Genomic DNA, 72,089 nt, shown 5'->3' with positions numbered 1-72,089 from the left:
GAATAAATTATGCTAACCTATCTGCTTTTTTCTAAACCTGTATTTATTTACTTTTTAAAAATGGCTTTTTGTATTGCAAACAATACTCATTCGCACAATTACACATCCTCTGGTATTCCCTCAGCTGCAAAATACAATTTTCCACCCAACCTCTGATGCGGGAGTTCAGCTTAGTGTGCAGCCAACTTCTGCCCATAGCCATTCTCTCTGACTTTGCAGAGGAGTGACCTTTTGAAGTTAATACTGTTTTATTCATTCAGTATCTCTACTCCAACTAGTTGAACAGTATCAGTATGATCTGAATCCTCTGAAAGCAATGGGTTTAATCAGAGCCCCTCATTCCGTCTCTGGGAGTATTCTTCAGAAGGACAATGCGGCTTAAAATTGATTTCTTGCAGGACCTCTGAGCAGCTGCTGGAAAGAATAAGGAGATGGCATTGATACGAGTCCCATGAGGAGAATCACTTTAACCTGAAGAATGCTGGAATTCCCAAAAGCTGAATGGTGATGAAAGCAATTACCTGAAAACATAGGCAATGTTTTGATGTTTTTGCAGTTGCCTTTTCTTCCTGGCTTTTGGAGTTGTTTTTTCTCTTAGTTCCAGCAGTAGAGCCAGCATCTGCAGTTTGCTGCTGTCTACTCAGCTAAGCAAGTGGCAAGTACTACACTTTTGTTATGGTGGACCAGGCCCTTAATCTGAACTATGCTGTCTGTAACGAATCAAATAACCTCCAGGGCACTTCTCTTGTACATGGCACAGTTACTTACTTCCATATAAATCATGCTTTTGTAGGTAAAAAGTGCTGCACTGCTAACACCCAGACAGTGATGAACTCCTGGTCACATATTCAAACAGAGGTGGAAATCCTTCCCTTTTGAAATTTCTTCTAGCTTTGCTGTCAATCAAGCACAGTTCATATTTCTATTAAATAGGCAGACTTTCCTTCCCTCATGTGTCCAATATATTTTTTCGTTTGGGCTGTCATAGTTGCTGGCCTTGCTACATCCCAAACAACGAGTCCTGATGTTCTGAATGGCGCCTTTATTAGGCTTGTTGTTCTAGAGGCACTTCCTTGGAAATTTGATTGAATTTTTAGATGAATACAGATACAGAGGTGAAGAAAGGAAATGTACAAACCTGATTATTTTTCTATTTGAAAACTAGTTTTCCTGCTGTTCTAGACAGATGGAGAGGAAAAAGATGGTACTTAATGAGGTGGGACATACTGTACTTCTTGACAGCACTGCTAAGCCAGAATACCATTTTTTAACATGACAACCAATGCAGCAGATAACGTACCTTTCAAACGCAGTTTTAAAGTGAAAACCAATACACAAATCAACTCATCTCACCTAATTTTCTCATAGCAGTGACAGACTAGTTTGGGTTTACTGCCTACATTTGTATTTATTACTGCTCCCTCTTCCTCCCATTTCCTACCCCTCTCTTTTCTCAAAAGAGAAAATAAACAGATGCTAGCAGAGTAACCCTCAAGATAAAAACACCTCAGAAACCATGCACAATTTCACATTAATTCCTTCAAAGCATGCTGCTAAAGTAATATGGTCATGCACTGTAAGCGTCATACTGAGCTGTGGTCAGTGTGGGACATTGCTTTACACCACCAGAATAGAAATGCTGTTCTAACTACATCAAAAAGTTTACAAAGTTTATAAACTCACAAAGTTTAGAAATTCTCTGCTGGCAAGGTTAAATTATCCCCTGCTCTGAAACTAAAGATTGAAACCGTCTGAGAAGAAAAAAAAAAAAAAAAAAGAAAAAAAAAAAAAAAGAGATGTGTCAATTATCTAAAATGAGCTTGTGCTTTATGTATAGCTTATTAATAAATACATAGTCAGACCACATCAACTCTACTGAGCAAATCCAGCCTGAAGGAAGCTTATTTTAGGCATGTGATTTGGGAAGCACGCAGAAGAGAAGGCTCATCCAGAGCCGGTGCAGTCAGTTGGAAGAATGCCGTTAACTGGAATGGACTTCAGAGGACCCTGATGGGTAACAGCCAGATACCTCGGCTGTCAGCATCGGAGTTAACAAAAGCTGTGGTTTTCTACACTCACTCCCAGCTACACAGAAGCCAGAGTCCCCCTGACTATCAGCATTCATCAGCAGGTTGGAGAGTTTACTATCAGAGGTCTCCAGTTCTTCCCCTTAAAAATCCCAATGGCTGTAAGACTCTTTTTCCAATTAAAGCCAAATCAGACGACCCCTGCAGCAGCACTCAAAAATGTAGCTTTTGAAATTTCACAAAGCCAACTCAGATTCTTGAAATGTAATTTTGGAATAATTCTAATTTAATTGTTGTCTTTTGCCTTAGAGTTTTTGTGCCTGTGTGTTTGAATTAACGTTTTTCAAGCCAAAACCTAAAAGCATTTTGCTGTAAGTAACAGTAGATGTTAATGTAAAAGCTAATGGAGATTGTGCTTACCACTGGATAAGGCACAAAGGAAAATAAGAGCCCCAAAGAATTTACCATCTAAGGACTCATTAAATTCAGTGGGACTACCTCCAAGATTAAATGAACACTTCTCGGCTAAGTATTCGTGAGATCAGTTTCATTTTCCAGACATAAGATACCAAATTGCCCCTTGAGACTGGGAGTATAATTCTGCGTAACAGGAGGCATGTACTCACTCTTACTATACTCAATAGCAAAAATTTAGTGATGGTAGGAGAGCCCTCTGAAGTGCTTTTTACATACCCTCACTCACACCCACATTTCTATGTATGTATACAGAAGTTTTATCCTTCAATATACATGCGGATGGGTGTCTGTGTATGTGACTTCCAGTTACATACATAAATACTGAAATCTCTTTATATTCACATGTATATTAAAATCCAATCTCTCACTGCTGTATCGCATCTATTGTAGGATGTAAGCTAACACAGCAAGGGGGCGGTTAGAAGACAAAGGCTTTCATACAGGTTGCAACTTCCTTCTTGTGAGACACTACAGGTCCCAATTCCAATTTGAGAGTCACATAATCCTCTTCAGTATATGAAGTAACTCCTCCTTCTGGAGGAATTCTAGCTCCCGCTATGGTCCATGGAGAGTTTTCCTCTGCTTCCAAAAGGAATGAGCCCAGGCCTTGCTTCATCCAAACAGAAATCAGAAAAGACTATGGTGCCCCTGCTGATGCAGGAGTTGGGTCTTGGAGTTACATATTTTAAAGCACAGGCTAATTAAAAAAAACCAAACCACAAAAAAAACCAACACTCAACCAAACCTATTTCTTACATGGATTGTTTCAGGTGTAGCAAGATACCCTCTTTCCAACCTATGGTACAATTAAGAGTTTTATGAATGTGGGAAAGTGAATACTGACCACTGCTTTGGGATTAGGCAGGTCAACATTCTGGGAAGACATAAGGAGTTAAATCTAAAAATTACAAGGGATTATGATCTGCAGGAAAACCCCTACCTCTCACCATGCCGTTCAAACTGCTTTCTGGTATTAATACCGAGCTCCTACCAGGTTGCGTTTTTCGTTTGTTTTAACACTAAATTGGGTTTTATGCAAACATTCCTGAAATAGGATAAACTTATTATATCTTTGTAAGTAGGAGATTGAAAACTGCCTACACGCCTACAAAATCATCATTGCTCCATCAGTTAAAATTACATCCCATATTGCTCTCATTTAATCAAAAGCCAATCTTCTTAAGTTATTAAAAAGAACTGGCTTCTTGACATTAGCTAATACCAACATTAAACAAACAAACAAAATGAATAGCTCATCCAAAACTTAAGGCAAGTGCGAAAAGGAAAAAATATTTTAATATAATTGGAGTAGACTCCTTTCTCCAAGAAATATTGGCAATTTTCAAGCTTTGGCTGAGCGTGCATTAAGAAAAATCACTTAAGATTTCATCATAGTAAAAGTAAGATAGCATCTCAGATTTTGTAACATCTGTTTACAGTCAAGACTTTTTTTCTGAATTACTATAAATTGGCAATTGTTTATCTACAGTAATGGACTCAATTACCGCTTCCCCAGATTATGCAATGAGCATATTGAGTAACTGAGATAATTAAGCAACAAACATATACTTTGAGCTACAGCAAAGCCTTGCCAGCATTAATTCTGCCAAATCAGGAGACACGCACACATTGCAATGTCATTTACTTGCATTTCATTTTTCAGTACTTTGTCCTTCACTGCTCACTTCTGTAATGCTAATGTACTGTTGCTTTGAAAATAATTAAAATTATGGTCTGACCACATGCGGTTTGAAGAAATTAGTGTGTGACCTTCAACACTACCCAGAAAACACATACATGCCCAGATAACAAGGTTATGCAGCATTAGAGAAACTACATGCAAACTTACACACATTATGAATGTCAATACGTTAATCAAAATTTTGAAAGACGGATTTTCATTGCACAAAGATGCGTACGCTACAGGTTTACATTACAGAAATACCAGTTTTTAAAGAGTCTTCCCTAAAATCTCTATTTAACTACCATCATTTGTCCCCAGCCTTTAAATCTGTCAGGAATATTCTTTATTTCCATTATTTTTTCAGGCTTCTGCTTGTAGGCCCAACACAGGTTGCTGCTGGTTGCCTTTGAAGGCCTAAACTTCCTTAACTTTACTAAATCCATGTGAGAGGAAAAATGCTTCACACCATCAAACTTGCATTATCTAACATCTCTTAAAACCTGCTAACTGGGAGAGACAGAACGTCACTGCAGATTAATGCACCTGCTTTCACTTTGAGCACCTGAGTTGAATCTAATCTGCACAAAAGTGACTAAAAATCAATCTAATCTGACAGTGGTGAAATCATTAGGTATAATTATATGCATTTTCAGATCCTTAGCTGGAGAAGACTGATTCCTTGCAACCTTTCAAGAGAGGAATTTAAGTTATATTTGTAGGGTTTTTAAAAATAAAAATCATGCAGAAAACATTTGCTTTCAATCATAAAAGATGAAAAGTGATCAAGACAATATCTTCAGTCCATACCAGCCCTTAATATTTGCTACAGGAAACAACACACCCCAATGCCAGAAGTGTGTTGGAGGAAGGAAGGAATTGGGGGAAGGGAAAAACCTTGAAAAGTGCTCAGATGCACCATTTTTAGTTACCTGAAAACGTGCATTACATTTTTAATGATGGACTCCTCTCCACTAAAGAGGCAGAGATCTTAGCATGCTCATACAATGAAATAATTAGCAAAATTCCCCATTTGCAAAGGGCTGTATATATCCACCTAAAGCCAAGAAAGAAAACACCCCTTTTGCCAAACTCGGAGCAATGGATACAGCCAGAAGAGCATACTTTTTCCTCTCACTCAAGTTTGCTGAGCCATATTTAACTACAAACTAGGAAATAAAAAAGACACTACAACAGGCTGGCACACCTATTTTTTGTCAATAATCTCAGCAATAAGACAACATTAGACAGTGCTGAAAAAAAAAATCTAGTATGTTTAAATACTAATCATGCCTACTGAAAAGATTCAAATGGATTTGCCAAGTTTTTACTGTATGACATTGCATACTCTACAGCACAGAGTTAACAATGTTCTTCATCAAAATCTTTCTTCAAGCGGTAAAATGCATCCATTTATAATTCCAGTGTTCCAAAAGTGAAGACACAGATGATCAAATCATTGTATTCTGAGCATTAAAATCACAGCAAGCCTATTTGTCAGAACTAGGAACGTAATACTGTGATTAAACTAATTTTTATTTGGTGAAAAGAACAGTTTCTCATGTAAAAAAGAATCACATTGTTCGCTACTACTGTCATATTTTTATGCCCACAAGCACATGGACAGTGGAAATCCAGTTGATGCAATCTAACTGGATTTCCAGAAGGCTTAAGAAATGTAAGCACCTATCAAAAAAATAATGAACGTTCTTGGCAGCGGTAGCGAACTTGTAAAATGAAGTTTTTTACAAAAAGAGTTAGGGAAGTAAAAATTCCTCACAGAGATCTGTCCTGGGACTCATGCTGCTCATTGTATTTATAAGCAAGCTAGAAAAGCGGGGTAGCAAGGTGGCAAAAGTTGCTGATGCCACTTCATTATTTAGGGTAGTGAAGGTGAGGGCTCATAATGAAGAACTACATACAGTGTAGTGACTGAGTAACTAGGCAATAAAACAGCACAGGAAATTCAATATAGATACATGTAAAAAGATACACAGAAGAAGAAAGCTGTACAACTTTCAGATATACAGAGTCGACCAGTATTTCTCAGGAAGAGAGACCTTGAGGTTAGGACAGACAGATTATGGAAACATAAGCTTTGTGCTCAACAACAGTCAAAAAAAGAAAAGGAATTGAGAATAAAATAGAGAACTACTCTGCTACCTATAGCGTGCCTACATCTTAAATGTAGTTTGTTCCCTCCATCTGAAAGGATGTAGAGCTGAAAATGTTCCAAACAGGGCAACAAGGAGAATCCAAGCATCATCTTCCATACAAGAAGCAGCTAAGAAACCTAGAACTCTTGAGTCTAGAAACAGAAATGTTTAAGATTGAATGAGGTAAAGGACTATAACTTCTTTAGTGACAATGGAGAGGGTGGGTCTTCAATGCCTCTCCAAAAAAAACAAGAGCCAAAAAACATCGAATGAAGCTAGAAGGGAGCCAGGTTCAAAACCAAGAGAAAAAGGTGGGTCTTCACACAAGTGATTCAGCTGCAAGAACTTCTGGTTGTGCAGTACCATGAACACCAACAGCTCAGACTTGTTCAAGGGGCACCGGACAAATTCATAGACCTGGAATCTACCGAGAGCTACTAAATGCACAGAAACCATCTACAGAGCCAGTACCGTCCTGTGTAGTTGCCCTGTTTGTACAGTCTTCCCCGCACATCTGCGTTCAGCTCCCACTGAGGACGGTGTTCTGGGTTAAACAGCCTGACCCTGTGCGGCCAGCCTCACATTCTCACTTCTCTGTGTGAAAGCACGTGCCTTTTACGAATAGCGATGGAATTGACAGAATCACAGAAAACAGAACTGTAAAAATTCTTGAGAGGTCGTCTAATCTACTCTCCTGTCTCCTGGTAGAATGAGTTGGCGTGATCTTTTATGGCAGACATCTAGCCTGTTTTGAAAAAACCTTCAAAAGCTGTTCTAGCGCGGAGCTGCCCTTCTCTGAAAAAAGCTCTTTGTAATATAACCTGAATCTTCCTCGCTGCAAAGTTAATCCCTTTATTTCTTCATTGTTACAGACATGGAAAGAGATCGTCCCTCCCCGCCTTGCAGTGGCCTTTCATATCCTTGGACTTACCTACCAACACCTAGAAAGAAAACCCAAGCCTTCTCAAATTGTAGTCAATGAATCATTGAAACAAATATAAAAACAAACACCAACCTCCCCCAATACCAAAATTCCTCGACATATTGCCCACTTGAGAGCATCACAGAAAGTAACAAAATAGATTCTCCTAGTAGGGTACAAAAAAAAAAGTACGAAAACAACCCTCAAACGTGGAGTATGGTTAGTGTATAAATGGCCTATACTGCTCAGTCAGTTGAGTTCATCTACAATGGGCACAGAGAACAGTTCTTCCTTCTCGGCAGAAATCTCCTCCAGCCCCCTTCTCCTCCTTACGCCGCACATGTAACGCGCATTCTCAATCACTCTTCACGGATCTCACTTCCTAGACCCCAGAGCATCTGCTTATTCTCTTCAAGAAAGATAGGAAAGATTTGGAGAGATTCCAGGAGTGTAATGCCCAAAGCTAGACAGAGCATTCAAACTGAGCCTCACCAGAGCTTTGACAAGTGAAAGGATTACAGCATGTGCCTCGCAGGCTTCAGGCTTGTGTGACGCATGCGTTTCAAGGCACTGCAATACCTCTGAGTCATACCCAGCTCATAATTCACCCGGGCTCTGCGATGCCTTCTACTGCAACTGTTATCTGCTCATCAGCCCATGATTTTTGTGGTTCCAATTATTTTCAGGTTTTTCCTCTCTTGTAGAACACTGTTTACCCAAAAAGAGATGATGTTTTTTAGGAATGTCACAAAAACTACCCTGATGCTAAGAATTACCAATTCGCTTCTCTTGGTCACCTCACATAGACTCTAGGGACTCCCCAGGATCAACAGATGAGACTCTTAAAAATCAGTGGATGTAGAAATAAAGTATGAATTTGTGCTTGTCTGGACTGGTTTATTTTTTTATATATTTAAAAACAAATAAAACCCAAACAAAAAACCTCTTCTCTAAATTCTGATCTTATGCTCCAACTATGGTCTCCTCTTGGCTTGATATCATCTGCAAGTTTAGTTAGGGGTTCTTTTTGTCTGCCCCATCATCTGGTTTGCACAGTAGCACCTCAGCTAAGGCATTGGGTGGGGTCTGACTAGTTCAGCACCCACCAGAGTGGTTTATCCAGCACTTGCATTCCTAGTTTGAGTTAAAAAAAAAAAAAAGTGAGACTGACAAATAACCACCAAAGTCAAGATGTTATCAAGCAGATGGCACATATTGGTTGCACTTTGCAACTTCACCTTTTGGTTTTTTTCTTTTCTTTTCTTTTGGTTTTTGCATCGGGAACATGATAGTGAGCAAAGCAGGTAACTTTCACAGATGGGCCACTAACACTTAGAGATACTGTTGGAAATATTAACTTACCCAGATTTATATCCTAATTGCAATAAAAATACCACAGCCTTAATCTACAGGCAAATGCAAAATTACTATAGAACTAACAGTGCTATAGCACTAGAAGACTTGTTCTAACAAGTAGATACACGGGCTAATCCCTGTGAGCAATTTATTCAATGACTTCAACCCCTGTTCTGTTAATGAATTCAATGGGACATTTTTATTTCTGTAAATTTATTCTTTATTTAGAATTATTAATAAATTAATTACATCACCATGCTCAGTCTGCAGTTTGCTCGCAAACTATTTGCCATCCAAGATCGTATGTTCATAAATCAGATTACTTACTCAGCTAATCCACATTGTTTTCAGTCTACAAACCTACAGCATTTTCAAGGTGCTTATGGCATTAAAGATTATGCAAATGAGTATCATGACATTTTTATCTTTCTCAGCTGCGCATTTCAGAAATCAAGAACTTGTTCACATGAATAACTGCAGAAAACATTCACCAATGTGAATGCAAACTAAACAGGAAATTCTTAACCCATTTTCCCTTTTTAAAAGGTAAGATTAAATCTATTATGATAAATTAATTCCTAAACCTTTTGAGACGATAGATAAATGTTAAATATTGCATAATAACTAACTATCCAGGCCATATAGTATAAAGGGTATATTCCGGTTCCACCGCAGTGGCCGGTTTCTTCCTTTCACAGTGTACGCAAACAGATTAATATTTAAAATCAAAGTAAAACACTACATGTCAATTTTTTTCCCAGTGTAGAACTCTGTTCTACTATAGCGAAATCCGTATTTAACATAACCTTTTGGGTTAGATTTCTCTTGCCTACACAGTATTTTGGTTAAACTTGCCAGACACAGCACACGTACAATTTTTGGTCAGAAGTCCACACTTCAGGTAACAACCCTGACAAAGGCAAGTGTGCTGCCAACATAACCTTACTGAGTTAGAAGCAAAGAATTCAAATGAAGTACAACTAAACTGCAAGCAGAACAGTACTTTGACTCTTCTCTTACTGCTCATTTCTGATGTGTCAAACTCACCACATTTTAAAGTAAACCTCAAGAAGGAGCAGCTACTAGGAAAATGTCACAAAAGGCATTTCTAAAGACCCCGCTTTTCTTTTTGTGTTACCACAAATATAGAAATGGCTACAGGAAGATTGCATTGCCAGTTAGGCATTTGATGTGTGCAGCAAAAAGGCCTTTAATATCACAAAAGTAGCCTCCTTAATCCAAAGTTCAAACACCTATTTTAAAGGCATTCGGCATTATATTTAAACAAAGCTAGTGCAGTGCCTGCAGCTGCAAATTGCAGGGAACAAATGCAAATCACAAGAGTTCACACTGCAGGCTCTGAAAAGTCATCAAAGCCTCCAAGTACTTTTAAAGAATAATGTACAAAATGCCACCAGACCTCACAAGCTACCCTGCAGGAATCCATTGCTTTTTACCTGATAGAGCGGAGAAGCTAAGGACTTCAATCCTTTCTCTTTCCAGAGCCTCTATAAAAATGCAAATGACACCCAGTAGACACATACGCAAGTAAAAGAAAAAAGTTGTGGTGTTTTTTTTTTAATAAAACTTAAGTCTGTTTAAGGAGTTAAAAACTTACAAGTTACAGCACAAATGGCATCTGTGCAATGCTGCTAAAGATGGGTAAATGAAAGTTGTCTGATACCGTTGCCAAGACATTGCAATGGTACAAATGGCCATGTAACCATCACTAGGAGATATTTCTCAACTGCCATAACTTCCTACATCGAGTTCAGCCTACCAGCTAGTAAAAAGTTATCCCCGCTTTGTAGATATGAAAAAAAAAATGGAAAAAGAGGTTACATAAGAATTTTAAACCCTTCATTTTAATTCAGTGGTATACGGAGGGATTATGTATGTTCGTTCTCTAGCACCATTTTAGATACCTGATAATCTTACAGACTGCAATAAGGCCAAGGACTGAAGCCACAGTTTCATTTTTAACCCACCCATTTTTTGGGTAGTAAAGAAGTAAGAATAGTAGGAAAGCTGAAAGCTCAACAGCCAGGTGGGATGTAAATCAGGTACTGAGAGAGATTCAAATTCAAATAAATTCACAGTTTTGGAGACCGCCCTTCTCCTTTTGATGGAGCAGAAGAGTACCGGTGCATTCGGTCCGCAAGCATCCCAGGCACTTGCTCCCCCACAGCCCGAACGCAGCAGTCGGACGGTGTCCCACGGCCACCAGCCGCTCTGCCGGGCCAGCTGGCCGGTGCGGGCGGGAAGGGAGCTGGCACAACTCTCCGCTCGCTGGGAAGCCACTCCTGGGGCTGGGGCAGGGAGCAGCTCTGACAACGCCTACGCTGCCCCAACCGTTCCTGCCTACGGAGCTCCTCCATCGGCTGTCCCTGCCCTTCCAGACACGCCTCAGGGACGTTCACAATGGCAGGCCATCCTCCGCCACCTCAGGTCAGTCCTCGCTGTCCCAGCGGCGGATGTCACGCCTCGCAGCCCGCAGCAGAGCCACCCGCACAGCAGAGCCCTCCCACGCCCCCCGTGGCTCATGGGCACAGCCTGTGCGGGGGCAGAGTGTGGCTGCCAGGGCCCTCGCTCGCTCTGCTTGATCCTAACTCATGCTAAAGATCCTTCCCCTGGGTTTCCAAACATTTTTGTCTCTCATCACTTTCTGCCTCTGTTAAGAAAAAAAGAAAAAAATTAACCTTAAATTATCCTAATCACGAGGCACACAACACCCTTCATACGCCTCAACAGCTTCACACTGGAGTAATTCCCTCTGCATGACATGAAAACTATCGTTAGTGGTCAGTTTTCATGCAGATAAAGAGTAAAAAAAAAAACCAAACCCAACCCCGCACAAAAAGACCAAAACCCCACCTCACAAACCTGGGATAGGAGCCTGAGATCTTCTTCCCTAGTTCAGGAGACTCCTGCATTTTCCCTCCCTCGAGAAAGGTGCAGGGAGCCTTTCCAGTCCACTGAGACTATTACTGACAGGCAGGTGGGTGACTGCTCACATCCAAGAGCACGCAGGGTTATTGCTGAGCTGTATTTTTCTTATTAGCAAGGCAGCATATAAAACCAGACCTTGCAGTACTCGTGAGGAAAACAGTGTTCACCTCGAGCCAGGTTCAAAATGAACAGCAGGAAGAGCCACATCACGCCAAGCCAGACTAGCAACTGCAATTTGCACTTCTTCATGCGAGCCCTCGGCCGTGTCACAAAGCAACTGGCCATTTAAGCATGTAACAGGAGCCTGGTGAGATACATATTGCACTTGCCCATCAGAACACCACCTCTTAATTTTCAGCAGGGCTGGGGTGTGGACAGCCACTCAAGGAGTGGGAAGAAGGCAGCCTTGCCACTCCACAGCCCTTCCCACACCCCTAATTCTATTACTCATCCCCTGCAGACACTCTCACCGTTTACATCGCCATTATTGCTATTTTCCGATGAGTTGCAGGTCTTCTGGGATTGCAAAGCATTTGGTACCATGTAAAACTGCATTGTACTTAACACTGCTGCAATACACATGGGCCTTGTGAATTTGTTTTTAGTAAACCAATTGATAAAAACGGGTACAGATAAGCAAACGCCTGGCTAAGTGCTATTTAAAAACTTTCACTGATGCAGCATGTTCATTCTCGGCATGATTCACACGTAACATTTACTCTGCAGCAGCAGCAAACAAAGATGCTCCTCTCAGTAAAAACATTCCGATGATAAGGTATACTTTCTTTTTAATTGGGAGCTGAGCACACAGCATGTGCGTGGGAAAGAGCTGGGACCCAGCCCTGGGAACGAAAAAAGGCTGACTAAGACAAGATCAACGCTTCGAGCACACAGCAAAGCACATCTGGCTTTGTCAGGGGACACGGCTCCCCTGCAATTCCCAGCGCCCCTGTTAATTTCAAACTCGGGTCACCATCTTGAGCTGTCGCCTGAAGCGAGAGGAAACACATACTGCACAGCACACAGCAGCCTACAACAACCACTAAGGGCAAACGCCGTCGTGTCTACCAGGCTGCTCGGCAGCGCTGCTGGCAGCCTGCACGCTCAGACAGAACGACAACGACTGCCGTTGGGAAGAAGATAGGGCTTGGATGTTTGTACAAGGCCTTGCTTACACCACTTGAAAGCAAATCTTGTCCTGCTTTTCTGCTACATACACAGGTGCCTGGAACACAGCCTAGAAGTCCAGGCTTTTGTCTTCAACTCTCTTTCAGGCCACCTTCAAAGCTTTTGTTTTACACAGCACTGCCTGGCACCCCTACTGTGACCAAGCTCAGTCCTCATTACAGCACCGTCTATAAACGTGACCTAATTTTTATGCCTGAATATCAACTTCTTGGACCTCTGCCTCTCCACAAGGCATGTGCTGGGGCAGGATCTCATACAGCTGCAGCTAGAAGCCTAGTAGGCAGGCGCTGCATAGCGGTAGCTCAAACAAATATGGTCATAAGTTGACCAGTACGTTGAATGCAGGTGCGTGCAAGCATAGAGAAGCTAAAACCAGTTTAAATAGCCATCAAGCAGCTCGAGAACTGTCTGCAACCCCGTATTACCACCAACCAGTTCTCTGGGGTAGGGTATGAAACAGCACAGACAGCAAGAGGACTGTGGAAACACTTTTAAGCACAGTTTGAATCACCACAAATCTATTCTGGTACATTGCTCCGGTGCAAAGTTTACTCCAGATTCCAACAGGAGGTAAAACTGCTGGACCAGGCCACTAGCTGTGTCAAAAGAGGGTGGAAGCAATCAAATCTGTACCAGGATGAACTACCCAGAAATTCAGTATCATCTAGCTGTAGTCATATTTTTTAAATCTTTTAATGACAACTGTAATTACTCACAACTTCCATCTTAAAGGATTATACAGTGTGGACGATCCCATAGAACACTTAGCAGTGTTTCTGAGTGTTCTGTTTCTCAGAGCTCACAATCTTACAAGTGAAGGGAGCAATTAAAACCAGCTGCATGCTTTATCAAGGCAACTGGAAAAAGCTGACACATTTGAGATTCCCCTTCTCATGGTCTAAAGTGTTTTGCATGACCTTTACCTCACTTTGGCCTGGCTTAAGGCAGCAACTGCCTCACACTGTGCAGGGGCTAGGTCCCTCATCTCCCAAACTACAGCTTGCATTCAGTCGAGTCTTACACGGCTTTTTAAGGTTACACTTCCCAAATGACTGCACACGGCAGCACTCAAACCCTCCGTGATACACGGGGCTCGGCGATGGCACCCTTGCCAGCCTCGCACACTCACTACCTCCTGCGGTTCGCCAACCCAACGCTTGTCCCGTTTTAGCCACCTCCCACGCAGACGGGCGCCAGGCCGAGCCCGCGGCCGCGCAGCCAGGCGGGCTGCGGTGAGGTGAGGCGAAGTGAGGCGAGCTGAGCTCCCCCGGGGGCCGGCTCTGCCGCCGCAGCCAGGCTTCCGAGAAGAGGCCCGGGCTATCGCGGGCCCGGAGAGGAAGCGATGAGGAGGCAGGCCGCTTCCTACGAGGCTCGCCCCAGCTGCCAAGACACCGGGCTCGCAGGCCGGCGGCGGGAACCCTGACCAGCGGGGGCAAACCGCCGTGACCGCCCCCGCCCCGACGGCCCCCGCGGTAACGGCCGCCCTGACCGAGCCCGCCCGAGCGGGCTGCACGGACGGTCGCACCGCTGCTACTGCGCATGCCCACCCGCAGCGCCGCAACGACGCCGGCCACCGCCCGCGCCGCCACGGCGCATGTGCGGGCTGCCTCGCGACCGGGGCGGGGGGAGGGGGAGCGCTCTCTCCCGCTTCCGCCCCGCCGAAAATGGCGAGTCTGATCCCCGCGGCGGCCTCTTCTCCCGCCGGCGCCCCATCCCGTAGCAAGAAGCGCCCGGCGAGCCCGGGAACCGGCAGCGGCCCCGCCAAGAAAAAGAAAGCGACGGCACCGGGCGGCTCGCAGGTAATGCCCGCGGGGTGGCCAACGCGCATGCGCGCCGACGGCCTTCCCCTCCCCTCCGCGCATGCTCGGGGGAGGCGAGCGCAGAGCGCGCGGGGTCGGTTGGGGCGTGGCCGTGAGCGGGGCGGTCTGTCCGTTCCCTGCCCCGGCGCCGCGTGCCCCCGGCGGGGCTGCCGCCTCCCGCCGTGCCCCGGGGCCGCGGCCCCCCCCCCCCCCGCCGGGCTCCCCCCCCCCCCCCGCCGGGCTCCCCCCCCGCCCCCTTCCTCCCGCTCGCCAGGCCCGCCCGGGGCCGCGCTGGGCGCTGCCGGGTGCAGGGAGGGGGCGGCCGCCAGGCCCCTGCCGGGGGGCCCGGTGGCCCTCGGGCTAGCCCCTTCTTTGCAGGCGTTTGAACGCCGAGCTTCGGGCCTCGTCTTTCATCCCGCTGTGGCGTGGAGGCTGTGTCCCCTCCGTGTGTGCAGCCGGAGCGGTGCTGCAGTTCTCACGCCTTCTCCGTCCGGGCGTGTAGCGACGTAGCAAAGCTCAACCGAGGTTCGGTCAAAGCTCCGTTTGAGAGCACTGAGCTGGCGGCCCTGCATGGGTTGGCGCCTTCTGATCAAACCGGCTTGCAGTCGTTCTTTTCCATGCTTGCCTTCAGTAGCTTGCTTGGTCCCTGGCTTCATGGCATACCTGAGCTCTGTATGTACACCTACATGCACAAACCTCTGATTGTGCATGGAGGTGGTTTTAATTTGAGGTAGTTGATCTGTCAGGGAGGAGGGACGAAAGCTCGAACAAGAAGATCAGCTGCTCATTCCGTTGTGTGCAGCTTAAATACAGTTTTGCATTCTGGCCTTCTGTCAGTTGAGCCAAGTGGAGCTAAGAGTTAAATGTGGAGTGAAGATGTAACCTCAGAGCCCGGGTTTTGGGGAAGAGGGGCAGGGAGGGAGAAGGGTTGTTAATGTGAGTTTCTCCCAGCCTCCTACCCCCAGTTGCAGCAGGTAGTGCAACCTCTATTTCTGCATCGTGTGACACCACAGTGCAGCCCCACAGACCCATCCCCAGCTGATGATATCTGCCCCTGAGGTAGCATCTCATGCTGCAAAACTAAGCCCCAGAAGAGGTTCAGAGTCAGTGTGTACATTACATCTGTATAGACTTTACATGCAGTATGTCTTGGATTACTTCTTTTAGATTTCAGTAGCTAAAGTGGTCAAAAAAAGCTTGGAAAAAAATGGTTGTCTCCCCCCCCCCCTTCAGAAATTCTTCTCAGTAATATTTCACAAGCTATAATAGTAGCATAGCTACAAAGTATGTCCTGCTGCCAGTTAGGTGGTTTATTTTCACATGAGCCACTAGATCAGGGGAACATTTCTTCATTTTTCAGCAGATCTTCTCTCCAGACAATTAAGAGCCATTGTGCACACGTCAGAGCAGAGACACAAACCCTTCCTCCTGCTGAGTGATGCTCTTGTAACTCTTGTTTTCACCCTGTGTCAGTTACATAGTTTTTTCTGGTGAGCTGATCCCTGGGAGAGGGGGTATGAACAACAGTGCTTAATGTAGCTAACCAACTGCACTGCAACTGTGAAAAACTACTGCCTGGCATGATCGCATTTGACAACTTTTTCGAGGTCTGCTGGAGATAACAATCTGGATTTTCCGGCATGGAGGGGACTGCTCAGTGTATTGTGTATGTGTAGGCAAATAGAAAGCATAAACTTACATATAATTTAAATGCATTGAAAATCTTTTATATTTAAAAAACTTCCCCAAACCTTTCAGGCTGTAAAACTGTTTTCTGAAGTTCACACCAAACTTAAGCCTGTGGACAGCTTCTACTATTATGAGACAATCCATGATTTCTTACCCAAACTGGGTTTTGATATCATGTGATAAACAGTTTTTACAGTTCTTCCTGCAAGTGATTTCAGTGGAGAAAGGAGTCATTTCTCAACATTATGTCTAAGTCAGCGTATGCATTCACTGACTTCAGCAGTGCAGATCAATCCCATAAGGAGAAGAAAAAAATGAGTCTCAGAAAATGTGTAACCTCAGGAACGGGACAAGAAACAGCTCGTTGATCTTCTGGCAATCACATTCGATGTTGCTGACTAGCTCTGGAGTGAGGCAGTTCAAACAGAAATGAAATGGGGGCTTTGCATTTTTTGAGTTAGAAACGTTGATCACTGGGTATTTCCTTCTGCAGTACTTTATTTAATCTTAATCTCCAAAATTCCTTATAAAGGCCTTAGTTAGTTGCTGACTAATGGACTTTTTCTGGATAAGGAAACCTGGGACACAATGAAACACTCAATAATTCCAGTCTGCTGAGCTATTCAGAACAGAGCCAGTCAACAAGCACTTAACACTCTATTTTATAACTTAGCCAATCCTTAAGTGGCTCAGCCAATCAGGGACTTAGGTTATCCATGAATTTTAAATAGTTTTTCTGAATATATTATACACGTAGTATCCAATTATTGTGGGATTTTTGTTTTATTTTAATTTTTTACCTCCAAACAAGTAACATTCATCTGGCAGTCTGATAGGTACACACCTTTAACGCACACCATTCAGCAGAGGTTTGGAGGTAGCACTTGTTACTTCTCTGACTGCTCACTTTCCTAATTAACCCCTTTGACATTTTTAACAGCCTTTTACAGCTTATTTTCATCCTTCCAGAAGCCAAATATATCCTGCCATAGCTCAGCGTGAAATGGTTTCTATTTTAAGTAAACTGACATAGAGAAACAGTGAATTATTTCCTTGGTTAAACTGTAGGTAAGAGGATCCCTACCGAGAGGTTTGTAACTACTTGCAGGGCTCAACTCGAGGTCCCCATTGTATAACTGGTAACTTCTGCTGAGAACCTTGTGCCTGGCCTATGTGAAAATACACTTCACATTGTGCCAGCTGTGAACTTACCCACATCTGTGATTCCATCACTCTGAAATGAAACAAAAAGGGTTTTTTTTAAGCTCTGCAAATCACATCGTTTATTTTTCTTTCGCGTGCTTTATGTCACAAGTAGCGATCGCAGTGCTCGCGCTGAAAGACACGCTGCTCTGGGAAAAGTGTAGATGTCGAAAAGGTGTTTATTTTTTTAATATAACAAATTTCCTTAAGTATAGCAATGTAATCAGCTAGTTTGAGTAACTGTGTGTATCCTACAAGAAGGCACAATTGTCACACAGCATACGGATTTTTATAAACACAGTTCTGGTTATGTTTCCCCAACATATGAATTCCTACTTTCTGTAAGATAACACTGTAGAACATTACCAAAACCATTCTTCATCGTTTGTATGAGTTACCGACCCAAAGGTATTGAGTCATGTTTGGTTTGGAAGCACGTTGCACACAGGGCTTGTCAGTCATGTCTACAGAAGGAGACACATGCTTTTTGGATACAATGCCTGTATTGACCAAATGTAAAATTAAAAGTGAATTTACAGGAAAGCATGATTGCAAATTGATTACATCACTTTCATTAGCGTTACACAATTATTCCTCCCATGCAGTTGTGCCACTGAAAAATACCTCAGTCTTTGCTGCGGCAGAAGTTTTTTAATGTAGGGGATTATTGGGTCTATTAAATGGTAACACTTGTGTCAAACCCAGCGCTGTTTAGTGGTTTACATAGCACCGACCAGTTAGATGTCCTTGCCCAGTGACTCCCAATAGCTGCTGTGCTGGTTCAGCAGCCTCACTGGCTCTTGCACAGACTTGTCTCCAGGTCTCCCATCTTTTTAATTACTATCACTTAACCTGGGATAGAATCTTTGACACTGATCCTAAAATGCCACCAGTTCCTCTACCTTAATGTTCACACCATTATTTTTATAGATTGCACAGCAACATGAAGCTTTAAAAGAGTATATTCTACAGGAGGATGTAATTGATGAAACAAAATGTTTGCCCGTGACAGCTAGCAAGCGTTAAAGATAAAATTTGCAGTCAGATAAGAGAATGATTTGGAAAAAAAGAAGTCTCTGATTTTGTCAGAGGACAATTAAAGAGAGACAATATGCCAAATATTATGGTAAATGTGTATTTACTTAGTTATTTGTGAAATAACTTCAGACTTGATGAAGTATAGTAAGTGCCTGACTTTGGGAATGACATCATGTTTCGTCTTACATTTTGAATTGATGTAAACTGCCCTGGAAACTACATAAATACACAGAGAAAGCTTTTTGCTTCCTTCCTCTCCATCGTTGTAGCAACAGCAGGTCCTGGTACCACTTAGAAAATAAAGACAGAACTTCCTCTTCTGCAATGGTATTTAAGAGTTAAATTATTAAGTATATTGATTTTATCTCTTAATTGTGAATATTGCAGCAGTACTACTGGCAACCTACATGTTATGCAACTAGTTCTCACATGTGTGCTTAACACTTTCTGTTTTTCTTGGTCTGTGCTTAAAAACAGAAGCTATACAACAATATTAGAAAATAAAGTCAAAATGCTTTAAAGTTATCATGCTCTTAAATAAGCTCCTCTCATGCAGAACATGAAAATAAAAGGAGCGACTCCAAGATATGCTTAGGACTCCATTTTTATTTTAAATGTAACTGAGTGATGTTTTATATCATAAACTGAAGATCGTCAGATTAGAGTTCTGATAGACAGCTCGGCGTTCAACAAGACAACTTAAATACCTACGTATTAACATGGTTACTGCTCCATACTCAGAAGCTGTCCGCTAAAGACAGCTTACCCCAGTACATAAACAGCGTGGAATTGGACTGTAAACCATCAGTAAATTCAATCAATCCCCCTGTTATGCTTTTTTACCAAGCCCATCACTGTAAGTAGGAAACCATCAAATCAATTTTAAAATAACTTTGTTTTAAACAGTCCATTTGACCTGGCTGTAATTTCCTGAAAAATGAGGTTAGGGAGAACGAGTTTAACTACAGAATCGGTGAGTACCACTAGGACGACTGAGCTGAACTGCTGCTCTCACCATGTTCTGGGACAAGTACCTCCTCTAGGGTGTCACAGTCATAGTAACTTCCTGATCTGAAATTAAAAATTACCTACTGAGGAAATCAGAGCTTGTTTACTCCAATCAGTGTAACACTAAACTTGTTCTAATTATTATAACACTATTCCATATAAGACTTCCTCTAACAGAAGAGCATGATTTTCCTTTGTAGTTGGAAACTGAATAAAGAAGTTGCGTTTCTCACCAATCCACCGGCCCTGAAAGAGACAGCAGGACCCTGATACAGCATGATAATAGGGAGATGTAGGTACACATGTATTTATCAGTTTATTAAACAGCTATCGTGTCATTATGCTCTGTTTAAAACCTCTCTCATCCCTTAAGTTTATGGCAGTAACTGAAAATATATGAATTTAACCAACGAAGCAATGCCACTCTGAAGCTACTGCTTGCACGGAACAATATCTTTAAAAGATGTAATGTGCTCCCAGGGGATGTTAACTCAAACCTAATTAAATGGATTTAAATGACACTTTTGTTGGATAGATTATAGATATCATGATACGGTGCCATCAGATGCTGGTTACTGCTAAGAGCTGCTTAGGTGAGCTCTTCAAGTTCAGCCACTTGCACACTTAGTGACAACCCTACCCAAGAGTCTTGGCTCTTAAAAAACCACCAGCCAGTTTAAAACGAATTGTCGTGTCTGAACAAGAGTTTCCGCAGGTAGTGTTCGAATTGGGAGAACGATCCCACGGGTCGGGAACGCGCTCTGGCATCGCACTGCCTACCGCCACAGAGCACTGAAAACCCCCAAACTTGCAGTCCTCTGTACGAAGCACTGAGAGGGCCACTGCTTTCGTCTCCTAAGCCTTTCAGGCATGTGACCACAAACAGACAGTGAACAGCTGAAATATTAAGCATCTCTTCTTCCACAGGGTTTCTGTACTCTTCCCAAAACCCAGCTTATTTTCAGGCACTCTGTTAATGGGAGCCTGGATTATCCTGAGCTACCAGTTTTTGTCACTTGCACATTCGAAGTCAAATCTGTTGAAGAACCAGAATCCTTCCAGTCCCTCATGGGGAAGAATGATAATTAAAAGACAATTAGCAGATTTTATAGGGAAATCTGGCAAAAGTTATGTGTGTTTTAAGTTTAGCTTTGTTAAAAAAAAGGGAATTGCTTTTATAGAGCAATCTAGATTGAAAGAGAAGCTGTCAAAACTGAGAGCTAAGAATTGACTTTGCTTGACATTTATCACGTTGAAGGCTTTAGATGATCTGTAATGATAAAAGTATGTGAATTTCAAAACCAGACTATGCCAGTCTCAGAGAATTACCAGCCCCCCAACCAAATGTGATTAGATTTTAGATTTAGAGTAAACACAGATGTGTTATGTTGTAGAAAGGCAAAAGCATATGTATATTGACATTTACTATGGGCGTCAGTATGCCTAATGTCGTGGGTTTTTTACCCTTCTCCCGTTATCCTAGTAGAGAATTTTAATTTTTCCTTTAGTTAACAGAAAATTGAGAGGTTTACTGTGATCATGCTTAATTTCAGGATTCATAATACACATGCAGGAAACTTAGGAAAGATAATAAAAATGGTTCACTGCTGCTATCATGAGGAGATAAAACAGGATGGGTTATTTTTTGAAAGAGAAAGAGCAATCTAAAACACTGCACACACGCACTTCAGCATGACATTTTGTTTGAGAGGTAGTGCTCCTAAAAAGCGGTCTCAGAATCCAGTTAGTGCATTAAAAGGTTCAGATTAACAAAGGAAAACTTGGAATAACTTAACTGTCTAGCTACTGCAGATCTGAAGAGGCATCAGACTGTTTTTCACATTTTTGTAAAGTGTAATGCTTCTGTTAGGTAATAACTCCAATTCTTGCCTTAGCAAGGCATTAGCTATTTAAATGTATTAATTTTGGATTAGAAAGGCTAACAGAAACATTAATTAGGTAGCCTGGGAGGGTTTTGCACACATTTTTTACGCATTCCAGGAAAACTGAATGGTGTCATTATTTAGTTAGACCTGCAGAAAGCCACAAGAGTTGTGACACTCCGTGTTGTGAAATATACCTGGCCCTCACAGCAGAACTCTTATCCATGAGCAGCGTGTCTCCTCGCCGCAGAGCACACCTGCAACTTCAGGAGGCTCAGTTAGGCAATCTGTGGGCTTCTCATGATCAGGAGGGAGAGGCCCAGTCTCCTCCTAGCTTCACGCTCACCCACCTCCACAAGCTCCTGCTGCCTGCCTCACGCCAGCTTTGGTACTCACCAGACCTGCTCAGCCACTGATAGAGGTCACCAGTCAGAAGACTCCAAACAAGTCACCAAACCTCCCCCCTCTCCCAGGAAGCTGCATTGTCTCCTGCTGCATTGGTGAACTGGGCTGATTCACGGGGAGGTCTAACTGGTGTTGGAGGTAGCACAAGGAAGAAACAGGACCATGTGGCAAGGAAAACCCCTTTTCCACTACAAGTGAGCTATTTCATGAGCTTAGATACTCTTAACTGCAGATTTCATTAGTTTACCGTAACAAACTAAATGCAAACTGGAGCAGTTCAAGATCTGATTCATCAGTAGGTCCAGCATCCCTGCCTGTGGGAAGACCTGGAGAGTAACAGCTTCGGCTGTCATGCTGCTTGTCTGTCAGTCTCTAAGTACCTTAACCTGATTCTATAAACTCCAGCAAGCCCTGTGAGATGCCACCAAAATAAGCTAGCAGAAAATACCATGGACTAGTCCTAATTCTACTTCTCCCTGAAGACTTAGTCAACTCTTTCTACTTGGGATTCAGAACCATGAACATCTGCCTTTCTGAAAGCAGATATTGAATCCTTTCTTTCAGAAGTGGAACAGGAGTCACACTTACGGCACCGATAACTTGCTTTTTATATCATGTGTTCTTGCAAGTGCTTGCTGTGTCCTCCACTTGAAGTTAGTCCTGTTCCTGCCACTGCCTGAGAGGATTCAAACCCTCTTTTTCCCCACGCACACCCTAACCACCAGGCTGGAAGCCGTCTGGTGTGGTGGGAGGGGACTGTGGAAATGTTTTCTCCTCTAAAGATGAGGATGGAGATTCTGTCTGTTCCAAAGAGAACAACTCTAGTCTGGTATTGAGCACAGTTGGCGGAATGGTCTGCTTATGTATTTTAGGTATTTGCTTCTGTTACATGTTTTGGCTAATGGTAATTTTAATGCAAAATACAGAGTTGTGCAAACAGGGATCAGAAATCTTTTCCTTCCAAAACTCTAGCCAAAAAGCTATATAGTCACGCCATCTAATAACAAGCATTTATGTTGTAATAAAAATGCATCACTGTTAATTCAAGAAACAAATTTGAAATGGATAGAAGGAAACTATTTTGTGAGTAATATGTAATTAAACTGTGGCAAAGTCTGTCATTCTGGGAGGGGTGAATATCTGTAGTTATATGGTTTGTAATCGTCCTGCCCCAGGATGTCAGTGCTGGCTGACTCAGGAAGAAACCTTGTCCTGCTGATTATAAGACCCTGCTGCGGATAAGCAGCATTTTGGGGAATTAAAAGAAAAATCCTTCTGTGAAACATTGCAGGCCGTTGCTAGGATTTACCCCATGAAGAGAGGCTTCCAGTATCATATCTATCCTTTTATCATTTGTTAAACAGAGAAAAATGATTTGTTGTACATCATACATATGTCCTTAATTTTCGTTAAACAGACACAATATCGCACTTCCGTGTGCTTCCGTGCACAACTCACCTAATATGTGAATGATATAAAATGTGTCATAATTTAAAAAGATACCTCATTTTGCAGATGTCCACAGGCCTAGAGGTGAAACCTTCTACACAGTTTTAAGAACTTTTTTTTTACTTTTCTGCTTTTATAGTGTTGGCATGCTTGTAGCACTCCCTACCCCTGTGTTCATAAGGGTGCAGTTTGCTTATTGTGGCGGCCTTCTTTACTGCTTCCTCAGCTTTATGCTTTTCTGAGTTAGTGAAAGAGCGAGAAGAGCAGCAAAGGCTGAGACACCTGTGATAGTTTCTGCAGAAATCAGACAAGGTTTACAGGGATGGATAGTGTCACTTAAGTGGTACGGCTGGAAAAAGCAAATGAGCTTTCAAGCATACACGTCTTTTTTCAAATCTGAAAATGAATCAGCAGCTTCCCAAGCTAAATACGGAACAACTGCTCAGAGTTTGGTTAGCTATGTATCAAGTAGACCATCTCTGAAGAAAAGGTTAGTGGCATCCCAGCAGTACAGGGAGAGTATTATGAAAATATCATCTAGGAGAAAAGAGGAGGGAGTTAAAACCCTGTAGGAAACTGCGTGAAAGTTCTGTGCCATAAAAACAGTCTTTCTATTGAGTCAGTGGTGTATTGGTATGCAGTCCATCCAGAAGCTTGTCTTAATTTTCCCGATAAACAGGTACATTTAATAAAAGATGACCCCTCTGCCTAAAACTGTGTTACATGTATGCCCTGAAACCATCAGGACTACAGCAAAATACTGCTGAAATGGAAATGCAGAAATTAGGGCAGTAATTAACATGAGTTATATGACTGCTTGTGACCAAAAGAGCTTTTTGTTAATAAACCCAGTATTTTCTATTTTATAGGATATTGATTTGTAAGTAGGGAGATGGAGAGTTGCCCAGCGAGATGTGGACTCTCTGTCCTTGGAGTGTGCTCCAAGGCCTGCTGGTGCAAAGCCCTAAGCAGCCTGGTCCAAGGTCAGTTTTGACCCTTTGAGCAGGAGGTGGGCTGGTGACCTCCCAAGACCTCTTTCAGCCTCAGTGATTCAGTGTTACCATGTCTCGTTTCAGCCGTCTGACTTAGGTGACTAAGATGGGTGCGTCCTGTCCCTGGACGAGCGGTCGTACACGCCCTCAGCGGGCAGGTCAGGGAACCTCGCCTGGGTGCTTTTCCCCACAGCGTATTAATGAAGCCCAAAACGCAGTGACTACATTTAGACAGTATTAATTCTCCCTACACTGTAACAACGGTTGTGTTTTAGTAGAAATGCTTTTAGAGGAACAGCACAATGTTCTTACAGCGAAATTAACTCTTAAAAATCAGCAAACTGGAATAGGAGATCTTTTTTCTTGGCATATGCACAGTGTGTTCAGGCTCCTCAAACCAAAGTAGTTAGCTGGAAGGTCCTTATTCCTTAAGTTGATTGTCTTTGTTTACATGGTCTGGAACTAGCAATGCTAGTTTGAGTCTCACATGAACAACCTTAAATTTTCTCAAGTCAGAAATTCCATTTTCTCCTTAATCTTTGTTAAAACTGTTTGTGGCAGCCAGAATTGCCTTTTGTTGCAGCCACAGAATTGCCTTTTATCCTCCTCCTTCCCATCTGTCCAAAAGGTATTTTTTTGTTTGCTAAATATTTCATTGTGTGAAACTTCTTAAAATATCATGTTAAACCCATCACAAAATATGAAATGCTATGCTTCCCTCTCACCTACAGTCGTGGATCTGATACCAAATCTTCACTAATTCTAATGTAGTGGAAAAGTCAAGTCTTCTAATAGTTCTATTGTTTCAAGTCCAGCGAAAAAAAAGGCAGTCAGGATACCAGTTTATATGCAAAACAGTGAACTGTCTGGCGCTTTTCAGATGTGCTGCAGTTCCTCAACTTCAATATGTAGTATCAGGGTGAAGTGTACGGCCACAGAACTTGATACAGTTGAGTAAACAACCACCTACTTGTACAAATGTTTCTACAGAAATATTTCACGAATTGGCCTTGAAATTAGCATCACAACACAACTCTCTCCTCCCTTTTCCTCCTGAGCAGCCTCAAAAGAGTCTAAAATAGATACTTGTATTACCTTATTTTCATCTAAATTAGAATTTGCCATATGTTTGTTTTGGTTCAGTCATCAGGTTTTTTTCCATTATCCAGTTTAATGTAGGTATCCATAGGGTAAGGCACCTACAGTTTTGTTGAGTGCAGGAGACCTGTTCAAAGCAGGAATGGTTGGTGGTGTTTGCTAAATGAAGGAAAGTGGATGTAATATTCAGGGCATGTACAGCCATTTTTTTTTTTTTGTCCCACAATGTGAGACAAACAATAAAGATGGCATTGGTACTCTGAAGATTTTTTAAAAACTAAGGTATATTTTATTTTCTTGTCCTCTTTTAAAGACCTGTGGAGCATCTGATACAATTATGCCTTTGATAACTTTTTGAAGGTTTGGAGAAGGAGATATTTTTGTTCTCAGTGGCTTCAGAAGATAGAATGTTCTATCCGTCAGTGTACCTAAGGCTTGTCTTCCCGACCTTGTGCGTGGGTATGGCAGTCTCAGGTACCTGCACACAAATGGAAAACCTTCTTGAGTCCCTTTAGACGGCAGTGCTAAGCCTTTGCCATGCGACTGCTGGCGTTTGCTAATGCATCATGGCAGCAGTAGGTATAGGTAGCAGAAAGTAACAGAAATAGAATTTTAACTACTTGAAGTGATAAATAATCCAGACAGAAGGAAGTGCTAAAAAGTGTACAAAATAGGACAAAGGCAAAAGTAAAGTTTTGTTTTCTGTATCAGTTTACCAGTTAGTCCATAACATCTGAATGTAAAATTTGACCATTCTAATTCAGGTCTATTTTTGCTAAGAAAAGTAGATAGAATAGGAGGAGCTCTGGAAGAAAGATACACCCTGTCTTTACTCAAAACTAACTGCCTTTCCTCAAGGAAAATATTGGTTTGGTTTTGTTTGTTACTCAAACGTTGTTTTCTGTCAAAATGGGTAGCGTTTTACAGAATAAACTGGAATCGGGAAACGAGTATTTTTTGCAGAATGGAGTTGCTTTCCCGTCAGCCATAGGAGCCGACATCTTTTTGCTTTCCTTGTCCCTGGTGCAGTCACATGCAGCTGAATGGACTTGGATCCTTTTCCTGCCTTGGCTGAAGCCTGTTATTTGACAGAGGGATTTTGATATGCTCCCTGAGCAGCATTACAATGTTAACAGCACATGAGCATATTCCAGTCCTCCGGTCTTTTCTCCAGAAATACTTTGACCTTAACTGTTCTATATCAAATGGTGTATTTTAAACTTGAAGCAGCAGTTTAGCCAAAGTCCTTGACTGAACTGAATTTCTCTGATAAAGAAAGGAACGTACTGGCAGTTTTTATAAAAATTCAATTGTGATTTACTCTAGTCATTTTTGCTAGTATGCTTCATCCATTTTCAGTCTTAAGGCCCATCAGTTTAGAAGACTTCTTTTCTCTTGGGGAATCAAAATATTCTGTTAGCTGGGCTCAGTTTTACCCTTGGTGAAAGCATGAACCAACACATGCATTTTCATTCCATATATACTGAAATTTCTAGCTCCAGAGCTGCTTGAGCATGCCATTCAGCTCACGAATTTGTCCAAGTTACAATTTTCTTAATAAAGAAAACTGTCAAACATTATAAACAAGGAACAATCCCAATCCTCCAAATGAAATCTAGAAGTGAGAGATCCTTTGCAAGTATTTAAGCCAAGGGGAGCTTTGTGGCAAATGCAAATTAAACCAAGCTTTTCTGAGATAGTGTGAAGCTATTCACAGTTGCGTCCCAATTACAGTTTATTTGAGGCTTTTCCCCATAGAAAATAGTAATATTTTTTCCCTGGAATATCTGTAAGTTATAAAACTTTGTCTATTATAGTGCTTGAAAGTTTTTAAATGGAAAAACATGTTTGGCATCTGAAATCTCTTGAGAAGAAATCAAAGCTTTTTATTGAAGCTTGTTAATCTCTTTCTGTGTTTGAAAGTCTAATAATTTTGATGAGAACAAAGTAAATGATTTTTTCTAGATTTTTTTTTTTCTTAAGTGAGCAGTACCAGTAAGAAGGGAGTTCTTGTGTCATGAAATTGCTAGGTCTTTTTTCCCTAGGTTTTCAAGAAATGTTTGAGAGTTGGGGAATGTAATTATAATCTTATTCTCCCTTTGGCTGCATTTTAAATTTTGAATTCGAACCCTCATACACCATAATAGAGCTTTGCTTTAGGGTGTTTTATACCTCTATCAAAGTGACTGAAGTAATTAGTATTTTATACATTTTGGTAAGTATTTTGTCACTGGAAGCACCAGTGCAGGTGAATGATAATGGTTTGAAGCTCAGGCAGTGACGGGACCCTAAATGAGAATGTCGTCTTTTAATCAAGAGCACTTGGAGTCTATGGTATTGAAATGCCCTACAGAGAACACAGAAAAGCCATCCATCACTTTGTGACAGTCCAATCTTTTAGTGCATGAGCAAAATTTTACTCAGCCTTTCGAAGGAAGGTGGAATGTAAGATGTTTTAACTCACCTCCGAACAGCAGGGTAACAGTTTGAAAGCTTGAGGTACAGATTGCTTTCTGGACAGCACATGTGTCTTTACATATTATCTTTACTTATTTAGATTGCAACTGAAATGTTTTCCATGTCCTGCTTCAAACACCTCCCTCTCCTTCTTAAACACCCAACAGGCAAGATTATTTCTAAATTTTAGTCATATGTTTGGAATAAATTTGCATAACTGATTAAATCTTGATGCTCAGCGGAAATACTTAGCAAGTTAGAGGGAAAGAACTGCTGCTTTAGAAAGGGCAGATTTTGTAAGTCTCATGCAGAAAGGTAGTGGCACGTGACTCAGAAGTCCTCTGGGGAATGCTTAGAAGAAGCTGAAGTACATTTAGTGACATGTACTTGGAAATATAAACTATTATTATACTAATTCAACAATCTAATTTCAAGCTTTGTGTTATGTTTGTTTTTAACAACGCTCCCTCACCTTTCTTTGTAAGTGAAAGCAGCAGCAGCAGCATCTGAGGGCAGTGTCGTAATTTAAACAAAAATATTTTTGTTGTCAGGCATTTGAGATTTACTTTTGATGTCAACGGAAGCAGAAACCTGCACCAGGAACCTTGTCCTTTAAGATGAGTTGGCAGTGATGAAACCCATTGACTTAAATGGATTTACTCCCAATTTACACTGTATGCATGACTGTCTTGCAAACCCTACTGGCTGCTTGAAATCAAAGACGTTGATCTGTACTGTACTTAATACCTGTTTTCAGTTGGCTACTACTCAGTTTTTTTGTTTAGTAATTTGAGTTTTTCAGTACCCTGTGGAACAAAATTTGCTGTGAATATGCAAGATTATGTCTTTTTCCTCCTGGCATTTGAACATTTTCAAGCTGAGATATTTTTTGTCCTACCCCAAAATAAGGTAGGACTTTCTGTGAAGGGAGAACATTCCTAATATGCTACCATGTACCAGAGTGCTTGAGAGAGAAAAGGCTGGGGAAATTGTATTTGGCTTCATTTTAGTGAGTGGAAAGGAAGAAGTTTTTCCTGCTGAATCCAAGAATGAGTAAAATGCAACCAGATGGGGAAGACATGTTTATACATGTTACTAGATAAGTCTTTCCAGCAGCCCTTTCTCTTTCAGACATGGAGAGTTAATCTTGTTCAAGCGAGTGCTGGTTCTTCGGTCTTACATTGTTACTGAGTCTTCAGTGAGCTTGCTTTCAGAAGTACACTATGCTAATAACGTTGGTGATGAGAAATTTTTTATCCATCATTTTAACTTGAGCTTAAGCACATCTAATTCTGACACCTCTCTTTCTGAATTGTTCCCAGCAACGTAAAAAGCTGCATTTTTGTCTGCCAGAGCGTACGTGTTCAAGTTTTAATGGCTCCTGTCATGTCATCATGCAAAGTTAAATGGATTAAATATTCAGAATGTGCAAGAGCCTGTGCCAGGCTTGTTCTGCAGTGAGAGCTAATACATTAATCAAACAGCTTAATGTATGTTCCAGTATGAGCAGTATTAGCTGGGACTCTGCTAAATAGCTGACATTCAAAGTCTACTCCCAGTTTTGAAAAGTCTGCTCGTATCATCGCTGCTGTCATCTAGTGACATTCGTGCTCCGTTTCCACATGGCGTTCTCACTCACTGTAATTGGCTGCTAGTGAAAATACAGGTATTATCCATCGATTTAATAAATTACCATTTTCTTCCCTGGCTGCATGCCACAGCTTCATTAGGATGTCATAGAACTTACACGCAGCTGAAAGCTGAGTAAGTTGCTGCAAGTTGGGTATTGCGGCTTTAGAAGTAACCTGCTACAGGAATAGTTAGTTGTGTACCATTACGGAGGCCGAGTTAAAACAACTGTGTCAACGACATTAAGAATGTCATTGTAGTACTATAGTCATTATGAAAATTAGCTGCCAAAAGTAAGTAAAAATAATTTAAACTATTTATTGACCTTCACATGCAAAGGTTGGAGACACCTGGGTTCCTCAGCAAGCCAAATTGGGTGCTTGGGGTGAAATTATCACCAAGTGCGAGTGCTTGATTTAGAACCAGACCCCTCTCACTACTTATTTGTCAATAGTGACATACAACCCCCTAGTCGTTGCTATAAGACAAAGCTAGAGTATCAGAAATACTGAAGCAAAACCAAAAAAACCTACTTGCGTAATCACCTTCATCTGCTATCGCTGTACTCAATATAGTGTTAAAACTAACGAATGAATGATTTGCAGAAAACAAAACTGAGAAAATCCATATTTACAGTATTAGTTTTGCTCCCTTAAACTAGAAACTCTTTTTCCAGTTCTTACAGAATTTATTTATACATTTAAGTTTTGCTTTACCAACACATTGTTCAGTTTACCTTCTATTTTTAAATTCTGTTTTACTGTGTGAAACTGTAACATCTAGTGAAAATGGCCACTGATGGTCATAGCGTACCGTCAGTGATCTGCAAACCCATTTTTTTTTCTGACATGCATGGTATACAGTGATAGTTTGTCAAAAATGCACAAATTTGCGTCTTTGACTTTTATGTTTCATATTTTTTAGTGGGTTTTTTTGTACTTCCTAAAATCTTGTTAGTCTAAAATAATGAAAAACTATTCTAGAATATAATCCAAAAGTAAATAGGTAAGAAAAGATACTTCAGCATATATCAGTTATTCTGTTATGCAGTTTTAATCCTTGCTGGGAGAAAAAAAAAAGAAAAAGCAATGATGATTCAGACAAGCACTTTCATAATAAGCTAATTCCACTTGGTATTTAGTCCCATCACAGACACCCATCCCAAACCCCACAGTGCTGATTCCACCTAGAAATAGCCAAAACAAAGAATTCAGCTTCCATGGTCTACAAGTTTTGCTTGTCCTCTCCCTAAATAAAACCAGACAGATGGAGCAATCTTTGGAAATCATGTGAAAACCAATACATCTGCGGTAGGGAATTTGGAACAGAATGTATTGAAAAAATTAATAGATTTACCAAAACATAAGATTGAAAGTAGTATGTGACTAGGGAGCCTCCCAGAGTGTGTTTTCTCCTGCTACAGACAGCATATACAGTAGGGTCCAAACTGGTCTCATTCCTGGTGTTTGGCTTTATTCAAAAGAAACCAGCATTAAGGTAGCAAAGCTTAGCTCAGGTCTCTTCGCCGGACTTGGCTGCTCTTACAACAGACCTCTTAGGACTCCCAAGGGCTTGCTGCATGCCTTCACTCGCTCCGGGATTTTTGCTGTCTCCTAACCAAGTGCAGTCCTCAGCTAGTTTCCTCCCTTGGGGACTGTCACCCAGTCCTAGCACATAACTGGGAGGACAGTGTCCCACCCAGCTGAGATGCACTGAATACTCCATAGATGGTCTTGTGAAAAGAAATGCAAAAAAGCAGCAGCACCCCTCACTATTGCTCCCGTCTATCCCAGGACGTTGCCAACCTGTCACACCGTGGCTGTAGTTAAAATTCAGCTAAAGCACACAAGCACAGCTTTATAGGGGGAATAAAATTGTACAAATGGCCCTACAAGACGTCTTTGACCTTGTCTACAACTTTGAAACCATGCCATTCCAGTCAAGTTTGCTCTACGCCTGGCTAAGGAGGATACTGGGTGGAGGAGAACAAAGGGAGGTGACATGAGAAGAGGTGGCAGCGTGGACTGCTGTAGAGGTTAAGAGCCAGAGGAAGAGTTGATGGGAAAGGAAGAACATAGTTACTGACGGCTTAGCTGCTGTCCTTACTGTAGTGTTTTTATTGTTATTTGGGGTAAATCGAGCGTCAGCATGTTCAGCTTTGCCGAAATCACACCTGCCTTTGCCAGTGCAGATGTACCCTGTAAACGTAAAGCCGCTCCAAAGTCTGTGCGGTTATAATCTTCAACAGACTATAGAGGAAGACAGATACTGCCTAGTGACTGCTGCAGCCCTGGTTACATAAACCACTGTTTAAAAGACACAATTTAGTTACAAAACATCACAAGATCAGTTAAAATAAAGCTTTAAAGAAGCAATTGAGAGTTTCAGCCCATGGATACTCTTGCTTTCTGGCCCTACTGCAAAGCATTTGGGATTATCCTGGGATGCTGGGAGTGAGGGAGTTAGCTAAGAGACCGGCTGGGTAGCGAAAACGTGCTGGGGACTGACTGGTGGTGAACTGGGCAGGAAGGGAAAGCTGCCCCACACGTGACTGGGGGTTACAGCACACATTGAGCAGGACGTGTTCCCTGGTGACAGGCACTTCCTCACTGGGCTCATTGAGACCGCCATTGCTTCATAGGACTGCAAAGGGGGGCTGAAGTCATTCCTCTCTTGTGCCCCAACACGTGACAGTGAAGAATGAACCATCTTCCAAACTAAACGACCAAGCAAACAAGCACATTTGGGAGCGATTTGTTCAACTGATGTTAAAAGTTAAAGATTACCTTTACTGTACAGTAATTGTTCACTGAGGAATCTTCTTTCGGGCTGTAAATAATGCTTTGTATTATCACTGTATTATTCACTTGTGGAAAACATGGGTTTTGCAGTACAGGGTAGATCCACATTGGTTAAAATTCATCTGGCATCTCCCCCCACCTTTAAAAAACTTTCAAAAAAAACAAACCTGAAACCTTAAATGATGTATCTTGTGCTTTAAATCCTGGCATTTTAAAACATAGGCTGGAGAGATTTGTAGATTGGTGAGACCCTTTCAGGTTGTGGCTATAAAACTGCTGAGGATCTCAGCTGAGACTTCTGCAGGCTGCACGGAAAGAACATTTCAAAGCTCTGTACTTTCTGGAGTTCGCTCCTCTGTGCAGTAGCAGTTTATTCTGGAAGCAGTGCTTCTCCTCAACTCTTTAATGTTTTTCCAGAAAGAAAAGCACATTAGCAGAGTATCTGTCTTCCAGAGTGCTGCTGCTACTGCTAAAAGTCAGAGTTTTCGTACACACAATGCTGAGTGAGGGAACTGGCATGCCTCTGCAGTATGTCTTTATCTCGGTTCCCAGCATTTAACTGGGATCACAGTACTCAGTTTATTTGGTTCCTAGCCTGTCACAGGGCTCTGAAATCGTGGCACCCGTTGCATACCACAATGGTACGTGAGCTGCTTTGCAGTCTTGCCCGCCAGCCTGCACCGTTTGCCTCGGAGAGGAAACCACCGCTCTCAGGTGTTCTGTGACAGGTCCAGAAGCCACTGCTGGCAACTGGCATCATGTCTCCGTGGAACTGGGGGACGACTTGGGTGTCCACATGGCCCAGAAGAGCAGCAGCTGCTACTGCTCCGGATCCTGCTGCCTCTGCCGCTGTGCAGGGGATACCGGCATAAACAAAACTAACATCTGGCCTGTAACGTGAGTTATCCTGACTCTGAGCAGCACTAATACCTGAAATCCCTTAGGGGTTGGTCCGGAAAAGAGACGACGTGTAGAATTTATGTTCAGGAATTGTCCTGCCAGGAACAGTTCCTTACTTTCCTTCCCAGTGCGCCAGCAAGGTTAGCACTGAATCCACACAGAAAAACTCAGGGAAGTCAGTGAGTGCAGCACCTAAGTGTACCCCGCTGCAGAAATTAAGGGCTGTATGTGTAAGGAAGCTTCTTCCCCTTTACCGTTTAACTATTTTTACTTGCTCTGTCTCAAAATACTAGATACTGTATTGAGATATTGTTGAAATGCTACTCAAAACCTGTTTCATAAGTAACGTAGTATTTAGGAGAAGATCACTGAAGGGGCAAAAGTGATAAATTAATTAATAAAGGTTTGGATTTAAAACCGACCAAATAGTATCAAATAAAAGGCAAGAATGCTTTGAAGAATAACTCTAAGTGCTGATTCCTCCACTTAGAGAATATATACTGATAATGAGCAGTATCAGAGATAATTTATTCATCAAAAATAATCTTGTATCTCAAGCCTTGTCTTTCTCGAGATTGACTTTAATGTTTGCTGCTGAAATCTGAAGTTCTGGAAGCCTTCATGCAAGTATATAGTTTGGTATCTAGCAACTCATTGTATAAAGCCACTTTACTCGGAATTGCTGAAGGTATTTTCTCTGCTCACTGTCACATAGTGCACATGTTTCTAAACATCCATCTGCATTTCTTCTGTTTCTGTCACAGTCACTGCCTTTTACTGTTGTCCTCAGCAAGGGAAGAACCAAGTTTAAGCTGCAGACTTCAAGGTTGCTTCCATGGCAGTACCCCCTGTACTAGGAGCTTACAGAGGACTGACTGTTTTGAAAATAGACCATCTCTATTCATATTTTTTATTTTTTATTTTAATAAGACACTAGAAACATGACTATTTTACTTGAATGCTTCTTTGTACTATACTTTGAATATTTAAGACCTCTCTTTGCTATGTTAAAAAGCAGCACTGTTGAATAACTGATGTATTTCCCCAAAGAAGAGTTCAACTTGCCGAGTTCCTAATCCTGTAATTACTTGTGCATGTAGCTAAGAACACAAACACTTCCCTTTAATCACGTGGAGACAGATATGCTGAATCATGGCCTTTGCTATATAGTCTCAGTTTGTAGAGATACTAATAATAATGATCCTTTTTTCTCCTACTTAAGAGTATTGAATCAACACAGAGGGTTTTGCAGTGCAGGTTTTCACAGGAAAACATTTTTTTTTTCTCTAAGTGTTATATGTCTGAAGGTAAAGAAACATTTTAACCACCTGTTCAGTAAATATTGATTTAGCTTTAGCCAAGCTTTTTGTTCTTCAAGAAAAGAACAATCAAGGTATGAAATCCTATTGACTGAGCTGCCCAGCTCCATCGCTAAGTTCTGATGGGCTTCCGTATAGATCAGGGTTTCATGAGGAACATTTATGTATGGAGCATGGGCTAGTTCTGGTACTGTGGAGACTTGCAGGGCACTCACGAAATAAAAACCAACATAAACTCAGCCATGCAGAACTATCAGAAATTGGTTAGACTGCCGCACAACAGTTTTAGCTTTCCAATCACACACACACCTTCTCCAGCTGCACTTCCTGCTAAATAAATAAACCATAAAGTGAAGCCTAGAAAACACCAACTAGTACCCATGTGGATTTTGCGAGGCTTGTATATTAAAATAATATATGTAATTTTTTTTTTCTCTCAGTCCTCACTCAGGCATGATTGAAGCCAAGGACGGAGAATAAACTGATCAATCAATTTTTCTTTAGAAACTTGAAAAACCCTTTTTGTAAATTTTATACATTCCTGTTAATGCTCTAACACGGAACATTCTGAAATAGATCCAATGTACATTTCTGCTGGTTTGGGTTTCACATGCTGTCTTGCACTTTATAGAGGTGGCTTTCATTAATGCTGAAATAAAACCGATGCTGTTTTACTCAGTAGGCTTTGGCCACTCTATTCCCCTCCTCCTCTTTCTGTGTCAGTTGTAAATTACTTGACAAATACGCCATTTCATGATTCCCCATCTTGGCATGCAACATCTTTAAAGATTCAAAAGAGACTGGAAGGCTAAAATGGCACAGGTAGGTAATATAGCAGGGGGCTCTGTCTCTGATTAAGCTTGCTCAGAGTAACAAGCAGTAAGATTGTATTTTTTTTCCAGAGCGCAGGTGGAGAGGCCATGAATGAAAACAAATTTCTGAACACAGACTCCAGCACAGGGTCAGTGGAAACAACTGTCAAGCCGTTACCATTTAAAGATCCAAACTTCATCGTAAGTTTATTATTTTAACAACCTGAAATTCTAAACTCTTCAAATAAAACATTAACTAGGATTCTAGTTTTCTAACGTAAATATTAAGAAAGTCAGGTTAACAGCCAAATAAAAGGTCGACATTTCTTAAAAATTCACCTCAAGTCCGTGCTACCCTGTGGTCCAAAGTGCACACTATATTATAGCGTGAAAGCGGCGTGGGCCCAGAGGCAGAACTATTATATTAAATTCTGGAAAAGTCAGAAAACCTGCTAGATCAAGTGAAGTGCAGAAGTTTTATGGTGTGGTATGTCACAAAACTACCACAGCTAGATAGGAACGACTAATAACTGCTGTGAATGTAGGAATCCCCTCTCCCAGTTCCTAGCCAAGGCAGGCTGCAAAGCAATTGAACTAGAAATCAGCCAGAGAGTCATTAGCAACTGGCATTTTGCTCCTCTCCTGGTCCCTGAAATTCTTAACAGACCTGTGGTGTCTGTTCTTCCAGTAATTGCTAGATTTGGAAGCAAACGCTCCATGCTCCCCAGAAGCCTGGCCCGCTGGCATTCAGAAGTCATGTAAACTCTGACAGCTGACGAAATACAGGCTGCTAAAATACTCCGAGGTTTAAGTTGGGGGAGAAGGTGAAGGAGGACTACAGCTAGCAATGCTGTCACTGGCTGGGTTTGGTTTTAATATCTTTTTATCTTGCTGTGCCAGGGCCAACTCATTGGCACACTGTACAAATGCTTTCTAGACAAACTTCTCAGACTGCTGGTCGTAAGCCAGTACTTAGAAAGAAGGATTTTATCCCAGATTTCATTTGGTATGAATAAGATACAATATCCCACAGCATAAAACCTGAGTAGTCAGGCATTGCACAGCTCACTAAGCACAGGTTTGGCAGGGGGTATAAACTTAATCTCTGACTTGCAAGTTGCTCTGTGTCTGCTTTGTCTTCTGTCACGAGAGGGGCATTCAAAGGACTGTATACTTTGCTCACTCTAATCCTCCACTGAGCACCAGCGTCTTTGAGAAATGGGGCTTATTGGAAAAGCTGTTTGTGCCCAGAGGCATTCCCTGTAGCTTCCGTGTAGGATTTAAATAGCCATGAGGCCTTGTGCTGATCCCTCAGTTCTTAGAGGGATGTCACCATTTCCAAAGAGGCGATACTAATGTCTGCGTGCTTGAAATAATAATGAATGTACAAGGCCTTTGGCAACTGCTGCAGAAATAACACAAAGTTATAATAAAAACATGAAATCGTCCTCCCCATTACACTAACTAATTTGAGAAGACATGTATTGAGTTTTAACTAGCTTTTTGTCGGTGTGAACTGGTGGTAACAATTTGGATGACTTCTTGCATCCTTCCAGCCTAATTTGCCCTGAAAGGAAGAAAATAAATCAAATAATGTTAATCTCTTACAAATATACCCCAGTTAGAACCATTAGCTCACTGCAGAGGATAGACTTAAAAGCAGAGAAGAAGGAAGAAATTACCTTCTTCTGAACTTCCTAAGTCGAATTTGCATCCCTTGGGCATGGGGAAGGGGAAAAAGACCTTCTGACAGTCCTGTAGCGCAATGAATAGGTCCACCTGTCCGAGCTCCAGCTTTCCCTAAACTTCGCCAGTGCAGAGGTAGCTCGGTTTGTTTGTGCTTGGCAGCAGTTGCCTCTTGATTGTAGGTTTGCGAGGTGATACTCAGCCCGTTCCTAGGAGTCGTATGTTCATATAGACCCAATAGTTGCTTTTGAGAAACCAGATTACTGAAAAAAACCCTCACCATTATGCAATGATTTGGGGAAAAATTCATGTAATGCATTTGAATTAGTAATGAGGTAGTACATCTATTTCCATCTCATATTCCAGCAGTCTCTATTTTACAAGAATCTCTAGATTACTAAGGTGTTGCCCTCAGAGCAAACATTTGTGTGGACTTTCTGTCCATTGCCAAAACCCGGTATATCATCAGCTCGTGAGCTGCTTTTCTGAATATATCTTATGTCTACAGAAAAAAGCTTCTCATTGAATCCTTCCTCCGATCGTTCTCAGCAATTTAACAGGCTGCTTTGTAAACCAATCACAGCAGAAGCGTGTTTGCAGAACATTGCTGAGTTTTGATGAGACTGATGTGGCAGATAGTAATTATTAACAGAAATAACAACTCCCCAATTGTAAGAACATTTTCTTTTCTGAAGTAAAGCTGTAAATCTGTGTCTTTTGATCATTTAGAAGTAGTACAGTGTGTTGTGCAGCTTCTCTCTCTGGAGGGACATAAATAAATTACTCTGTAGCAATCACATTTGATAACTGAAACTGCCATTACGGTACCTGTGGCAAGCTTTCCATTAGTGTACCTTTCGAAATGCAAAATTGTCTTGGCAGCCAACATTCTATTTATTACTTTTTTTCTATTCTTCTGTCTTCTATCCTTTGAAAGAAAAATAAAATTTCCAGAAAGTTTCTCGTAGTATTCATTACATTTTGCAAGATCAGTTGTGTTCTCTACAGTCACGGATAATTTGTAAAAGAGCTAGAGCTACACCTGGGATACGCCATAAAAAGGAGAGGGAAAATTTAGCCGTGTAATCACAATTTTAGACACAACTTCATAGTAATAAGTTTAATACAACGGGAAGTACGTACAGAATCCTGTAATCTCAGGCTAAACCTAACCACATTGATTTTCTATTTCCATGTAAAAAGCAGATTTTCATTTCCTTCAGTTAATCGTAAACACAGTAGCTTTGACACAGTCCAAAAAGCTTTGTTTTTCTTGCAGCCAAGATTAAAGTGTACAGTATATTAGCCTGCTGATGAAATAAGCGAGGATAACAAATGGTTCATGACAAGATGAGACGTATCAGAAAGGCTATGAAATAGAAGTGTCATGCTCTGAAACAGTATTCTTTTTTTTTTTTTTTCCTCTAAACACCATATTTTTAATTCTAGCACTCCGGCATTGGTGGAGCAGCAGCTGGCAAGAAGAACAGAACTTGGAAGAACCTAAAACAAATTCTTGCTTCTGAAAGGGCATTGCCATGGCAACTAAATGATCCTAGCTGTAAGCTGCTTAGACGCTTTGCATGTATTTATAAATAATAAAATCCACACAAATAACTTTCTTTAAAACAAACCTGAATTGTTTCATCAGTGCATGCAGTATCCTGCTTGAACAGGGTCCAGTAGCACATTTATGACTAGTCCAATCCCACCTGCCAGCCCTCGGTGGAAAGTAGGGGGAAGCAGGTAATGTGGAGTATTGTGACCAAGTTCAAATACATTTGGGGAGAGAGTTTAATAAAGGAAATGTATTTATCCAAACCAGGTCAGAGGCTCCTTATTCCCATCAGGTGTTTGTCACCTCTTCGCTGCTGAGGAGCTGCCTCCTCTGCATACAGCCCAGACATCTTCTGATGGGTGGCTGCTGCTTCATTAGCTGTATTTGAGCTGTTTTCAAACAGATTCTGCTAAGCCACATACCTGCAGTAACTTAGACCCCAGCCCAAGCTTCCTATCCAGCTCCTTATCCTAGATTCTTGGGAGATTTAAATCCTACATCCCCTACTTAGTTCAGCACAGCCGAAACTACACTGTCAGCAGTCCTGATGAGCAGCCCTGGCTGGTGTACATCTAACAGGAGCCAGGTTACAGCAGCGGTCTTAATCTAGACATGCTTCAAGTCAAATCGTGAAGTAGGATACTATTGAACGTAGCTGGAGGGAGAATGTGATCCTCAGATTTTGCTTGAGCAAGTGGAGGCATTTCGGAGTGGAGAATATGCGTATACTTTTTGTCAGACTTGGTGCTTTATCCAAAAATAGGTTGCCATTTTTTGAAGTGTTTTAGACGCAACTGTTATAGAAAAACGCAGACTACTGTGTGTTCCTGGCTATTGTAACTGGCAATCTGCTGATGTTGCTATTTCTATTACCTTCTGTTTGCAACCATAAATTTACAGGATTTTTTTTTTTTTTAAGAAGGCGGGGAAAGAAATTCAGTTGCATATTTAAAACCAACTGTCTGTGGCATTAGCGTCATTTGAATTATGAGATGAGGAGTTAGAAATTTGACATGGATGAAACATTTGAATTGATCATAGCATCTGAATGAGGTGCAAGGGAGATCAGGAAGGAGGAAAGAAATTAGTCAGGTACAAGATATTTTTGTAAATACCCAAAATTGGGGATTTAACTTCTTAAACATACCAATGGTATCTTAAAAGTGTTTATGAATAAGACTTGCTATCCAAAGGGCACCAAAGAACAGCCATTTCCAGCATTTAATTTAAACATTCAGACAATTTTCTAGGTCATTGACTGGGCTTAAAGTGGTACACGCTTAAAGATTTAACTGATTTAAAAGATTACTTTGCTTTTCTGGATTATGGTATTTCAGAGCTGCAATCTTGAGCAATGTTTCCTGATCTTAACGTACAGCACGCATATGATAATGGCTATTCCTTGCAAATGACTGACTGCAAGGGAATTCATTAAGACTTGGAAGGAATCAACACATTTCAAGTAGCTCTCGCGTTTTTCCTTTTGGGGAGGGCAGTTCTGCTTACCGAACTCCTATTAGAGGTGAGCAGAGGTAGGCTGTTGTTTACAGCGCTAAATGTTTTCAGAGGTAATTCTGCTTCATAGTTCTTTGTCTTAGTGTTGCTAGTTAATAGAGACCTCAGAAAGTAAAGGCAGCACTTTGAAGACATATTGCTACCTCTTTACACTTGGGGTTTACGTTTTAAAATATATATAGCCCACTGAATTTATCCTTTTTATTTCTCTCTAGATTTTAATATTGATGCTCCTCCTTCCTTTAAGCCTGCTAAGAAATATTCGGACATTTCAGGACTTCCGGTAAGCATTTTATTTTTCTCTTCAAAATTGCCATCTCACTTGCCACAATGAAATAAAGCTGGTGCACACCTTTGTGAAAGCTGTACTTGCTGAGGTTCCCATTCTGCCTTGTGCCTAATAGTTGTCCAGTGATTCAGGGCCAAACCCCAAATACTGTCACTCCATTACAAAATCCTTAGGTTGTTAATAGGTGTCAGGACAGGTAAATACCTTGTCCTGCCAGGTGGCCCCTGTCACAGCACTCTCCCAGCTGTAGAGTCTGCACTGGTCCCCATCCTTTCTGATTCTTTAGATTGTTACAGTGAAAGCTGGTAGCCCACGGACTCCGTGACTGCTAACTTTGCCAAGCTTTAACCACCCAGACTGAGATGTTCCATGCTGAGTGTTAGCCTGAGGCTGGTTTATTTTGTTATATCTTTTAGAGAAAGTTTTAAAAAGTTGGCTCAGCAATTTCCAAGAATGGGATTAGGCAAAATTATATTCATTGGCCCAGGTTAAAAAAAAACAACACAACAACTTGTTAGCATTGCTCTCAAACTTCCCCTCAAACAAATCAGCCTGAGGCAGACACTTGGCACGGACTTTTGAGAATTTCAAGTACCCCCATGCTTCGGAGCTGGAACTTGGAGTCTGGCAGATGTATAGCCTGTGTGTCACAGATGGGCTCTTTTACATGGTTTTGTTAAAAAAGAAAAAGAAAAGGAAAAAACCCTAACCCCACATTGGACTTAGATATGGTTTGCATATGCTCCAAAACGTCTCGGTAGTTACAATTTGGCACCTGAATTCCCCAAATATTCTGTTGGCACAAACAGGAGTGCACTCATTGAGTTCTGCCCAACAAAAATTTTGTATCTGCTGCTGACACTGTTCCTATGTGACATGAATAATTTGACTTAAAACAAAACAGGTGTTAGTAACAGCATATCTTTTCACTTTTCACCTTCAGCCCCCAGTGGTTTATTTCACAGAAGCCTATGCGTTTATTACAGTTGAAATGAATGGGAATGTTATATTTTGGACTGTAAAAAGGGTTAAGTAATGGTTACACTAAATAACTACAACAATGAGAACTTTGTAACGTCAAAGAACCTTAGGCAGAATTTCTGGGTCCTTTCCCCCAGTTTAATCTGGTTTTCCTCTGTAGGGCACTAGCCCACCTCACAGGCTTGGTGCCACCTTATAGAGATCCTGTGAAGATACACCTTTGGTATATCGATGCAGGTTAACACAGCACCTTGCATTCTGTACACTGCCTTAGGTGAAAGTCCCCATTACAAAAAAAATGGGTGAGCACTTACTTAATTAAGGACTGACCTATAGTGGATAGACAGCACCAGGCATCAAAGAATAGCTGTAACACCAACTGTAATCCTGCACATCCTGACATTTGACTCTTGATTTGGTAGCATATGTTTTCTTTGACTTTTCTGGGGTTTTTAAGTAACACATTTAAATAAGGCACCTGGGAGGTGGCATGTTTCCAGCCTGTGCCTTTGAGCAGGATTTGGAAAGGGAGTGGTTGCTCGGATCGAGGCTGGTAACCCTTGGTGTTCAAGAGGGAACGGGAAAGCAACATCTCCTTCTTAGATGAACCGGCAGACAGCAACTGGAAGAGACTGCTCACAAACCAAGGGAAAATGATTGCCTCCAGCCAGGCAGACTTACAGTCTTGTCCTCGTAATAGGATGGCTTTGATAGAACAGCAGCTTGCTTTCAGAGAAGGAGCAGGGATCAGCTGAGTAAGGAGCTTTGCATAAGTACCCCTACGCTGTATAAAGATGCAGTGGATGGAGGTGGGTGGGATAGGTGGACATGTGAAATAGTAATGAGTAGATTTCACCAAAACAGCAAGAATTCCATACTGGGTCACTTAATGGTGTTCATGTTTCCTGTCCTCTCCCCTTAGAGTTGCTTTGCAAGTACTAGTAGCGCTCACACCAGGAGTTAGCAGCATTGCGGCAACGCCTCTGACCTGATGTGATACATCACGTGAGGGGCTGATGGGCCTCAGTCCCCTTCACTGCCCCGTCTCCAGGGAACCGCGTAAAGCTTCCCAGCGCTGGCCTTTGATGCTTGTCAAATCTGGTCAGTCATTGCACCTAGAGCAAGGTGATGGGGCAGGTTATAGGTGTGAGTGAAGACTGTGTCCTCACCAGCTAAGGGCCAGTTCAGCCATAGGGCGTAAGAGTCTTCCTCTCAGTTCCTCAGATTTTCTTTACCAGCTCCTCCTTCCCATCAGTGATTTATATACTCTTAACTATTCTAGCTCAGTATAAATACTCTTCTTCCTATATGAATCTGCTTTTGTTTCCTTTTTTTGTCTTTCCACTTTTTTTTCAAATTAATTTTCCATCCTTTAATTGCATTGTGAGTCAAGTTTCCTATTTTACCTGGCCTGCAAGGTTTTTTCCAGACTGTGATAAAAAAAAAAACATGTCTAAAAAAACCTTTTTTATTAAGGTAACTGAGACAGCATGTCCTTTAAATTGCTAAGCTAGAAATGTTTCATAAGAAGCTCTAAATATATTTTCAAGATCATTTCCTAGTAGGAAGATATGTGGGGTAATAGAGTATTTTAGAAATCTGCTATAAGAAAAATGTCCCTGTATTTTCTGTGTAAAATCTGAAAGCATTTGTGTAAGAATATATTTTCTACAGGAATGCTGGATTCCCCATGGAAAAAGAAAAGTAAAATAAATTCCTTAGTGTTACCCATTTAGGGAAGAATCAAACAGTCTAGCAGGTGGAAAAAAAAAGAAATGTATTAAAACACTCTCATCAGTATAACCTGCAGTTATATTAAATGCCACAATTAAATTCTACTGATCCTCTTCTCTTTCTGTGTGTAACACAAATGGAAGTAAATTTACCAATGGTCTAAGCAGAGCAGCCAATCTATATTTGTAAGGCCGCCTAAAAGTCAAAAGCTATCATTTACTCTATTGACAGTGCAAAATAAAACTAGTATTTCCCAACTTGCAAGATGAGTATTTAGATATTTTAACATGCAAAACAAAGTAATTTATTGTAAAGCAGATTAAAAAACCCCAAAACCTTCAAATGTTTGTATTTCTCTTCCTTTTCTGAAAATGGATCAACCTTGTTACTATAGAAACAGATTGAGATAATGTAATTTATTGTATTTGAAGCGCATGTATCTGTGGCCTTTGACTTAGTTTCTAAACATGACAGTTTTTTTTCTTTGCAAAACCACCTTAGGCTTCACTTTTCTAATTGTTTTAATTATTGCTGAAGTAGCAGTAAAGTTTGTCTTCAGACTGAAGTCCTGGCAGAAGTGAGTAGCTGCCGTACGTTCGGGTGTGCAAACTGTGCAGCCCAGTACGAGGGATTAGAAAGGGGAAGAACTGCCACAGTATTTTTGACTTAGATTGGTGCGCAATAGAAACTGCAGGTATTGCTTGGCCGGTTTATTAGAGAATCAGGCACATTTGAAAAGCAGTCTCTACTTGGTTAGCTTTTTCTTACATAAGGCCAGATTTAAAGGGTGAAAGAAAATAAATTTATACCTGCTGTAACCATAAAGTTACTACCAGGGATAAACTTACTCCTAGTGTCCTAATTTTGCCATTTGTTTGAAAATGAATTGATGTCTTGACTGTTAGCTGACTCTATTTAATTAACCTTGGGGCATTTCTTGGTAAAGAAACAAGCTACGAGTGACACTTAATTTTCTGCTAATTCTGCTATCAGGCCAGACAATTAACTGGATTGTTACCATGGTTATCAGATCCTTTCCAACACAGAAATGGCAGAGGGCTCTGCACTTCAACAGCACGGATGGGGGGACACTCCAGCTCTTCCTGGCCTTTCCCTTTTTAGTAGCAATGTCTTAAGGGATCTCTCTGCCCGTGCCTTGCAGCCTGCCACCATCTCCTGCTAAAGACAGGTACAGAAGACACTCTCAGAGCCTTGGCAGGCACTTGGTGATCCAGTGCTGGACGGGCGTTGCCCATGCTGGATGCTGAAGGTGGAGAGGCCGTACCCTGAAGCCTGCCTTCTTCAGCCCAGCCTCTTGTGCTGCCCCCGAGCTCATCCGAGCTCAAGGTTTCTGTAGCAACAGGGAAGGGGAGAGGATGGGAGGAAGCTGGCACCGCTCCCAGGCACCCAGGGTTCAGATACAGCAGAGGGTACCAGCGTAGCCCGGGGTTAGCTGGCCAGGCTGCTATCCTGAAAGCAGGCGTCTGTACCAGAGCACAACGCTGAGTTCAAATTTCTTATCAGTTCAGTCACAGAACCATAAGCTGAAACTCCCTTGCTTTAACAACCACTTTAAAGTAAATTAAAAGCTAAGTTGTATGCAGGAAGAGAAAAATCAGTCCAAAGCTATCAGAGCACCCATAATTCAGCCTCTTTGTGGGTAATTTATTGGCAGCAGCCTGACTCTTTGGAGAGCTGCCTTGAGAGAGACTGCACGAGGCACAGAGTTGCTAGGGTGAGTTTAGAGAGTTGAAGAATTTCTTTTGCACGGTGTTTTCTATGAAACTATTTCAGCCTTCTGTTATGTTTAATGCATTTCTAATGTGATTTTATGGGGGTCTGTTAACTTCTCATAAGTTCCAACACGAGGAGAAAGAAAAAAGTACAAGCTTTTGGTCACATGGTAGAGCAACCGTGCTGTTACTAGGAAAAGAAACTCACCGTTTTGTGGTCTTGCAATTAGACACTTCTTTTAGTATTCTGTTTAGAGATTTTATTTGAATAGTGTCTCTGCCATCATTTCTTTTTCAGGCAAATTACACAGATCCCCAGAGCAAGCTGAGATTTAGTACTATTGAAGAATTTGCCTATATTCGCATGCTCCCTTCAGATGTGGTTACCGGATACCTGGCTCTAAGGAAAGCAACAAGTATTGTTTCCTGAAGTGACCAAATATTGTTGTATAGCACTTGTGAGCTGTGCTGATTTTGAGAATCATGATGGAAACTGACTGCAGGACTGAGGTTCCTTAAACCTGTCCATGGATTTTTACATCTGGAAGTAGTTGATGATACATGGACTTGAAGAACATATGGATTTAATTTTGATAAATGCTGATATTTGTTAGTTTGCCAATTTGTAAGCAATTTGGTTTGGTGAACAGAATAACTTAGACCTTAAGGTTATATGTATCTGCACCATACTGTCTGAGTTATATTAATTTCTGTAGAGACAGGATTTCATCCCTACCCTGTATATTTTATGTACTGTTCTGGCTCAGAAGAAACAGTCCTTTGAATTAGGGAAAAGGTACCAAGGCATCCCGACTTCTAAACCTGCCTTGCTGGATGCACTTGCCACTTGGCTATGAAGAATTTTGTCCCATCTGTAAAATGAAGCTAAAATAGCTGGCAAGTGCTGCTGCTGTGATGGCTGTCTGGGGTACCGAGTACTGTGGAAATGAACAGCTTCGCACAGGTATTTGCACTGAAGAACTGTCAGCATAAATAAAGTTGGACTCAAACTGGTTTTTAAAATGTCCCACTGAATGTGCCCAACAGGATCAAATCACCAGGTAACTCAGTCATGACACTTTGTAGTTTTTGGGTGCTTCATTTCACAACCTGACTGTTCTTCCACCTTTCCTAGTCTGTACAGTAGTAGTATGAATTGGTTCAAAAAAGTACCAATTTCCCAGACTTTTTAAAAATTATGCTAAAAAAAGCAGGAATTCTACAGTCCAATGGCATTCTGACACCCAGATGGTCTCCAGCAAGGTGAGATCTCCTAAGTCAGGACACTGACCTTTGCACCATGAGGTACCAGAAGAATAACCAACAGCAACTGAACGTTGTCACCCTTCAGAGGAAGGAGACTGAAGGAGAGTTTGGACTTTTGCTGGTGGGGGGGGCTCACAAGTACATGCTGATGTCAGAACATCCGTGATTTCCTGAAACTAAGTGTAGGGGCAAGGGGACAGAGGGTTTTCTGCCCAGTATTTCTTTTTGTCTTCTTTCTTATGAGAAGCTGCTGATTTGTGGTCTTCCCACTTCTGCATCTTTGTCCCAGCCTTAGACTCTTGTCAAGTTTTAATGTGGACTCCAAGTTCAGGCTCAGCCATTCCTAGCCTCCAGCCACACAGCCTTCACACCCAGGCTCCAGCCACACAGCCTTCACGCCTGTACTCCACCAACTGCCCTGGAGCTGTGGCCCTTACCTCCTGTACCTCCCTGAGCCAGCGGGTGTTAGCCAGAAGGGCGGTTCAGCGAGTTACCACGTGCTGTGGGAATACTCTGTTCCCGGGTGCAACACTGCCAAGTGGAAGACTTGTCCCATAGCTTGTTAGTCCTGGGCTGCCCAGGTCACCAAGGAGGCGAGATGCTGATCACGGGACAGCAGTCCTGTCTCACCCAAGCTCCATCATGGACATCGGGATCGTGCGCAAGGCACCTCTTCTCTGGCTGCCCAAGCAGCACGCAGTGGTGCCTAGTTAGTGTCAAAGCTGCACCTTGAATGCACCTTTCTATAGGCATGATAATATTAGATTATTTTTTTCTCATTGAAAGAATAAATATGCAGAGTGTATTAATGCTAATTAAATTTCAACTCCAAAATAGGAAAAACAATAGTGGGATGCATTGTTTAATGAAAGTCTGTGGGAGTCAGTCCTCGGTTTTTCTGATCTAATATTTACAAAACCAAAGTAATTTAAAAAGTCTTTGACATGCTTACAATAGATCCTTTAAAGCTCTGGATACCAGATAATGCTACAACTGTATCACAGAACAAAAAAGAATAAGACAGGATATCTCTCTTCATGCCAGTAAGCACCCAAGCCACATTCTCTTTGCATCCGAGTTTTAGAATGGATGTTTTTAACTTACTTGATGTACTGGAGATGTGTTTATAAGATAAGCTTAACGTTGATATGAAAAGAAAACACATAGAACTGCTGTAAGATCAGTTATGCTTTAAATAAGCAGACAGCAGCTCAGAAAATTGTATTTCACCATCTTGTTCTCTCCCACAAATATTTTTAACATTCTGTGGGAATGACTGTTCAGGAGCCCAGGCTCACTCTCCATCAGAAGTGCTCCGTACACTCCTGCGCTGGGTGTTGCTTCTCAGCTAATTTCTACCATGCAGTGTTTATGCATTCCATTTCCAAAACCTAAATGTCTTACTGAATAAATTGGCATCAGAAAAGTAAGTATGGCTTCGATTTGGCAAAAACGTTAGTGACACCTTTCAACACTCTCTATCCGTACAATGGCTGCTAGATTCCCTTTTCTGGCCTGCCTTTGTTAGCTACTGACCCTTTTTTCTTAGTCGGTAGTACCTCGCTTTTACTCATTAGGCTGCGCAGTCGTCAAGCCGAGAGCGATGAGTCAGCCACCAGCACCATTCAGCGTTACATTGATCAACCACCGTTTACTATATGGAACAATCAAAACAAATTTGCTTTAGGAAGAAGCTGAGGACAGAACAGATCTAATGGACAACATGTACAATGTTGTTCAGTCTGACTAGGTTCTTTTTGGGAACAGCATGTGGACCTGCTGCTCTCATCAGTGCCTTCTACAAGAGAACTGAGCAATACCTCCCTTGCCGGGTAAGAGAAAATACCGATAAGCGAAGAGCTCATCTGTGCCACGGAGTAGTTTTAAAATATGTTTTATCGGCAGCTTTAGAAAAAGTGAAAATTGAGAGTACATTTATATTTAAAAGTGCTTAGATGTTATCTAGATAAACATAAATAAGGTGAATTTAAATTGAAAGAGGCCAAAAGAAAGGCATTTGAAAAGAGAAGCAATGACGAATACCATTTCAGACTAGGGGAGAATGTGTTTTGCTAATAGTACTGCAACATCTGTAAAGCAGAAAGCCAGCAGTCAGGGTGGGGACTAGTTTGTTCAAGCACAACCATTACTATCTGTGAAATATCACCTGAATGCATTACTTAATACAGACCGCGGATGGCTTCAGCCTCACATGCATAATACGTTCCCCTGTCATCCCCCTCCGTTACCCCGTCACAGCTTACAGCACGCCACTTGCTAAGCTCCCACAGAAATCCCACTGACGTTAATGGGAAGTGAACTTGTCCAGCAACTCCCAAGGTACAGTCCAGCTGGCAAAGCTCTACCCTAAGTCTTTTTGGCAGGCGGAAAGTATATTTTCCTTGCCTCATCTCTCCTGTCCCTCAGAAAGACTGAGGACGTTCACCAGAGGCCAAGCTCCTGTTTTCCTGTGCAGCCACCTGCCCCACACACTGCTGGTCCAGCAAACGCTGGAGCTGGGGGGTCGCCTCCGGGTTACAGGGGGGGTTTCGGGAGGTTTTAAGACTGCAAGAGCTTGGGGGGGATCTGCTTGCTCCCAAAGGCCTGGACAGAGCAGGCAGCTGCCTCTGCAGCAGTTGGCCCCAGGGCAGCGCAGCTGCCGTGGCTGAACCGCGGGGTACGGCCAGAGCGCTGGTGCTGTGGGGGTGCTGTGCCGCCCGGGGCAGGGGCTGGATGCCGTGGGGCAGTAGGTCTGTGGGGCCAGCCGCTCCTGAGGGAAGGGGTGTGCTGGGGGCCGTCAGAGGAGTGGAGCTTTCTCCCATCACAGCATTCTGCATCCCTATGGAGTCGCTATACATGGGCTTCCACGGAGGCCCGGAGTAACAGGCACATGCAGGGAGATGTGCCTTGAAGGTAAGCAAAGGGGATGGCTTTTACTGGTGAAGAGTATCAAAGTGAGCATTAACTAGTATAAGATTAAAAAGGTTTTGCCAGTCCACTCTGTTAAGAAAAAAGCTCAAACTCCCTGCATGATTACCATCTTTTTCCTGAAGGGCTAAGTAATCTTTAATAAATTAATAAAACAATAATTTGTCACTAGAAAGCTTACCAACGGGTTTTAAGACTTCTCACAATCTCTAACAGCATACATGGTTTACATTCTTGAGACAAAATAGCACATAGTTTTTCTTTCCAAATCATTTCAGGGAAGAAGACTTTCACAGACTTGCTGTCAGGTTCTGGGAGAAAACCCCTGACTTAGTGCTTTTTTAAAGGAGAAGAGTCAAGCTGTACTGTTACTGAACACTTCAGTCACACTAAGGTGATGATACCACTAACATTAGAATTCACAGAAACCCCTTCGTATTTTTCTCATTTTAGTATGTGTCCCCCAACAAAACCCACTCTGCCTGTTGGAGAGTGGATGGATGGGACGTAATAAAATAATACATCTTCAGATAAGAAAAACACTGTAAGTCCATTTGGTATTGGCAAGTATTGCTTGACTTAGTGTTGTATAACCAGAGAAGCTTAACAAGTTTTCAGATGATTACACTACTGTAAATCACAACCCACAGACAGCAATAGGAGTAATCTCTTTGGAGAGAGAACAACCACCACCACCAAACACTGTTTAAACTACTGGTACACAGCGCTTGTGTAATTGCACGTGGTTTATGACCTATGAGATCACAGGCGTTAATTAGAGAACATCACTTTCTCTGACACTGTAGCCTAAAATCAAAGATCTCTACATTTAAATCCTAGTACTAAGCGGGCTAGACAGTAAGTTGGTTTTGGGACTGGCTGTGGATCCTGTTTACCAGCATGTTCTCCTCTGGGCAAGAGCTCCCGTCACTTGCATGCTGACTGTTGTGGCTCTGAGATTTGACTCTCGTACACCCAGCACAGTACCTCAGAAAACGGCATCTGATTCACGGACTATCAAGTCTTCTCCAACGTCCCAAATCTGAGATGCAAAAATAGCCTTTCTCTCAAGTGAAGAAATCATTTACAAGCTGCTAACCACGCACAGCACATGTGAACAGTGTCCCTTTTCTCTGGGAGTCTTTAATCCAAAGCGTAGTTTGTGTCAAAGGAGAATAGATGCCCCTCACGTGGGTACTCCTGTTTCACCACAGGGCACGTTCTCAGCATCAGGTTTTGGAGTTTCTGAAGACAGCTGCCTACCCAGGCATGGGAAGAAACCGCCTCCTGCCTCATCCTAGCAAAATAAACTGGTCTCTGTGCACATTCAGTGCCTCCGTATGGATCTGCTCAATCTACAGCCATAGGCCCTTACGAGCAGAGATGCCGGCTTGGCCTCTTGGTCAATCCTTGGCAGGCACTGTGCAAGCAAGGGTAGTAGGGAATGTCTGAATTCTGGCTGCGATCCCATCTATGCCCTGAGGGACAGCAGATTTACAAGACAGCTTCTCTTGATTCTCTTCTCCCAGGAGAAGGAGAAGTCTCTAAAAGAATGCCATAAACACACACATTGTTTACCTACTGTGTGTCAGGTCATTCGTTTAATAACTAATGTATCAAGATGACATAGAGGGGACAGAATTAAGGATCTTTTGCTATAAATGTTGGCCCAAATCCGCTCTCCCAGTTTAAATAACTTGGATGCTGGTGACCCCTGCGTGCTCACAGAAGGCTGTGAGGGAGTGACCCCACCCCACATGGAGGAGCGCTCCTGTGGTCTGAACTCCATCCAAGCCATCGCAGCAGTTAATTGCGTGAAACCTTCAGGCTGAGACAGTGGAGGGTTGGCTGTACAGTGTGCGCCGCCCCTGTCCTGTGCCCTCCGCTGCACCCTTCACCAGGCGGCTAGGCAGACGTGGTGGGGGTGAACACGCGCAGGCGATCGCATGGCGGGAGTCTGCCCTCCAGCTCAGGACCAAAATGCAGGTACCCACTTTCAAACAACTGGAAAGAGCCAGCAGCCTTTAGGAACGTGCCTGAGTAGCAGTTCTTGCACAGAGTACAAAAGAGGCAGCATGGGGTCTGATAATAACCTTAATAAAGAGGAAATCTTAGGAATTTCAATAAAAGCTGGACTTGCACTAAGGTGAGAGGACTGCAAGTGGGACTGCACAAGCAATTGCCAAGGCTATGCTGAAGAGAAATCATTTATAAAATACTCTGTGGTTGATTCTTAATCCTCTCAAATAACACATATGGCATTATGGTGGTTTTATATTTGGAATAAAGAACACAAATAGAGCATAACTCACTACTTCAAACGGTGCCTTTCTGGAAGGTATGTCATAGCTGGTGATGTGGAGTCAATGCTTGCCATCAGTCTCGAGCGCACAACTGACAGCAGCTAATAGGCGCAAGCCTTGTTCTCATATTAAATGGTCTTTTGTCACTGAAGCTGATGGTGAAGCACAGTCAACCAAATAGTTTTGGCCTCTAACAACCAAGAATTTGTTTGTCATGCTTCATCTCTTGTACCAGGCTGTACAAAATCAGAGAGCTAAGGAGTAAGTACCAGCAACTCCTTTCCAGTGTTAAGCGAGCCCTTCCCATGAGCTTTGTAAATTGAGAATTATTACCACCGTTTTCATGAAGTTTGAGACGTTCCACATCATTACCCTGTTTTGGCCCCGTGCTTCCTGAGCCCTTGGGAAACAGCACATCGAACCCCACCGTGAAACACCCTTGTTTCAGCAGCTGTCACCACATTCTTCTAATCTACCTAATAACAAAGTGGAAGCCAAATTCTCCATGGGCCTTGAGATGTCCTTCTGAAGGATCACACTGAGACAGAGAGTGCAAAAGCCACTCTTCCTGTATGTTTCCTGTACCCAGTGCCGCTGGGACACACAGACCTCTCTGGAGCCTTTGGGCGGTAACTCTCAGCCCCAGGTCTGTTTATATCTTTCATAAAAAAAAATACTCATAGGCCACACAAATGATTTTTGGAACAAGCAGCAGAATTCAGCTCTTCCACCTTTAACACACGTGCTCTGCTCACTGTGCTTTCCAATCTCTCCGTTAATCCCTCCAACTCTACGAATCACGGGATTGCACCCACTGCACAGTTACACAGCCGCGCTAGTTCAGACACTCTCCACAGAATGGGAGAGGTGCTTTGAATCTGTTAAGTGAAAGAGAAACTGAGCCCGTGTCAAAGGGCCAGGGGAAGAATCCTCAACCTGGGAAGTTGGATAAGGAGAGCAGGAACTGCAGCACAATCCCTGTACTGGCTGTATTTCCAACGAAGGCAATAGCCTACAATAGCCTTTTTGCAGAGTGTGATCTGGAAGAGCGCTACATCTGCTGCTGCAGGACAGAATGTGGGCAGGAGGCTGGCACCGAGCTGCTCAGCTCTGAGGCTGACGTGTCTCTGGGCACACTCAAAGGCAGAGCTTCGGATGCCTGGGTAACCACCCAGGATCCAGTCAGCAGCTATGCGAGAATATGGAGGACTGGTTTGGGGCATTGACTGTCTGAACTAGTCCAAATTCCTTTTGGGGATCTGCTCCTCTCTGATGACTTGGGGTGGAGTCTTAGCAACTCAGTGGATTTTGACTCAACACCCACGTCATCTGACCGGCTCACATAGCACGCACTTACTGTCACCAGAAGGTACCTGGTACTGCTCCCAGTACTGGATAGAAGTGATGAAAGCACGAGCATCAGAGGAGGAAAAAAATAACCAACAGCAGACAGGGGCCCTCTTGTCATTCTCTCAGAACTCTGCCTTTCAGACCATGTCTCTGTTACATTCATGACCTATTTAGCACCACCCTCTAGCTCCGTTTTTTCCAAACTTGGAAAAGATACTGGACAAGGTTAGAAAAAAATCCTGTCCTAATACATTTCTAAGCAGTTCTCGAAAGACATAACCAGAATCCATCAGTAACAGGTGCCCTAAAAGTCCTCCTTTGCACTTCTGTATCGCAATAGGTGGCAAAATTTTGGTGGGGGGGCTGCAGGGGTGGCCTCTGTGGGAAGAGGCTCAGTGGCTGTAGGAGGCTCAGGGGCTGTAGGATGCCTAAGAATTACAGTTGCAGCTTCCCAACCCCCTAAAAACTGAATATTTTAAGCAAAAGCTTGGGTTTGGGGTCATACAGAAGGAGAGGCTTTATTTTGTCCTAAATAGCACATACAAGTTTGATCAAGTGGTAATTATATCTGAGCCACTAAGAAATAATCTCCAAGGCATAATTAGTAACAGCACCTTCCCTGGGAGACGTGATTTCCTCCACCTCCCACTTTCCCTCCCTGCTCCAAAAAACCCAACAACCAGCCAACCAAATCCCCTCAAATCACCACAGCCCTGTGATAATCATCTTAAAAATGAGGACTGAAAAATAAATTACCAAGTTAAGCAAAGGAAGATGTTTATATAAATCGGTAGAATTCACCTGCAGATCTTCAGAAACTGCTTACTGAAAACAGAAAAAAAGCACTAGAAAAAGATAGATCTCAAGTGGAAAAGCAAGAAGAAGAGCTGAAGCCACAAAAGGAGAGCTAATGGCCCATGTTGCCAAAGAGGCAGCTTTCTGCAAAGGACAACTAAAACGCCAGGGCAGACCAAAGCCAGAAGCATCCTCCACAGCAGTCCTCCTGGCAAAAGGGCCACGGAAGCAAAGCTTAAAATGGAATGAGCTCACCAGAAAAAACAGAAGTGGCTTGCTGTGGAGCCGCCCAGCTATCCCAATATACAAAGCCTTTTCCATCAGCAAGCATATTTCTGATTCTCAAACTGTATGGCTACCTGAGGCTCGCTGCCACCACTCCAGAAACTTCAAACAACTTAAGTAAATAAGAGACATGCACACACTGAGACCTTCCAGATTTCACTCAAGCAGGCACTTCTTCTGTTCGTGATACATCATTTTCCTGCCAACTTGTCTGGAACAGGGATACTGTCACCCCATGACAAACCCTGAGTGTAAATATATGTACAAGCCCTTAATGTAAATACACGCATTGGAAAGATTTTGCCAGGACGTTAGAGTGCGTGAGCACTTCAGGCTTATCTCTGGGTAGTGACTTCCATTTGATTCAGCCAACACTAATTCCAATCTAGACAAGCCCACCTCCAGGGCCGCCGGCAGGTACCAATGGACCTCCATGCCTTGGCCTCAGGCTCCCCTAGGAAGTAGCGCTGGGGATGGCAGAGTGATCAACACCGCAGCAGTGCCAGGGGTTTACTGGGAGATTTCTTTTTTTTTTTTCTTGGCTCAGGCTTTATACACATCTCTATACAGAACACCCCCCCATCACGTTTCGAATGATGTTCTGTTATAAGAACAGCACAACTGGAAAACTTACTGCACCTGCATACACATGGGGGTGTGCCTTATAAATAATAACTTATCATAGCTAAGCAAAAGCTAAGGGATAAACTTTCATTTCATTTCCTAAAATATAAACCCTAAAATTGCTAAGAAGCCACTAAGAGCTATTCAACATATTGTCTGTTACAGGAAGTCTTGCCAGGACACTCAAGCAGTTTATGGCCATCTCGGCTATCTGGGGAAGAGTGAAATGGGTCTAATGTTTTTGAAGTTTTGTGGGGTTTTGAGAAATCCAGACATCTGCATTATAATCTTCGGAAAATCCTGACATCAGCAAGACTATCGTCTGCAGGACTTAACCACAAGTTGGACCCATCTCTTAAGAAGTGTAAAAGTCTTATGATTGCTGTAAAAAAAACCCCAAAAGCCACCGTTTTGTTTTTTATATGCATACACATAATGATGGGGTTTGTGCTGTAAAACATTGTCTTTAAACGACAGGTTAGGAATATGATAATTCATGCTTTCTACATAACCAAGTTAACCGGATGTGTCTCAGTGACAGATTCAGGTAACTGCAGTTTTTCACCTCTTCTTTGTCTGCAATATGTTTATTGAAGCTGCGTGTGTCAGCAACACAAGAAGGGGTAAGAGCAGCTCTGAGGCAAGACTCAGAGGCTTGCAAAGTGCTCCTCCTGCCTTTTAGATGGTCCTATTACCCAGCTACCATCGCCTCTACCTTTCACGGCGTGGGGATTTGTTTTAAACACGAGGTATGTGGTTCAACCAAGAGGTGCCATGTGTGCACACCAGCACTTTCTGCTGACAGGCACGCTTTTTGGAGTCCCACTTTTCCTCTCATTACTTGCCCTTCTGTATTTGCAAGTCGGGAAAGATCTGGATGCAGGCCCAACTCTTCGTGATATTTAAGATTTTGAGTTGAGTGGGAGATTGAAATAGCCCCAATGCAATTCTGTCAGCAGGGACCTCCTACTGGAAACTCAGTAACACAATGACTTTCCTTTTGATGTAAAACCAGTCATGTCAAGCGCTCAGAGTCACACATCCCATCATAGGTAGTAATCTACACCACTTCACTGCTTTACACATTTGTAGTATTTACTTTGGCTTCCTACCTCCTCTGTTAATCAAGTCTTATTTTTCCATGACACAGGCAGCTATCTTGAACTTCTCTGGAAGCTGATATGACACCACTTCGGAAAACGCAATAAAGCGGGGGTGCACACCCAATGCAATATCAACCTGTCTACCTTTAGCCTGTACCCAGGGCTAAACTATAACAGTTGCTCTATCACCTGATGACCCCTCACCAGCCAGGGAGGGGAATCACGAAAAAGGAGAGCAGACCCATGAGTGGAAGTGAGAACAGATTCAGTGAAACACCACCACCACCACCAGAGATACACAGAGTTATACTCAGCCAAACAAATATCCATTACCACAATCAATCGGCAAGCAGTCCTCAGGAGAAGCCAAAGGAGAAACAGGAAGAACCTCAGCAGGAACCCCACAGGAGCTCCCCTTCCTCAGCCAACCTTCCCCCTTTATAATGACCATGACATGATGGGATGGGCTACCCCTGTAGCTCACTCAGGTCAGCTGCCCTGGCTGACTGGAAACTGCTAACGGGCTGCCTGGCAGGGCTGGGCTGGGACTCTGTCCCAGCCAAACCAGGACACTGCTGTAATTGCAGTCACTGCTCATTAAAATGTGAAAATAGGTGGATTGTGCTGTACAGTGCACAAGTGCTGTGGCAGCAATACTGCATTGCTCCATAAACAAGAGGGAAAAAAAAATAAAGCCATTTACAGCACTCGTCTCCAACAAGGATACTAATTCCAGGTATTTGGAACAAAGAACACAGTGTATTTTACTCTTTTTTCAGCTTTCTGGGCAAATTAATGGATGTATTAACATTGTTTTCTTACCACAAACCTCTGGAGACACCATAGTTTAAGAATGTTTTTCTGAACACTCATGCTAAAAAAGCAATCAGCCAGCTACTGAGCTTTAGAGGAAGGAGGTGGCATCTCCATTCGCACACCTTGAAAACAAGTTGTCCGGCAGGGAGGCAGGCTGGGTGAACAGGGGGTAGGCAGAAGTACTGCAAAACCTCCCTTCCGCCCAGAGCCAGCGTAGCCCATTACAGCCACTGTTTTGTGCACGCCATAGTGGTGATCTGGGAGGAAAAGACTTCCACACTTCCTCAGCGTGCCTTATCATTGTCTGTCACCACCTATATGCTGATTCAGACAAACAGAGAGGAATGTTTTCCCTTTTCCCTCCCGCTCCACACAGGGGAAATGCAAAGGCCAGCTCCTGTCCCAGACAGCTCATCTGCTGCCGGCTGTCCCAGCCCAGCCCCAGCACAGCGCTGCGTGACAGCGGTTGCCTAAAACTGCAGTGACGGGAAGCCCACCACAGAGGAAATGCATGTGCTCTGCTCCGAGGGGGAAATACAGAAAAAGGAAAGAAGCGTGACTGTCATCCAATCTGCAACATATTTCTATAGAGAAAATCCATTCTATTATGTTAACCATTAGACTTTTATACCTTTTTTTCTGTGGTGGCCAAGTTTTAGTGGAGCAAAGCTTCAGCTAGTTTCTGAGAAAGGAACCAGAGGTTTGGTGCCTCGGCAGGGGGTGGGGAAGGGGGAAGAGCTGAGAAAATAACTTTTTAACTTTTGCAATAGGCTCACGCAGGACTGTCCGCCAAACCCGCCCCAAGCCAAGCAGCTGGGGAGCCTAGGGGCTGAATCAGCGGTGTAACACGTCCATCTGAACTTCCCAGGACACACAGATGCTGGGCTTGATATCTGCCAGACAGATAGGTTTCCGGGGAAAAACTGCCCCCCACCCCCCCCCCCCCCCCGCTCACTCCCGTGCCTCTCTCCTGCCGTCAAGCACAGGGACGAGCCGTCTGCTGCCATGAGCTCACAGGAGCGATGCCTACAGCCGAGCCGGTCACAGCGTGTGCTCTCCACAGCACCATCCGCTTTCCGCTCCAAGCCGTGATGCACCGCGACATTCCCCTCCGGCCGGGGACTCCAGGAAGCGAGCTGTTTGGCTTGGACGCGGGCAGGGTGACACAGACACAGGTGGCTCCATCTGTTGCGACACGGGGTCCAGCCTGCTGCAAAGGGTCCTGCTTTCCCCGGCTGTTTCCCTAGGGACCAGGAAACAGGGTGAACGGTAGGCCCCTCGCTGGAGTGGAATGGTATTAAAGTTCGCTCGTGAGTACCTGTGCAGCTCCCTGGTATTTCTTGATAAATCGGCCCAGGCCCAAATAACTGGGAGAAGCAAAATCTCACTTCTGTACCGTATTTGGGGAAAATTGCGACCTAGACTTGGAAGCCACTTTGTGGCTGACGTGTTTCCACTGCAGAATTAGCCAAAATCCCTCTCCCAGACGACCCCAGTTGCAGGACGTTTGGATCTGCACGGAGCTGGACAGGTACCTGTCCTCTGCAGCAGGAAGTCACTTCCAAAGTAGCTGGCTGAAAGATATACTTGCTAGGATGAGGGACGTCTCAGGATGTGTGCAGTTTTGATTTTAAACTCCTCTTCCTCAGCTGTTTTTTTGACCTCTTGTTGATCTTTGGTGTAACACCCATTTTAATGTGTTTGCTGCCACCTTTTACCTGGTGGTAGTTTGCTCCAGTGGGAGAAAGAGTCTCAATATTTTAAATGTATTTGATAGAAAAACCAAGAGTCAAGCTCTGTCTCAACAACAGAGGCTTCTTCCTCTTCTGAACAGTCTACACATGCTTCATAGCTGTTAATCATTTTATCCTGAATAAAATTAGATGGAGATCTCTACCTGCCAGGCCTGAGGCAAGCAATCCACAGGCTGACTTGGCCGGCATGTCAGACATCGCTCTTAATGCTGACTCTGCAGTGACAGCACCATTTGATTAGGATGCAGGAGGACGATGCTCCAATTAATGATGGCGAATGCTGTGTGAGAAGGCGTATCTCAGAGAGGGAAACAAAAAGCGCAGTTCTTCCTACGGGGAGCAGGGGAGGGGAGGCTGCAGAGCTTGGCTTCAGCGGTCGCCTCCCTCCCCTTTCTGTCTGCGGACTCCTTGGCCAACACAAGTGGTGATTCACAACTTGGAGCTCGTGTCCCCCTCACCCCCTCTCTCTTTTTCATCACTGGTCTGGCAGTGGAAAGGCTTCCCACACGATCCCTGAGCCAAATCCTGCTGGAACTGCAGTTGTCTCATGGTGCTTTCATCCCAAATAGCTCAGCTGCTCTGCTGGCTTCTGCAGTTAGGAACTGCTTGAATTTTCTGCTGCCTCAAGAGAATATATTTCTCGGTAGGCATAGTGAATCTGGGACTGGGAGCAGGGCTGTGGCGCGAGGAACAGAAAGCCCAGTATTGCACAATCGGTTCACATCTCTGCTAAATATTTCACTTGCAATGCTCTTCTGGAGTTAGAGCAGATTCACTGCCAAGTACAGTAACTGAAGTATTCAGTAAGAGTAATTTGTTGTACTTGATACTCCTTCTGACCACAAATGGGAAACATTTTTTATGGTCTTTTATTATAACCATGTAGTGAAGAGGTTCAATAAAAGCAATTTTTGCCTATGGGTTGCTGAATGGTACCAATATCTCCCAGCATTTTTGTTCAGGATTCAAATATGCTGTGTGACTGGTCACCCATGTTAAACAATACGGTTTCTATTCCCTAACCAGATTCTTACAGAGTCCAGGACTATCTGGAAAAAAACAAAAAGGCACTGAAAGGGGATAGAGGGAGAGAGGCAAATTTAGAAAACTCAGCAATCTTCTCTCCTCTTGCAAAAGAAAGTACCTCGTGTGAGGCTGTACGTGTGCAGTTCAGACACTAAAATACCCGCGTTCTTTGTCCTCTTGCAGACACACCTGTCTAGATGGTGTTTTACTTTGCACACCTACTCCAAGTCCTGCCTTGTGCATATAGACTTTGAGTTTTTTATTGCAAAAGGTGCAGACAGGTCTCGGTTTGGCTCAGTTTACTGCTTTCAAATCTAAATGCCAACGTGAAAGTTCACAGAGATGCTTACTTTCATATGGCGTGTACCTCATATTATTTTACGTATTTCCTGGTTCTGCGAATGGGTCATGTCTGCTTTCTGTCGCGGTGCAGCTGGCGAAGTACAGCACTCCAGGTGTGTAAAGGCACAAGACGGTCCAGGAGCCTGTGGATCTTCTAGGCTCCTGGGAACTTCAGACCTCAGCTACCTAAAAGTCCTCCTCTATCACCCACTTTTTGCCTCCACAAAGAACCACGATGAGATGGAGGCAATTCAAGCTCTTTGATGTTGTGCCCATAGAGAAGTCTCCAAGCTGGTGAGAAAGCCAAACAGGGTGCCAGGCACACTGTTTTCTCCCGAGGTTTTTGTCCTTGGTGTTTTGCTGCTGAAGAATGTGTGTGTAATGCTGGAGGCTTTTAGGCAGGGGCAACACCACGTGCTTTTAGGCAGAGGACTCTTTTTCTCCTCCACCTCCACAACCCCTTATCCTGGCTTTTGTATACCCTGGTACTCAGGCTAACAAGTTTTAAAGCACATTTTAAGATGTATCCGCTAGATAGCAAGATTAATGCCCAAATTCAAGCAATAGCAATGTCAATGAACTAAACTGTCAGCCTGTCCCCAAAACCTCATCAAAACAAACTGCTTGCTGTCCGTGGCTTGAGGCAGCTTTATATTTCATTTTGTAATGCAAGCTTTGTGACTTCTGATGCTAAAGACTGCCTAGGATATTTAAACTCACAGCTTCCATTAGTGTAAGTGTTAGGCCTAAATCCACCAGTCAAAAAAAAAAAAAAAAGAAAAAAGAAAGAAGACACCTATCTTTTGAATGTTAAGGCCTGCACTCTGCATTTATGTGTGGTGAATGTGTTGTTTCTTAACCATGATGTAATATAACTACTTGGCTTTCACGCAGCTATAACACAGGTTTCAAAATATTTGAAAAGTTTTGCAGCACATACGTAAACAGCTGGCGCTGCTGTATGGGGTAATGTTTTCTTTAACTTCACGGAACAGATAAGGAGCGGTTCGTTTTGATATAACCCCTAGAAACACAGTGCTGCTGTCGCTGGTCTTTTGTAGTTGGCTCGGAGTAGTTCAGTTGTAGTTGGCTGGTTGGTAGTTGGCTCTCAATGCTGACTATCTACAGCAATACTGTTTCAAGCTCAGTGAGTACGAATGTTTAAAAATCTATGTTTCATTTATTTGAACTTGCATAAGCATACTTAAAAAATTTATGTCGGGCTCTTATTTTAGCCACTCTTAGCTTTATATTTTTAATAGTGAAAACATATTTTTACATCTAATATATATTTTCCTTAAAATATACACATGCTGCTGGAGAACTTCAGCAGTAAGGATGATACATGCAACCCTTCAGAAAGGGGAAAAAAAAACAAATGAGAAAATATGCAGCGCAGAGAGTCAAGTACTGAAAAATAAAACTTTGCCAAACCTCGACTTACGTAACCAGCTGTTTGAGAGAACTTCATACGTTGAAAAGAGATTGAATAACAAAAGCTGAATCCTGGCTGCCTCTGCTACTTACACAGGTAATCTTCAGGGGGGCTCAGATGACTTAAATACTGTGTTACATAAATGCAATTGGAACTTTAAACACCCTGTGTGGGTTTCAAACCCTCCATCACGACCTCTGCAACGTTCTACATGGTTTCTCAGATAAATCATATGGTCATCCTAGGACATTATATAATGAAAAATTACACATTTTAAATGAGGATTTGGTTAAAACCCACACAAAATCTCTTCTGCATATGAGGTAATAGATTATATAAATTAAACTCTTTAAAAATCATGAAAGAAGAAGATACTAGTAAGAGCGCACATCATCTGTGCAATACAAAGTGTAACATGAATGGAAGCTATTAGCAAAATACATCTACTGGGCACCAAAGCAGAAAATATATTACCATTTGCTGGAACCATCCTAAATATGTATCTGCCAAAGAATAAAACAATTTATAAGGAGACCTTCCTGTGTCTAATGGGGCTATGTGTTTAACACTTTTTATTCTTCGTATCAGTGTTTGAACTGGGTCACACACATTCCTCTTAAGAGGACATTTTAGAACCTATTTATAGAAACTCATCCTGTCTGCCACATCTTGTTTCAATTAAAATTTGATCTTGAAAGAAGACAGAAGGATGGAAGTGGGGGGACCCCATGGTACTGGCTACTGATGATCTATTAAAAGTTTATGCTGCGCTTTGAAGGGAAGGGAAGCCTTGCAGGAAGACACCAGCACAGAAACACTGCCCCGAAAACCTGCAAAGCCTGCTTCTGCGGCGGGAGAGGAACAGTCCCAGACACCTCCTCCCGTGCCACTGGCACGCCGTGCTCCCCCGAGTCTTTTTGGAGTTGCTTTCAGCTCTGCCAGCCCTGCTGTTCACGTGCCTCTTGCCTTTTTATGCAATGCTTCTTGCCCCATTTATCTCAGTTTTCCAGAGTGTGAGACCACTGCCTGGTTTAGAACAAGCTTTTACATTTCAGACTTTTATTTGAGCAAAGGTCTTTGTGGTTTTCTGTTTCAAACGTGCTTCTGGGACACAGGCAGGTTCTGTGAGCATCACTGACCTCAGGAATTCTGGCTGGTTTGGGATATTTAATCAACTTCTGCATCCCTCCCTTCCACCCCAGCGACTCTCATTCATCTCTACCACCCCGGGTGATCTCAGCCTTCACAGTATTTACTGCCACTTCTCCTTTCCACGGGTCTCCTGCCTGCAACATTACCTCTGGCTGCCTCCTAAGTCCCCTAGGTCCCCTCTGAGGAGGACTGAGCTCTCTTCCACATTTCTGGCTGGCTGAGAGTGATGCGTGTGGACATAAGCAGGGTAAGAGAAAAATTGGGGAGGAAAGACGGATAGAAACGTCGAAAGGCCTAAAGAGATAATCTGTAAATTTATAGCTGTTGCACTCCCCTTGCAAAAGAAAGTGCCTTACTCCAGGGTGCATACGGTGCGGTTCAGACTTTAAAACAGTTGTGCTCTTTTGAGAAAGGCAGAGAGATCTGCCTCGGGCAACTGAAAACTCCCTCTGGTTGACCTCCATTTCCACACAGACAGTACTTTAATATCTAGCGACCCTCTGCCCTCTCAAGTGAGACTGAAATCAGCCAGCTGGTTCAAAACCCACTGCAGAAACAGTGGAGAAAACTTGCACTGTGCCTATGTCAAATAAAACCACCAACGCTGTAGCTGCCGGTGCCCTCGCCCAGCATTGATGGTGGGAAGCAGGACAATTCGGGAGCATCGCCTGGAGCTGCCAGAGCACAAGCCTGGTCTTGAAACCACAGCTGCACCTCATCACAACAGGCACTCAGAGCTGCCAAAACACATAACACAAATTTCATACCTGGCCTGAAGAACGGAGAGACACTTGGGCATCTCCACCCTCACTCCTAGGACTCCCGCTGCCCCGGGCCCCACACCTCTCCTTGGCTTGTCCTGCCCTCCAAGGTCACAGCAGCCCCCAGCTCTCCTCCTTGCTCCTGCATCCCCCATGTGTGTGGGCTCCCCATCCATGTGCTGACCTGAGCGCCCTGGTCTCCCCCTTCTCCCTCTCACATTACCCCAGACTGCTGTGTTCCCTCCTGCGTGCGCACACACACACACACGCGCAGTCTCACATTTCCTTCCTCCATTCTTCTGCCTCTGAAGTTGGACAATTTTAACGTTTTTATGTTAATTGCTTTTGAATAACAGCCTTTCTGGAAAACAAAAGGTTTCCCAGAGTACTGGTTTCTTTGGAAACGTTCCCATGGCCAACTACAAGCTGAACTAATAACAATAATAGGAAAATTTCCACTTAAGCATATAAGACTTTTTTTCAACAACTGGTGAAAAACTTGTGGGCTTCTTTGGTTGTTTGGGGTTTGGATTTGGTTTGGGTTTTGACATTTTCAGGCCAGTTTTCCCCTCCAGCCTCTCAAGACCCTACTCCTGCCAGGAGAAGGGCATAGAGCGGAGTCTTGCTGCAGTCTGCTTCAAGACAGGGAGAGGCAGTGACCCTGTTTACTGAGAGCGCCCTTGGTGCACATGAGCAAGGAGCTGCGTGGAAAGGCTGCCTGCCTTGGCTGCCATTCCTCTGTTGTTAAAGAGTGCAGGAAATGATGGACTTTTGTAAACCGGAAAAATTTGCAAGCAAGCTTCGGCTAACCGCAAGAAACTAAAGCACACGGCAAGAATCACAAGGCTCATGGCAGAAGGGGAAAAGCTGACAACTGTTGATTCATGGGCTGTTAAAGGTTATGGTGCTGCCATTGAATATTATGGAAATTAAACCACAGTTTTAAACACTAAGCAGGTAGCTGCTTCAGCCAATAAACCCAGGGTTCACTCTTTTTCATGTACTTGTATGTGAGCTGGTGGTGAAATTGGGCTAGTCTCAAAGAGGCAGCGACACTTTGGGGTGGGGGAAAGGGGTTACAAGGGCCGACTCACATGCAGAGCCGTACAACCCCTTGCTCGCTCACCTGGAGCCAAGCCATTTGGAGTACAAGCCTGCTAAAGTCTGCCTTAGTCTGGCTCCCACCTCCCTGATCTTCTGGAGCTTTCTAATGTCCCCTTCCGCCTTTTGAAACAGAAGGCCCAATGACAGTATATGGGCAGCGGCACAATCTGAGCCAACAGGTACCTTACAGCCAGTGCGAGTGGGGGGTGAAAGATTAACAACCACGTGGACGCCATCCTACCTTTTTGCCTTTTCCTCTGATAGCCACAAACTCGAAGATCTTCCTCTCTGTTGTTTCTGTTCAGCTTGCCCCGTCCTCCTCTGTTATGCTCCAGTTCCTCAGGCTCCTTAAAAAAAGAAAACTAATTGAAAAGGTGCTGTAAAGGAAGGCACACATTACACACTATCTCATTTCGGTGTAGGATTTTTCTCACAGCACGCACATAATGTTTGTTAACTACTGAAATATCACAAAAAGTACCACCATCTCATATGTTGAGTTGGCAGAAAGAGAGGAAAAGCAAATCAAAACCTAGCTTCACCAGTGACTGGCACGCTTGGGGGCCTGGCAAGGAAAGCTGCTGCTGAACCATTTTCTGTCAGCGCAGAGATTTTCCCTGTGGTGGCACTGGCACGGCTGTGCCTGGGGATGTCTGCACGGGGGGCTGCTGGCAAAGAGGGGGGAATGGGAAGGAGGTTTTACTCATGGGCCCACCTTCATACCAATGACCCTGTGGCATGTGGAGAGTGTAGGAAGATACAGGAGAGGAGTACAGTGGGACTTGGTGCTTTATAAACATTTGATAGGGCTAAAGGGCTTCACAAAGGTTTCCCAGCACACTGCCATGCAAGGGGATGCTGGGAAGAAAGTTCTGGAGTCCTCCACCCAACTTTTCTTATGACCAATTCTTTGAAATCACAGAGGACATGAAAAGGGAAGAAGGAAGGAGTCCAAAGTAACCTCAGTGGGGAAAAAAGGAAAGAGTATTTTCAAGTTGGAAGAGTGAGAGCCCCAGCAAAGAGCAGCTGTGACAAGATAAGCCCCAAAAGGCTGCAGGTGCTCATTTCCTGCAGGTTTAAAGCAACAGCTTGCAGGGGACCTTGGAGCCAGGCAGGGACCATTAGCTCTTCTCATCCTAGCCTATCAGCTTGAGCACAAAAAACAGAAGGTAGGTTTTTACTCCTTTCAAAAAAATATTTTCTGTGTTTAGTGATAGCCTTGGTCTGCCTGCTAAGTAAGGTTTGTGAAACTGCCCATCTTGATTCCACCTGCAGTGGTAAAGCAGCCTTCCTTGTGAGCCAGGTGGAAATATGGTTCCTAAAATGGGGATCCATACAAACAGTGTTTTGAGACTGAGACCAATGTTAGAAAGGAGTTTCCATTTCCTCAGGCACACAGTGCTTGTGCTGTGTTAAAAAGGAGACAAACAGCTTGCCGTGAGCCGGCAGTGCTTGTTTGATACCCACTGCCTGTGCACGCATGTGGAGTTGAGCTGCTGAAAGGATGGTAAGGCACAGAAGGATCACAGCACCTCCCACCTGAAACTGTGTTCTCTCAGTTCAGGCCCTGTTCTCTTCTAATATGTGGAGCTCTGCATCCAAAAGCTGCTTCCAAAAGCCCTCAGTAAAATGTTCCTTGCCCAGATCCACTGACCTACGTAGCCTCTGTGTATTCCAGTAGAAACTGGGCATGGATGGACAGACAGAGATGCCATAGACCCTGGTGCTGGTATTACAGCAGACCATTTACACAGATGCCAGGGTTTGTATTCCCAAAGGTACGCAGGCATTTTGTACACACCGCAGTCACAGGGGTCAGCTTCCTAACGGCTGTGGAACCTATTCCTGTAGTGGCTTTCTCCTCCCAGATGCCAGCAAGCAGGGAGCTGGTATCAATGTATATTTTAATTTCGTGTCTCAGTACCATGTAGAGTAAAGGTAGATCTCCAAGGCATGCAACAAGCAAGTGAAAGCTGGAAGGAAAAGTCAGCTGAAAAGACAAATATCAGTGAGCCTGAGGTTATGAGCCTACAGCTGCTGAGCAAAAAACATTTATTAATTCAGAGGTGGGAAAATAAACAGAAAAATCGATACACTGTCCCTCTGTGCTGCACATCTCCAGATGAAAATAATTAAAATGCAACTCACTGCTTGTTGTGCAGGTTTTCCAAAGCACAAATGGACCGTGCTCTTCTAGAGACATGGAGGAGGGATGAATTAATGTCAGACACTGAAATGGGTGAAGTAGCCACTTGGGCTTTGCAAACAGCAGTGCGAGACAACCACCCACCATGTGTAAGCACCACCACAGAGCACAGGCTGCCTCCTGGCTGAGCCGAGGTCCAAGATCAAGAGAGCACAGAGGGACAGGCTGCTCCTGCAGATAGATCTGCACAGCGGCAAGGTACACTCACTGCAAGATGGGGAAACGTGGAAAGTGGCAATCATGCCTGAAGAAGTGTACAGATCAACAGCAGAGAGGGACTTCAGTGTAACGATCTTCATCACCGTAGGATTTTGCTCTTAATCTCCTCCGCTTGCTAAGAGAAGCTACAACCATCTCAAGTTATTTCAGTTGGGGCTGTCTAGATGCTGTCAGCAAACTGTTTGAAGTTCTTGCAATTGAGGGATAAGCAGCTTTTATGCAGAAAAAGCTGGCACTTCAAAATTTTTAAAAACTAAACTCAGACATCAAGCAAGGAAGTCTTTAAAAGCTGCCACTGATGCAGATTTTGTGTAAAAAGCGAGTGCTTTTCCCTCAAACGGCAGAAAGGTAAAGAAATGGCACACTCCCCTCGCAGCATGCTGAAAGCAGCTATGGGCAAAACCTGTCAATTCATACTCCATTTAAAAAAGAAACTGGATGTAAATGCAAGAATACAAAAATATGTTGGATGACATACATAAGGAAAAAAATTGGCAATACTTTCCACTAATTACTATTATATGCAGCAAGTAGCGAACGCAGAGCGCTCAGTCTGTGTCACTGACTCGTCTCAGCGGTGACACCACCTTCTTGCCTTTATGTTTCTTTTCCTTGTGTTTGTTGCCCCTCGCCGTTGCACTGTACCCGCAGCAGCGAGCTCCCCGCCGCAGCAGCCACACCTGGCAGTGCGTGGGGTCTAACCCGCTTGAGGGCCTGCGTAAGCACCAGCGGGGATTGTGTCAGTCCTTCACGCAGGTTATTTTGTTGGGGACAGCTTTGGACATCCACACAACAGTGTTTTAGTAACTATTTGTTACAGACAGCTTGAAGAGTGACACGGTGCATGTATCCCCGACCAGCTCTCCTGCAGATTCTCAAATGCAGCAAGTGCAGAGTGCTGCAAGTGGTGTCCGCTGCATGCAGTCACGTTACTGTGGCTAAACTAGAAATCAGTCCTTTATTGATCCGGGGAAAACCCAAATCTTTTCAAGGACAGACATGAATCATGTTCCACCTGTGTGCTATCTATGTATATGGGTGTTCAATTTACTGCACTTTCACTTAGTATCACCAGCATTCACGTATGGTGAACAGGGAAATCGAGGCAGGAAGGTTTGAAACATCTTTTATCTCATGGATTTAAGAAAAACCCATCTTAAACAGCAAATCAGTTACTGTATTGAAAAATAGACTAATAAATCCTAGTATTGCATATGCTATAGAGTAAAAGTTAACAATCCTTTATTCTTTAGATTAAGTGTCTTCTCTCACAAAGCACACCCCGAAGGGCTCAGCAACAATATTTTTATCATCTATCTAGGTACTTATACGGCTCCCATCACTGCTGTACCTGCTTTTATGGTAGCTGTGAAATACAGAGCCATAGAATCTAACACAGAATCAGAACCAGGAATCATTGTCCAATTACTGCATAAGCCAACAAAGGAAATGAAACAAGAATCCCAATGAGCTCCAAGCTCTTTTTATGATGCTGAATCACTCAACTTCTAATTTATTGATCACAAATTGTTATTGTTAAGATTAAGTATGGGCATCACCTGGAAGAAAGCCATCGCTTCTCGAGAGACTGTGGTGCGAGCTACAGAGGCGGGAAGAATGGGATTCCCATTTCTTCTCTAATGAACCCTCAAAACAGAGGATATTTATCTTGCCAACAACAATCAATTGGTATGAGTGACTCAACTTCTGTAAGAAAACAGGAAAGAAGAAATCAGAAGTGCAAAGAATGTAAGTGCACACACATCTCGTCTGTTATGACCTGCCTCTCAGAACAAAATGGTATTATCTCCACAGGGAAGACCCGCTTCATATTGGTCCCACAGTCATTATCATCTTCACAAAGTAAATACAAGAGACAGCATTGGGCATTGTTTTGTACTCTCTGCAGGGATATGATTGATGGTACAAGACAGTTCACTGTGGAAGAATCAAGACTGTGAGAACATAAAGCTTTCATATGCCTTTTTTTCTTGCGAACATGGCTTACTTTTAGTAACGAACATGCTCAGCTCTTTTGATCTCAGACAGAAGCAGGAGCAGGGTTTTTACTTCTGAGGAAAGAACCATCTGGGTGAACAGGCTGAAGCAGCCAGTGCCCGGGGATGGCGTGCAGGACTGCCAGCAGCTGCAGGATGGCAGACAATGATCTGCTACTGAGAGTGGAAGCGCACGTGGATCCCAAGTGGGGAGACCTAGAGTGCAACAGGACAAGCACCCTCAGAGCTGAGGACAAACTGGATGAGAGGTGGAGCAGGCTGGTGTTTGGCAGGACATCTTGTGGGAACAGGGAGGTGTAGGGAGCAGCATAGGCAAGAGAGGAGAGAGGTTGGGTGGAGTATGAACATGATACAAAATCAGCTCAGGAACATTCTAATCATTCAGAACAAGCCTAGAGGAGAACAGCTGCCATGCGTATGGAGATGCATTAAGACATCGCCCCCCAGGAAAGGTTCCCCAGGAACCTTTACAGAAAGGAGGCTGTAGCTGGCAACTGCCTTACCAGTAGGTCAGTGGAAACACAAAGTTCTGCTTCCAGTTTCATCTCACTCACCTACAGACAAGTCCCACAACCAACATTACTTTGGCAGGGATCTGCCTTGGCTTTTGTGAGAATCTCAAACAAACTCAGTCTGCAAGACACAAGAAGTCTAGACAGCAAGACAGTGAAAGAGACACCCACCAGAGAAAATGTGAGGTCTTGGCCAGGAGGTGCTTAGCAGACAGCATCACCGCTGGCCAGAAACATGTGCACAAGCAAACATGGGGCTTGAGACAGAAACAGTGTTTTTGAAGTCAGTTCTGGGTTTAGGTCTCTACTTCAAACCAGAAATCTCTCATATGGTGTAGTGAGCTCTAAGGTGACCAGCCTATACATGAAATCTGCATTACTTGGTTAAAATAGAGGCCAGAACCTTCTCAGTTCATCCGCAGAAATGTCAAAGAGCAAGCGGAAAAGGAGGTGTTTCTTCACAGAAAAGACATCTCTCTGAGGCTGCCACTTCAAGGACGTCAAAGTGACACGGGGAAAACACCTGCAGTGACATCTGTTCTCTGTTTCTGAGGCAGGGGCAGAGGGGAGGAGAAAGGGTTGGCGGATGCCATTTTGAAAGCAGCTTTGCTGTGTCTGGTGTTACCAGACATACAGGGCTCCAGGTCACCCTTGGATGTAGGTGATGCCCATGTTGACAGACCTCGCTGAAGGCTGAAGCGAGGGCAGGAGGCACAGTGCTGCAGCACCCGGGATAACCCAGAATCGAGCACTCGGGAGCATGTCAGAAGAGGTCCAGGCCCACTGTGGCTGTCCCAGTTCCCTTGTCTGAGGAACTAGGTACCACCTCTGCTCCAGGGCTTTGGAGGGTTAAACCTAGAAACAGCCCTGCACAGGCAAGGTGGCAATCCATGCACTTCACACAGGCCCATAACTTCTTCAGCATTAGTGCTTGCTATTCCTTAGCTTGTTTCTGGAGCTGTATCACAGCATCCCAGGAGGCTGTAGAGGTGGCTTCCTCCGACTCTGTGAGACCCTCTGTGCTCACCCTGTTTACCCACAGCTCTGAAAATGGCAGCTGAACTGGGGAATTACATCTCCACTGCAAGGTGACTGCGTGGTGGCGGGGAGGGAGCACACAGGGGTGAGGGCCACGGGGCGTCAGGGGCTCTGGGGCAGGTAAGGTGTGGGTTGTCGCTTCTAGAGAAGAGCCTGTTTCAGGAGCAGTGACCCACAAACTCCCCCCTGCCCCTCACAGGGTCTGGTAGCTATCTCAGCCATGCTGACTAGGAACAGTCTTTTTCTGACCTCAGGTCTCAGCCTAAGTGACAAAGAGGACATCAGGCAACAGAAGTACCCACTTCTTCCAGGGCATGGGTCAGAAGGAAAAAATTAAGTAGAAGCACTGGGTCTCTCTCCTGCCATCCAATACTGCCTCCTCTCCTCCCTGCAGAATTCAGGGATGAAAAAAAAGATCAAAATAGTCTGGCTAACCTGTGTGTCTTTTTACCGCAAACACCTTCTGTTCTGGCCTATGCAGTTGCTTTCACAGCTGGAAAGGGAATATTTTTTGCCTTAAATAAAAAGAAAAAAATGGCTGGACTCTTTTCAGTGTGCTCTGGGGAGCTTCAGGAAGCCACATGAAACTAAAATGCTCTCTATCACACCTCTGGCACCCCTCCACACCTCCCTGGGTGTCACTGTGAATTAAGTTATGTTGGCTACACTTACATTTTTTTTCTGAACATAACTCATCAAAGATAAACACATGGAAAACCTCTGGCTTTGGTAGCAATTAACAGAGACATCTTGATGACGAAACCACGTGTTCCTTCAGGGCTGGCCCCAGGCGTTCTGCATTAGCGTGCCTGCACCAGGCTCCATATTTTGAAGTGACCCTTAAAAGACACTTTCTACTGCCTGCCTCAAAGGCTGGAAGAGAAGATCTAAGGGGAAGCTAAAACCTGTTGCAACGCAGGTTCTGCTTTCATAGCAGGAGATAGCAGGCTCGGACCCCCTACAAGGACTAGGCACAGGCAGTAGGGAACAGACAGCGGGTGCCCATTCTCTATAAAACGCTCCTCAGCTATCAAACGTTTCCCGTGATGTTCTCCTAGCAGAGCAGCTAAATCCTCCAGCAGTTTGGGTGACCAGTGTGATCCTTCCAGCTGGCTTCCCTTCACTGGCTCTTCCCGTACGTAGCCCAGCCCCTCGTTCTGCCTTCATCAGAGGCACAGTGCGGTGGCCAGAACAGTTTGGGTTTTGTCTTCCTTCAGCGCAGGCCTCCCCGCATGGCACTAACTCGCTCTCGTGCCATAAGCCACCCCAGCCCCAGGAGCAGCCTGGGAGAGAGCAAGCCCAGGATGCCTTTGCAAGGACTGAACACTGCACGGAGGGGCTCTGGAGAAATGATGTGGCTTATTCCTGGGGGAAGGCGAGGAGGGGAGAGAGGTGGCCATGGCTGCTCGCTGCCCACGGGAGTGTGGAGTTTCAAACAGAGAAGGCTTTCTTCCCCCTGCAGATGTGTGGAGAGGAGTGGTTAGCACGGCTTACATTAAGTGAGGGCTGGGGGACCAAGTGTCTTACATTTTTTCCTTTGTTTCACTCCCTCATTTTTAAGAAAGAAGTGTTTAATATACTGGGGCTGACACTGCCCTTATACCAGCACAACTTAAGACTTCATTGTTGTGCAGTTCTATTTATACTGGAAGAAGACAAAGAATCCACCCGTAGCAGCACTACAAAGATGAGAAGCAAAAGGACTGTGAGTGCTATAAGACTAAGTTGTCATAGCAGCATAATTACATTTGAGTCTACTTTGTACAAAAGCAGACTGCCAGAACCTCATTTTGGAGGGAGAATCACTGTCAGGAGAAAAAGAAAGCACTGCGCTGCTCTGCCTAAATTGTATTAGACAGCAAACAGCAAACTGGATCTGCATCTCCCTGCAAATGAACCTCCTCGTACAAAACCAGCCAGGCTGTTTTCATCTGCTGTGAATTCAGAAAGAGATCACATGAAACGCTTCTTCAGAGAGTTTGAAGAAAGTATATCAAATTGTAAACTACAGCACATAACAACCTATTAATTATAGATGCAAACAGTGTTTCCCAGAGGTTACATTTTCACTGAATTAAAATTTAAGCAATGATGAATTGGTTAGGTTACCCTCCCATTGAATAAGTAATTTCAGTAATCGTGTAAATACAGCTTCATCGACCATCAGGATACAATCCCTTATTGATGCACCAGTTGTGTAAAAAAACCCAAATAGAATATGCAGAAAAAGATGAATCAAAACAAAATGCACCTTGATTGCTTGTTCTCTGATATGCAGACAGGTTAGCGGCTCAGTTCAGGTTTTCACGACACACCTC

General features: G+C 43.3%; 1 protein-coding gene across 1 annotated transcript; it reads left to right on the top strand.

Annotated features, from left to right (window-relative positions):
- Window positions 1–14,470: 14,470 nt before the first annotated feature.
- INO80C (INO80 complex subunit C) lies at window positions 14,471–45,748 on the top strand. The gene is made up of 5 exons (XM_086469353.1): window positions 14,471–14,555; window positions 35,329–35,439; window positions 38,374–38,485; window positions 40,213–40,280; window positions 45,033–45,748. The coding sequence occupies exons 2-5, from the start codon at window positions 35,347–35,349 to the stop codon at window positions 45,162–45,164; spliced, it is 405 nt and encodes a 134-aa protein (XP_086325479.1). The 5' UTR covers window positions 14,471–14,555; window positions 35,329–35,346; the 3' UTR covers window positions 45,165–45,748.
- Window positions 45,749–72,089: the final 26,341 nt, after the last annotated feature.

This window comes from Leptosomus discolor, chromosome 8, assembly GCF_034619465.1.
Source record: "Leptosomus discolor isolate bLepDis1 chromosome 8, bLepDis1.hap2, whole genome shotgun sequence".
NCBI classification, from domain to species: domain Eukaryota; kingdom Metazoa; phylum Chordata; class Aves; order Leptosomiformes; family Leptosomidae; genus Leptosomus; species Leptosomus discolor.
Note: the sequence above shows the minus strand (reverse complement) of the source record. Positions and strands in the feature narration are given on the sequence as shown.

What these genes read in the sequence shown, in the direction of transcription:
- INO80C (XM_086469353.1), top strand. Translation starts at nt 35,347, where the DNA reads ATGAATGAAAACAAATTTCTGAACACAGACTCCAGCACAGGGTCAGTG. An exon ending in TTAAAGATCCAAACTTCATC is followed by an intron (nt 35,440 to 38,373) that starts GTAAGTTTATTA and finishes TTTTAATTCTAG; the next exon opens with CACTCCGGCATTGGTGGAGC. An exon ending in GCAACTAAATGATCCTAGCT is followed by an intron (nt 38,486 to 40,212) that starts GTAAGCTGCTTA and finishes ATTTCTCTCTAG; the next exon opens with ATTTTAATATTGATGCTCCT.